General features: G+C 41.1%; 1 protein-coding gene across 1 annotated transcript; it reads right to left on the bottom strand.

Moving 5' to 3' along the window:
* Window positions 1–13809: 13809 nt before the first annotated feature.
* C9H8orf48 (chromosome 9 C8orf48 homolog) lies at window positions 13810–37358 on the bottom strand. Its single transcript, XM_054214303.1, is given in 8 exon segments — window positions 13810–14656; window positions 25754–25838; window positions 26948–27100; window positions 29389–29621; window positions 34680–34802; window positions 37098–37156; window positions 37158–37330; window positions 37332–37358. Coding segments are annotated over 8 exon segments (912 nt in total). The 3' UTR covers window positions 13810–14597.
* Between the last annotated feature and the right edge of the window lie 23590 nt (window positions 37359–60948).

Genomic DNA, 60948 nt, shown 5'->3' with positions numbered 1-60948 from the left:
TATCTAACGATCTTTCTCACGGAGTTAAACGTACTGCCCTTCCTTGTGTCAAGACGATGAGATCACAAGAAACTCATCAGTTTTCATTTACACTCTATGTAACTGCACAAACAAAACAGAATTACTGTATGATTACGTTTTCCTTAACTAAAGAGCTGTCTTAAATTTTCATTTGTTTCAAAGCAAATAAGTAAACTGCACAAGCGCCCGTTTACTAGACCTGTTGCCTGTAGTCAAACACGCACCTGCTCACTTTAGGGATTACCACCCATTTTTGGCACTTTGTACTTAGCACGGCTCTCGGAGCAGGACCTGGATTCTCTTCTGGCCCAAACGCGATGAACAGAGCAGTTTAACCAAATTCCCCTCGCAGCAGCTCTCCTGCTGGGAAGGCTTGAACCTGCAGAGCTCGGTTTAACTCTCAGATCCCACGCTGCGCTTGCAGCTGGCAATTATGAAGAACCCCAACTTTCTATTTATGAAGTGAAAACAGCGGATAGAGAAGCCACCGAGAAACCACTACCATGGAACCCCATCAAGCTCGTGTTAGGATCACTCGCAGCCTAGAGCCACAAAACACCTCAAAGCAAATGTTTACACTTTACTCCATAAAATACAGTGGGGAAAACAGTGGGAGGAATCTAGCAGGCCAAAAAAGATGACATTTGTGTAAATATCTGCCTCCAACCACTCAGTTCCTAACCTTGCAGGATTTCAAAGTCCATAACTTCTTTTAGCACACCAGCTGCTTCTGCTTCAGAAACGGTGACAGCAGGCAGTGTGAAAATGACATGACTTGGAGATAAACCAGTTTTATTTTAAAACAACATTTATATATATTACACACAATATTCCAAGTTAAAAGAACATTATCAAAAATGCTAAGTCAAATATTCAAAAGTTAAGAAATTGCAGAATTAAGACCGCCTGTGCAACCTTAATTTGAATCTCTTGTGTTATGCAGTGTGCTACCGCCTTCACTTACACAATCACGTATTATTTTTTCTGCAGGACCTTTGCCTCATTCAGTGTAGGGGGTGGATGGTTCTCAATTAATGAGCAGCTATTCAATATTTGTTTTCTTCGTGTTGTTTAGCGTGCAGCCCATTTCTGATGGCTTGCCTCCACGGGGGGTTACTCAGAAACAGTTGAACAACTCCCTGATTGAATGCTTTATTACAGAACAAGATCATTTCATCTCTGCTTAGTTTAACCCACTTTACTTCACCAAAGTCAAACTCTACTCTGAGCGCATTTGATTAATTTATTCATGGCTTTTCTAAGGTTCACATTACTAATACATTTTTGATGAACTTATGATGAAGCCCAACACTTCCATTTTATCTGGACTGACTGGTAAAAAAAAAGATTAGAAAGTTTCTGTGTTGTAGAAGCATTCATTAATTTGGGATATCCAATTTAGAAAACGAGAGCATGCTTTTTGTAGAGTGCTTAGCATTATATGCTGCTTTAAATGCTAAAAACTCAGGTTCAGCCATAGTTCTAAGTATATAGTGCTGTCGCAGATCAGATATTGCCTCAAATTGAGTATCCAGAAAATGAGGAACATTCAGTTAATGAACACTTCAAAAAAGGTTTCATTTGCACCAACTTGGCATTAGAATCTCAGTAGTAAAGGCAGAAATTAAATCAAGTTTTCCAAGGCTGCATTTAGCTGCGTTAACAATGAGACCTAGAGATGTGGTTAGCAACAGAATTAGCCGTGCAAATGCACCCAGAGCCACGGACACAGACGACTCGAGTGCCAGACCAGAAAGACAGGGATAAGAGAGGGAGAAGCACCTACAGCCACCAGGACAAGGGGACTCACTGCTCTCCTTCCATCAAACCGCATGTCAGACATGCTCTGACATCGCCATTGACATATGTCAACTGCCCTGTTGCGACCCACCTCCTTTTTCCCTGCACTTTAAATCATTGTTTGGTATATGTTTCCAAACTTCTGCAACCAGCGTAGCTGTGCAGGAGAGTCAAAGACTTTTTCACAACACAGCCTATCAGGCTTCCAGTTTATCACTGACTGGTAAGCTTCATGTGGACCAGTGCAAGAAGGGATGAGACTCTGTCAGTGGGCTTCACTCGTCGTAGCTGGGAGGAAAGGATTGGCAAGGGGTGTCTGGTTCCATGCCAGGTTGCAGAGGGACATGCGTTCAGAGCCTGTTGCCCATTTCCTTCAGGTCCCCTTCCCTTACACCTCTGCCAAACTGCCTCTGCTCCCGTCCTGTCTTTACATCTGACTCTTCATCCTATTTTCCCGTTTTCCTCACCAGACACTATCAGTGTCCCCATTCCTGTGCTGGTCTCTGAAGTCACTCCCGTATCAGCTCCTGGGCCCAGCTGCTTCCCTCCCAGATCCTCCCCAACCAGTTCCTCCTCCATCTTAGAGAAGCGTTCCCTAGATGACCGGCTCCCTTGGTAAAGCACATCTTTTCCACTTTCCCTGTACGCCTGGCTCCCCACACTAATCACCCTTTACAAAGTCCGTAACCAAGCACAGTGTTTCTTCCCTCCCACTCCCTGTCTCCTGGCTGAGTCAGTCCTGGGCTGCCCTCACCTCACTTCCAAGTACTCAGCCTGCCTAAATCCAGAGTTACAAGTCCTAAAAGACCTCTTCTGAGGTCTGTGCAGATGAAATCTGCAGGTGCTTGAGCTTAAGGGTAGGCTGTCCACAAGGCTGTCCACAGTGCTCTAAAAAATCTCATTTCCTGAGCTTCCTGATATTGCCCAGAGGTAAGATTCCTCAATTCCTAAATTCAGGTTCTCCCTTCAGCTGCCCCCTGGAGGAGACTCTGTCTGCCACGATTTGTAGAAAACTTGCATGTTTATCCTCAAAGGCTAACGGTAACTTTTCTGAGCAACTCAAAGGCTGTTCTGCGCTTAGAACTTGGCCAAACTCAGGTAAATTTTAATAAAGACTGGGAAAAAAGTAGTAATGGTGACAAATGTCACCACTCCATCAGCTTTTAGTTCTACACTTCAGGACTAAAAGCACTACTACCTTAGAGAGAAAGACTAAAAACCCCAGAGACATACACAGCAGACACAGCGTTACACGTGTGGCAAACTGTGGCCGAACAATTGCAAGTGAAAAGCAGAGCTTAAGCAAAAAGCTTGAGGAAACCTCAGGCACAGAAGAGCTAACTGATGATAATTAGTCAAGTGGCATGAGGTCTTGCACTCAAATGGATGATGCTTTTCTGTTATGTACGTCTGCCTCCAGGCATCAATGCGCAGGAGCGTATCGCCTCTGGCAGAAATCAGGAAAGCGGCAGGGTACGGTGCAGGGTACACGGAAACCCATGGTGTGGCACAGAAGAATAAGGGCCACTGACTTAGCGGGAATGAGAATTAAGGGGGAAGAAGAGGCATACCGGTCCTTTGGCATGGGAAGAGAGAGCACAGACGGATGCACAGGAAAGCGGAAAACACGGGGTTTCTGGCTGCAGACTGTCCCTGGAGGGTAAGGGGAGAGAAGGGGCTGGGAAGGTGGCACAGATTCCTGTGGGCAGAAGCATCTTACAGGAACAGCCAGTTCAGGCTTCAAAAGGAACGATGCAAGTGACTAGAAAACAAACACGCAGCTGCTCTCCAGAAACCTAAGAGAATTAAGGTGTTTTCAGCCCTCTTTGTGTCTTCTTTAATCTGGACTCCTCTCAGGCCAGTGCAATCAGCATGACCACGAAGGCACCCTGTGCCCATCAGCACACAGCACCTTCCACTGGAGATGGCCCTGACTGAACACGCTTCTCCTCTCTAAAATAAGCCAAAACGTTAACCCCATTCTATGTCCTAATATAGAATAATAGAATGTCTAGGTTGGAATGGACCTTTAAGATCATTGAATCCAACCATCAACCTAACGCTGCCAAAGCCACCACTACCCCATGTCCCTCAGCACCACATCTGCCTGGCTTTCAAACACCTCCAGGGATGGCAATTCCACCACCGCCCTGGGCAGCCTGTTCCAGTGCTTCCCAAGCCTTTCAGTGAATAAATTTTTCCTAATATCCATCCTAAACCTCCCCTGGCATAACTTGAGGCCATTTCCTCTTGTCCTATTGCCTGTTCCTTGGGAGAAGCGACCGACCCCCAACTCTCTACGATCTCCTCTACAATATATTGATGTGATGGTAGAAGCGAGATAAAAAGATGGAAAAGTAGGGTTTGTAGTGACCAGTTTACTCCTTTTTCTGGTAGGTCCCATCCCAGAAGGCAGCTGCCTGCAGAAGAGCCCAGCTCCAGTGCCTCCTGGCTGGACTTCTGGGCAATCTCCGCAGGAAGGGGGATGCAGTTTCTCTATTGAAAGGAAGCCAGAGAGACTGTTAACCTTAGATGTGCCACCTGTTGAACAGGGCCTTCTTATGCTCTAAAAGCTCCTGTATTTCCATTTTAGAAGAAAATCAGAGGTGGGAACAAAGAAGCTCAGACACAAAACACAGGAGGGTATGTATAGCACGTGGAAGTCCGCTTAGAAGAGGATGCACCTATTTCATGAATGGGAGATATTCTCCAGAGACACGACTGGTGTTTAAATTTAACTAGCACTCTACGGGAGGCAAGAGGCAACAAAAGGAAACCCAAGAAATGGCAAGGCTGGTGCTGGCAGAGATGTATTCTGGGATTACTCAGGGTCATTTCAAAGAACACATCAGCTTCTTTAACAGTTCTGACCTTTATGATACAGCAGTGTAAAACAGAGATGTACCTACCCCACAGGCACTAGAATCCTATTGCTATAGCTCACATTTCCAGAATGTTCATTGTTTGATTCAAGGTGTTTTGAGGAGATTTTTGATCTGGTAAAAGAAACACATTTGCTCTGTAGCCGCTAGTGCTAGGACCAGAAATTTATGTAGATACACGCAGAAGGAGTTGACCTCAGTGGAAAAGTCTAGATTTATATTGCTGCTGCTGAACCAGAATTTATTCCTCACCTCGTAGACATGAAAGCAGAACTGTTTCATGGTAAGAAAACAGAAGTCGCTATACAAGATCAAACATGCTGTCTGTGTAGCCCACTACTCTGACACTGGTCAGTCCCAGATGCTTTTAAAAATGCTTTTACACTTACAGAGAAAAAATAACACAAGAAATCTGCCCAAAAGGGAATTTCCCCTTTACATGTGGTAAGTAGCGTGTGTCTTACAACTGGAGGCCACAATAAAAACAAACTGCCTATAATTATGGATGCTCTCATTCCCACATGAACATCGACACCTTTACTGAAATCCTCCAAGGCTTTCAACCTCACTGCACACTTGCAGCAATGAATTCTGCAGGAGAATAATGTGCCATGTACAGAAGCATTTCCTTCCATTAACGTTATCTGCAATGCCTTTCAATTTCACTGCATTTCTCCTTAATGGCAGAGATTTATTAGGAATTTTTGACTTAGTTCCTCAGTTTTATTCATTTTACATACTCCTACCACTGCCCCTCTTGCCTGCCTTCTTTCTCGAATAAGGAATTCAGGGGCTGTCAGTCTTCTTCAGGAGCCATTTCACAGACACCCATGTACAACGCTAGTGGAACAGTCTGATTATTCCCACCAACAATGCCTCTGAAATCTCAAAACTCATTCCATGTTTTATGACCGGGCTGCATTCAATTAAAATTAGTGATACTGATAGATGTAGAGCAGTACTAGGGTAAGCCATTTTTACATTATGTACTCATCCAGGAATAGACCGTTAACTGATTTTTTGATTAAGTAAATTTTATCTCTCCTAATAAAATCAAACCTTCTGGTTAGGACTGAAGAGAAGAAGAACACCACACAAGCACTGAAACTTTTTGCATAATGTGATTTCATTTCATTATGTTTGGCTATAAATTTTGCTCTTCCCCTGCAGTCAATATTTATAACTTTATCAAATGAAGAGGAATTTGATGGCCTGGCTTTGATGAGAAACTTTGCTTTTAATAATTCTTTTTTTAATGCATGCCTGCTCAGTTCTAAACAAGGAAAGCCGTATTCTTTTCTCACCAAGGGGAGATGGTGACCCGTTACACGTAATGGACTTGCTTCAATCTCTACATAATGAGAACAGCACCTTGACAACACCACAGGCATTGAAGGTTGAAGAGGCTGAAAACATTACCTTGGGAGTAATCCCCTCGTATCACATACCTACAGTACAGTGGTATCTGATGGGCTTTAATTTGTCGCTGTTTGTAGTTTAAATTTCTAAGAGAACGGACAATCTGGAAGTGTGAAAAATTACTAAATATTAACATTTAAAATAGAAGCAGCAATGGAAATGTCAACAATCTGACTGGGACATCAGAGATCTTTGCAATGATGGATAAGGAACGTTTCAACTGCAGACTAGGAGAGAAGCTTTGGGCCATTTTTCAAAGCTTGAAGAACTTCTCAAGGAGTTACGAATGTTCATTTTTCTCCTATGCCTCCGGTTATTGTCAGAACATACCGTGGTCTTTCTAATGGCTCCCGTGAACTCCGAATAGCCTTTGTTGTCAAAAGATCATAAGCCCAAAGGTACTTTAGTCTAAGTATCAAGTATTTACCGAACCACCGATTTGCTGGGAAGTTTTCCTGGAGGAGACAGGGCTATACCATATAAACACTGTTCCTGTAGTTGGTCAACAGTCTTCTGACACAGCCGATATGTTCAAACTGACTGATACAGTTATAAGCTTTGAAATAAGAGAAGATTCAGGAAGTGGCAAATTTGAGACCGTGAGAAATGTTAGTGTATTAGTCATACTGGATTAAGAACAAGGATTTGGAAAAAAGATTCAATGTAGCATAAAAATATATTAGAACATCTTCAGACATTCCTTACTGGCTTACTTAGGAGTTCACAGGCAAAATGTTGCCTGTGAACCCTTGCACTAATGCAAACTGGTAGAAATTTGTGTTCCCAGGTCTTGGCATATGTATATGTATGCATATATATAAATATGTATGTATACACACATTATATATAGCTTTTTCAGTTGACATAAGACACTTCAGTAAGAAGCTGTGTATAAAAAGAAGTATAAAAGGAAGTTTTATGAAATGCATAAGACAGAAAACTTCAGTCTGTAAGAAAAAAGGAACTTAGGGATGAAAATAAAAAAAGATCTGTAAAAGCCTGCGTTAGGCTTGTTATCTTCAACTGCTAGCTGGCAATACAGAGAAATCATTAAAAAATAAAACCAAAGAAAATATCTCAAACTATACATACAGAGAAATGGATGGCATCTCTGTGAGAAATCAGGCCTCTGCACACTTGAAATGGAAGTTATACATAAGGGTCAGTCTCCAGGTAATAAACCCCAGGTTCTCGTCAAGACTAGCTCAGGAATACACCATTTTCAAGTTTAAAGCAGAGGGACAGGTTCTAGCTGTGTTTTCAGCACGTCCGTATTGTAGTAAAGATGTAAAGTGCTTTTTCTCCACTCCATTGACTTGCCCTACAAAAGAAGGAATGGCAATTGCAATTCTTCTCCCCTCCACCGTAAGCAGCTGCACTCCCAATTCCGAAAGCGGGAAGCCTGGAATAGGCACAGGTTTCCCCTTCGCACCCCAGCCTGGGGAAATGAAAGCAAGGGGCGTAAAGTTATATTCCACAGGTAAGACAGCAGAGAGGTGCATTGCACATCAAAGGATGCACAGCTACGTATCTGGACCTACACTAATGTGACGGTTGCTTTTCTTGATGCGCTACCCTGATTGATATCATCCCTAATCCAGAGGCCCTTCATTAAGAAGTTGCCAAGAATCAACATTTTGACTGTTTCAGCCTCTAACCGCCAAAGCTGGTTAATTTTTCTGCAAACTGAAGGAAGGACAGTCACTCTGGAGGCAGGTGCAACTTGTTCGATGACTTTTTGAGCCGTTTTTGGGTACGCAGCAGACAAGCTCTCCTGCAGCTTTATACCGACTGGACACATCAGGCCTCTTGGCTTTGCCGTGGCAATCCACCTGGTTACCAGTTTCCCCTTCATCTGGTTTCATGTTTTTAGGATGGAGCTGCTTTTGGGCAGGATGCTTCTGTAAGCAAAGGAACAAGACAGCCTACTTTTCAAAGCTAATTTCTTTTTAAAAGTGTGGACATGAGGAAGGTGGCAGAGGGTGGGATGTGACTTAAAAGCAGATGGAAATGCAGAAGAACAGTTGCTTAGCACCTATAAAAGTCAGGCCCACTTCTTCACAAGATATGTATGTATTTAGGTACCCATATTTAGGCATCCGCATTTGAATTTTGGCCTTTAAATAACCTAAATCCATGACAGGTTTTTTGGAATGTGTAGTTGCTTAAATAAACAAAAATATTAAAAGTCCTAAGAATCATGCTGCGGTCCTGGCAGCAATCAGCTCTTCGGCAGTCGGGGACAGCTTTTGCATTACCTATGCTCTTGTTAGGAGCTTTGCCATCTATTAATGAATGAAAGAGAACAGAAAAAGGCCCTGTAGAAACTTAATTCCACAATGATTTCTCAGCTAGTGGGACAATAAGGGATCAGCCAGCAGCCTTCTTGCCTTTGTCTGAGCAAGAGATGCAAATTAAAGATTGAAGTCAGAGGCAATTATTCAACCCAGACTATTTTATGTGGGCATGTGCATGTTTTGGAATGGGTCTGCAGCATCTATTTCTCTGGGACTGAATCGATACAACACGGCAGGACAGAGGCAGACAGCATTTCAGAAATGTAAAAAAAAAAAAAAAAAAGCCTGTGGAAATGCTAGATTGACAGCCAAGAAGAATGTGCTCAAAAGCACTCGAAGCTGAAAACATTCCTTTTACATTCTACTTTATTTCTTACTCAATTATGAAAACTCACCTGATAAAAGGAGCAAGAAATTACCCTGCTTAATGACACAGATAAGGGAAGAAAACAGAAGCATTTAATTCCCATAAGCATCTCTCGTCTTTGTCTCAGCCTGCTTTTTATGCCTGGATTATGCTAACACTATTAATCTTTGTGTCTGTGACTAACTCCTGGGTTTTTATGTTAGTGACCTGATTCTGCACTAACATGCTCCTCCCAGTTTGGTGAAGCTCCCCATGTGATCCATTCTTCCCCCTAAATAAAGTTGAAAAATTTGGCTGGGATCGGTGAGTGCTGCTGAGGTAGCGGGTGTGTGGAGCTATTCCACCCTCCCCGCAGCTGCAGCACAAATAACGCGCCTCTTCAGCACTATCCGCCTCGCGGTTTTAAAGACTAAGGCGGGGGGGGCGAGACCGGCCAGTTCGCAAGGTCTCAGGCTACCTCCACGGTCAGGCTTCAGCAGGGGCTCCCAGCCTTGCCACCCCCGATCGCTCTCCCCTTCCGCAAGTGGCCCAGCGAGGCGAGGATGTGGCCGGAGAAGGTGAGTGCTGCATGGCTATGATGAATCCTTTGTGCGGAACCGGAGGCTCATTAGAAAGTGGAGGAGGGAGGGGGCAGTGGTCGCGATTTTTTAAACGGACACAGTGAAAAGCCTCCTTTCTGTCCCCATTAAGCGAAGGGCGCGTATGTCCCTTTCAAAGGGAATCTACCTAACGAGCTGATTTCCCGACAAAGCTCATTTTCCTGGCGCGGGGCGCAGAGCGCAGCAGTAAAAAGCATCGGAAACCGCCTGCTGCAGACCTGCCGTCTGTCCGGCTGGGCAGGCGGGTGCTCCCCTGCATCCTGCTCCAGCCTCCGCAGCCTCCCAGCCGGGGTACGGCACGGTGCGGTACCGGGGGCTGGCACGGCACGGCTGGCACGGCACCGCGATAGCCGGCGTGCGGGGCTGGCACAGCGCAGCGCGGCACAGCGCGGTACCAGCACGCAGGCTGGCACGGCACGGCACCGCACCGGGCAGCGCGGCACAAGCGTGCGGGACTGCTATGGCACAGCACCGCGGTACCAGCGTGCAGGAATGGCACGGCACGGCGCGGAGCAGAGCAGCGCCCAGGGCTGCACCCCGCTGCCCACCAGCCCGGCCCAGAGCCCCCCACTGGGGCCGTCCAGCTCTGGTCAGAGGCACGACCGTCCTCCCCCGGGTACCAGCAGCTTTCCACGCATGCACCCACCACACCCCCACCCTTCACAAAGACATCTAACATCCTCCCTCATAGCACAAAGGTGCGCTGACGCCCCTATAAACACACCCTCCTCCTCTCATGCATTGTGCATCTTCCTCTCCATCCCCCCCAGGGACCCCTCACCCTTTCCTGTTCATCATGCGCCCGCTTCTCCACACTCGTATAAGCTTCCCTCTCAGTTACCCATGTTACTTGTCCCCTTTTTTCCCCCCCACAGAAGCAGCACACCCCTTCCTCCCCCTCCATACATACACCAGCTCAGCATGTCTTCCTACCTATGCAGTAAGGTTGAACCCCTCAGCCCACACAGGGGGGAAGGTGACATGTCCCTTATCCCCTCCCACCCACGGCTAAAGCACTGCCGTGTAAACTAACACATTCACTGATCTCAAATGCATTTCACATAACTTTTCCCATTTGGAATGTGATTTGTAGCTACAAGGAAAGTCAATGCTGACCAGTAAGCACTGAATGCTTAAAGAAAGTCTTTATTCCCTTCCTTATTCCATCCCCGGCCTCCTCCTTCAGCCTCTGTGCTGGGACCAGCTTACCGCACACCAGTTCTACCCACCCCAGAGACCAGCTGCCCGGGCTTTAGGACTGGGAGAGGCGGGCAGTGAGGAGGAAGGAAGGGTGCTTTCTGCTTACCTACAACTCTCAAATTAGACAGAGACTGTCCCCATTCCATGCTGGGGAAAAAGAAATGTGATCTTATTCCAGAAACGTGCAGACACAAAGTAGCTGCATCTAAAATGACATGCATCACTCCCCCTCTCAGCCCCCTGCTCCCTCCCACCCTTCAACTTATTATTTTTCCTGCACAATTTTAAAGGTGAAATTCCCTGAGAATTGAATATATTGTAGAGCTAGCCTGTAACATTCATCAAGAACAGGCACACTGGCTGGAAGGAGAAGAGTTTTCTTTTTAAATGAGTTGGATGAATACTTGAATGTTCAAACAATCTTTTGCTCTTTGCCACATTTTAAAAAAATGTTATCCCTGCAGGAGTTTCAATCTTGGCAGATTTTAGATCGAAAAGAAAGGCTGCAAAGTGTCCCATCTGTAATTACTTTCCTTGCTAGCAGTAGGGAAGGAGAAAAAAGGAGATATTAAAAAAGGGAGGGGGATGCAAAAGCACATCTCATTTGTTCATCTCCCTTTCACAACCAATTAGCCCGGAATCAGAACCCTCCTTCATCTGCAAAGAAACTGAGAATTCAATGAAAAGGCCACTGATTGTCTTGAGATCTTATTTTATGAAGATTCTTAGGTTTTGTTCATTTGAGTTCAGCTCTAAAGAGCTTTCAGTTTCATCTATCCTATAACTCAGGAGAACAATTAAACATCCCCTTGTACCTGGACTGGTAAGTACTTGTTCTGATTCCAAAAAACACGTAACACAGAGCATTAGGACAAACTGATCCTAGAAACAGGCAAACAGAAAAAAAATCGCTGAGCAAGTTTAAGCACCAGCGTAGGCTAGAGAATTGTTTGCATTCCAGCATTTGTGTTTTCACAGATTAACTTTTAAAATGTAGACTAATGAAAAAATTCACAGGCTGCCTCTGTAATCGCAGGATGTAATTGCCCCTGATTTTGAAAGGTATGTGGGAAGAACAGCATAGAATGTTGTGCAGAAGAAATGAATAAGAACTAAATTAGCAAAAAGTTAACCATGAAAGACAATTTCAAAGGGAAAAAAGAATCCACATTTTACAGGGTACATTTTTTCTAGCTGATGATATAAGACTGTTCCCTTAGTAGGAAAAACAAAGAATGGCTTATCAGGAAAATCAGCCCTCTGAAAAGAGGATAGTGTGTGCTGGTTTGAGAAAAACAATCTCAACATAGTTTTTAAAATGCAGTGAAGCCTATTTCGAAGTGAACAGCATGAAGGAACAGGCCTGTTCAGCTGTTTACAGAACAGCACTTTGATACAGCACTGTTTTCCACGTTCAAAAGAAAAGGAAAAAAAAATCCAAACCCTTCCCCAAATTTGAGCACGTGAAAGGAATAAGTCTCACTGTCTCTTCCTCACATGTTTTATGACAGCATGCCTGAGCCTCACCTATGGGGAGCATTCGATATACAGCTTCAAAGCGACCCTAAAAATGTCACACAAGGATTTCATTAATCAGGATGATGAACTTTCCTCACACCACTATATAGACAAGAAGGCTAAAATATGTACCATAGGTATATTTTAGTAACACTGTTTTAAGGACAGAATTCATCAGGTGTTCAGTCTATAACATGACTTGCGTGTAGTTTGCTCCTGGTAACAGGCACCAGCGACTTCCGTAAGGATTTGGACTTTGTATAGACAAAAGATAGTATCTGCCGAAACATGCGGTTACAAGAAGGCTGTAATCACACCTAAAAAGCTGCTGCTGTTTATCAAATCACAGTTATACTAAATTAACATGTTATGCTATCATGAGAAGTCACCAATAAAATCAGTGGGAGGAGTATCAGTTTCAGAGAGAGTCTTAAATCTACAAGACAACAGGTCTGTTGCTTCAATTGCTCTGTGCTTCAGGGATTACTTAATTGAAATTAAAACCTTAAAACCCAGAATTAGCTCCATATGGGTTCTCTATAAACTAAATGCCCAGGAAAACAGTATGTTGCATTTATGGTCCACGCTAAGCACAGACACCTGCCCACACGAGTTCTTCTGGAACAGAAAAGCAGATGTCCTGCAACTTCCACCTGAATCAACAGAAGCTGTGTTGCTCAGCGTCTCTCAATGCAGAGGTAAGATGGTATCAGGTTCTGCTCTAAAATTACTTGCTTTTGCCATACACAGACTAGACTGTCCCTTGAAGTTATCCAAGCCCTTTGCAGCTTTAAGGAGAAACAGGATCCCACTAGATGAACTCCTTTCACAGGAACAAGACTGAACTTTCTGTGGACTTACAGATCTGACCAATGCTGGAAGGAGTTATTACAAGTGCTTCCAAAACTTGCAGTCTTTTTCTCTTCTTGCAGAAGGAAAGAGAAAGCCTCAGGTATAATGAAGACAGAACAAGCTGAACAACTGCTAAAAGCAGAGCTTTCTTGCTCACTAGGATAAAATAGTGTAAAGCATTCTGAGAGACTAGGGCTAGAATTTTATACACTTAATTATAAGATTAATTGACTTGCTTAAATCTTTATCTAAGTTGCCAGTTATATCACTAGACGTAATTGCAAGCATTTTATGCAAATCAAGTTTCTAAGGATGACTATGTGTAAAAATCCAATATAGTTCATTTTTTCTATTTTGTCTTGAGATTAACAAAACAAAGGCATCAAGAGGTTATCTGGAAGACATATGCGTAAGACATATGGCAGACAAAGGCATAAAGAGGTTATTTGATTTCAGGACTTCTCAGATAAATCTACGGTGTTTGACACCTACAAATCCAGCGACACTACAAACACGCCTAAAGTGTCCTTCTGTAACAACCCAATGTTTATTATTTACGCCCACATCCCCAAAGTGCACAGAACCTACTGGAACGTATAAAGCCTAACTGGCTTTCAGCTGAAAGCTCACCAGCACTTTAAAGACTTGCAACCTTATGATTTCCAAAAGTATTTTAAGCATGCAAAGCTAAAGACGGATGCATATTAGTATGTACACAGATTTTGAAAATGGCAAGGGCGGTCTTATGTATATATTTAAAATAGTCCTAAAAGCCAGCCCTTTAGTCTTACACATGAGGTTACAGAAGATGCTATGAAAAAAATAAGTAGCAAGGCTAAAACATCTCACAACATGCTTTTTGAAGCCTTTCCTGCCTTCTCTCCTTCTCCCATCCCTTCCTCCTTGCCCTCTCTCCTCCTTGTCCCCACTTTCATTTGCTCTCGCTCCCACTCTGGCTTTCATCTGCAATTTTGTGCACAAGTGTATTAGTAGATGTCTCGCTACACCAGCTCTGGAGCAGAAAAGAATCGTTTACATACCAGGTTTATAACATGATGGATACATTTCATACAAATGTTTTTACATCAAAAAGATGCAAATTTAGAGAAAGGAGGCACATTCTTCTGTAATGCAATAAAAATGGAAGAGATAATTTGCAAGGCAGCAGGGAAATTTACACACAAGCTGAAGGCGGAAAGAAGGCAAGCAAGCCTGAAACTATATTAAAAAGCCAATACATATTTAAGATGATACAAATGCTAGAAGTAACTCAACACTTGAAAATGCACAGTGTATGTATGCATGAGTACATGAAAGACGCACACACACAAAGACAGCAACAAAAGATTCTCCTACTACTGAAATCAAAGGGATTTTTATATTCATTCACAAGGAGCAGACTTATAGTTTCAGGTCAGTCATCTTTACTTCAGAAAGATGTTTTTGTGTTCATTTGAGAACAGTATTCTACACTTTTCTCACTTGCTGCTGATTTACAGGTCCTTATCAACTATTCGTACTCAAAAAATATAATCAGGAAGTCAAAGAAAGCATGCTTGAGTTAGCCTAAAGGTCAGGGATGTACAATCAACTTCCTATTAAAAAACTAAAACTGCAGTAGCTCACGTGTAATTTCTGGCTTTCATCCTCCCAGTGAAGCTGAAGATTTCAGACATTCGCCAAACTCAGTCTTTCCTTTAACTGAAACACAGAATCAGAAAACAGAGTTATCCTAACAATAAAAAAAACCCCAAGACATAGGCAGTTACAGCTTTGTACAAGTCTGGTTTCCCACCAGGCATTTTGATTTAAAAAAAAATGTAATTTTTTAAGGATTCAATGCAAATCATCATTACTCTTTTTAATATAACACAGATAACATCATTATTACCAAGTCACTAGCAAATAGAGGCAAGTTTTGCCCTTATAAAAAGGGAGGCGTCTCAGTGAAATCAAAAAGCCGTTGATCAACATTCTTCTCTCTTTTCAGTAATTCAGTATTTGACAGATGCCAATAACCTGAATTAATATTTGAGACACTGACTTCTGTTATTGTCATTTCCTTTGTTCCTCTCATATAAATTGCATTCAAGCTGCTCTTAACTTTCCATCCTCAAAAACTACATAAAACCTCAAAAATATATTTGTCTCTACTTTGTCGTACTTTGTCGGAGTACTCTACTTAGAGGCACAGAGGTCAAGCTTGAGGAACAAAAGGAAAGACAACGCCCATCCTAAGGATATTACAAAACAAGGAGCAGATTTTGTCCTCCCCACCTTATACCGAGTTGTACTTTACTTTAAACATCAGCTTGCTAAAACAGGAAGATAGGGAAACATGAGCCACAGTAGCAAAGTCCATCTCTAGGCAAGGACACGGACCACATGGATAGCCAACGCTTAAGTAAGTATCACAGTAACACATGACTATTCCATTATAAGGTTCAGAAATGTATTCAGCTTACAGATACTCTGATATGCTTTCATTAGAAGTTTCTTCCAACAGATCAGTATTTCCAGACCAAAAAAATCACTCAAAATATTTTTGTAAATACCTGAACATTTCTAATATATTTTATTAAATGTTAATGGGAATTAAATGTGCATAGTCCTGAGATACTAGTTTGCATGTTCGTAACGCTCAGACAGAATACACTGAAAACTTATGACTCACAGAAAAACAACAAAACAATGTCAGAATAATTTATTCTCTACTGTTTGAATTAAATTAGAGCATGGACAATGCAGAATGTTCTGGGTTTTTTTTAACGGGAGGTTTCCTCATGAGAAAGCGTTGACATTGAAACTTCCGTCGATGGAACCTGACTCAACTAGAAATGTGTGCTTTGCGTGTGTCTGTGAGTGTGTACTTAATACAATGATTACAGATAATATGAACAGTCTTCTCGGAATTTAAGCAGTGTACTAGAGGTCCAACTCATGTTCAGCTTGGTGTCCACCAGGACCCCCCAGGTCCTTTTCTCCAAAGCTGCTTTCCAGCCAGTTGGCTCCCAGGACGTACTTGTGCACGAGGTGGTTCCTCTCCAGGGGCAGCTCTTTGCATTGCCCCTTCATGAGGTTCCTCTCCGTCCACTTCTCCAGCCTGTTGAGGCCCCTCTGAACGGCAGCACAACTACCAGGTTTATCAGGCACTGCTCCTAGTTTTGTATCACGTGCAAACCTGCTGAGTGTGCGCTATATCTCATCACCTAAGTCATCAGTGACAATATTGAGCAGCACTGACCCCAGTATCAACCCCTAGGGTACTCCACTACTGACTTGCCTCCCAGTGGACTTTGTCCTGCTGACTCAAACCCGTTGAGACCAGCAGCTCAGCCAGTCTTAAATCCACCTCGCTGTCCATTTATTCAGTGCATATTTCCTCAGTTTGTAATGAAATGGTCTGGGAGACAGTGTAAAAAGCTTCTCCAAAGAGCTCATCCACTGCTCTCTTTCATCCACTGGGCTACTCATTTCATCGTAGAAGGTTACCAGGTTGGTCAAGGTTATTTCCCCTCCCATATATCCATGCTGACTATACCCAACTACCCTCTTGTCCTTAGTATGTTTGGAAATGCTTTCCAAGATTTGCTATGTTACCTTCCCAAGGGACTGAAGTGAGGTTGACCAGACTGTACTTCCCCAGATCCTCCTCCTTGCTCTTCTTGAAGATAGGAAGGAAATGTACCAGTTTCCAGTCCTCTGAAACCTCCCACAGGTCACCATGACCTTTAAAAACTTCTTGAGAACAGCCTTGCAATGACACCATCCAGCTTCCTCAGCACTTCACGGGTTTATCCTATCAGCTCCCATGGGTTCGTGAACGTTCAGTAGTTTCTTTAAGCATTTCCTAACTCGGTAAACTTTTGTATGAAGGGTAAATCCTCACTGTGCCACACTTTCCCACTGGTCTTAGAGGGCTGGGATTACTGAGGGCAAATGTGACCAGAAAAGAGTGAAGCAAAAAAAGGTATTGAGGCCTCTTCCATGTCCTTGGTCATCAGGTCTGCTGCCCCATTCAGGTCCACATTTGCCCTAGCCTTTCTTCTGCTGCAGATATACCTACAGAACCCCTTCCTGGTGCATTTATGTTCCTTCCAAGACTCATCTCCCAAAGGGCTTTGGCTTTCCTAACCCCATCCCTGCACGCTCAGATGGTGTCACCCTGTTCCTCCTGGGTCACCTGTCCCTGCTTCTACCTCCTGCATGCTTCCTTTTCATGTTTGAGTTTTCTCAGGTGCTCCTCGTTCAACCATGCAGACCTCCTGCCACCTTCACTTGATTTCCTGCACATTGGGATGGATCATTCCTGAGTTTGGTGGAGGAAATCACTGGAAATCAACCACATTTCCTAGACCCCTCTTCTCTCCAGGGTGTCCTATACGAGAGTCTTCCAGGCAGGTCCTTGAAAAGGCCATGGTCTGCTCTCCTGAGCTTCCATGGCAGCACTCTGGTCGTGTGAGCCATGCCTGTGATCCCACTGAGATCATCACCTTGCAACTTCTCTAATTCCTCCTCTTGTTTTTTGTCCACACTCCATGCATTAGTGTACAGGCACTTCATATTGACATCCAGCCATCTTGATTCCCAGAAAAAAGCAAGAGCTTCTCCCATAAAGCTTTCTTCTTGGCTCTTGCTTACTTCTGTGCAGACACTAGAGGTGGGTCCCTTTCAGCCATGTTTTGCAATTTTTAAAGTTTCTCTCATCTACAACACCCTGCACCCTTTGCTTGCCAGTCTGGTTCATCAAGTCACCCACAAGCAACAGGAAGAAGCATTCTTTGCCCTCAAGCAGCTTGAGAGCAAGGCAGACTGGGAAGTGGTGGTAGCATTGCCCTAGTACCCACAGACACCAAGTGGTTCCGTCATAGTCACTCAAGAGTCTGCAGCAGAGCCATGAACAGTCCTCGGACATTGTTTTGGAGGGCAGGGATTTGTCCATAAAAGCAGTCTCCTTCTCCCCAAATGCAGCTGAAGCAGAAGCAGTACTTTGCAGACTTAAGATTTTAAAAGCATTCCTGTTTTGTTTTTGAAAATACACATACCTGAACTGATGGTGAAATGGAGTTACCAAAAACAAGAGTCACCTTCTTGGAACAGTACCAGATGCCTAATGATTTTATGTCTTCCCCATAGGAATCTGATAGCTGTGGATACAGATGAGATGAGATACAGGTTCAGGCAAGTATGACAAGAATCTGATTTTCATTAGTGCTGAGACATTCCACTCTCCTGGACTTTCATGTGGGTGGTGGACACTTGGCTACTCCATAAATCAGAGGGGCATTTCTCAGTTTCTTAAGTTCTTTTATTGCAGTTTCTTTCTTTAGGCTACTTGAGAAAGATGTTGACTATACAGCTAAGTAGCACTAAAATATTCTACTGTCATAACCTCCTGATACACATCTTGCCAGCAGTGCAACATGTAGACATTCATCAAAGATACGGTATGTTGCACTTGTTCCCTTATGGGAAATGAACTTTCAATCAGCTTTACAATCACTTTTTTTTTTTGTCCTAAACTACAGTAAAATCCGGCTTTTAAACTTTCTTTAAAATCAACATTTATTTTTGACTATGTGAACATATTGTTCCAAACTGGCAAGAACTGCTCATTTACATCTTCTAACATCAACAGAATGCTAATCTATAGTAAACAGTCTTTATTACAAGCAAGCACGTGCTGTTAATTAGTAAAAGAGACCCTCAATTCTCTGCTAGCCTAAGTGGGATGAACCACAGATTTCTGTAACGAGGATGAATTACAACTGCACCCTATCAAACAGAGCATCTCCGAACAAACAGTTATGCCGCAAGATCTCTGAAACCTAATTTTGGCCTCAAAGCATTTGGGAGTAGGGTGGAGGGGGTTTAGAGCAATCTGTTATTTGAAATAAGTAGCACTGTAAGCACTTACAGCTCCTCAGATTAAAATACCAAAATCCTAGGGCCAAATCCTACTGTCCTGATAGGAAGCAGAAATCAGTAAGAACAGGCCAGCCTTGTTCCTCATCAGATTTAACTCTAAGGTGAGATCTGGAAGAGGGAAGGGAAGGGGGAGGGCAGACCAGCTCTTTGAACTTCAGAACTGCTCAGATGAGTAAATATTTTAGGATTTGTCACACGCAGCGTGTATCAAAGCCAAATGGCTTAAATGTATTTGAAATTCTATCAGAATTACGAAAGAGTAAGGTTTTTAAATTCTAGATTACCGCTCACTGCCCTTAGGGGATCTCACCTCTTAAATAATCCTGTGTCATTTTTCACCCAGGTCATTTTTCCAGATTCCAGATTTGCAATCAGTGAGGACATCTCCTAAACTCCAGTATAACGAGGACAAAGTCCCCAAATCAAAATCCTCTCCAGACAAGCCAAGTCTGAGAGCAAATATCAAAGAAGAGGGGAAGATAAAAACCCTTCGTTAACATGAGAGCTCCTGTTTTGTAGCTGACTTTTTTAATGGCTATGATGTTAGCAAAACCAAGCCTGCCTCTCAGCAAAAAAATATGCCTTTGATTTCACTCTCTTTTGGGAATATTTGGGGGAAGAAAAAAAACCTCTCACTGAACAAACTCGTAAGATATAAACTACACTTGTTGCAGTGCTTGTTTTTCTCTTAAGCCTGAAGATAAGCCCTGGCACCACAATGCGACTGGAAAATTGATTCGATTTTCTTCAATTATCTCTTCAAGAAAACAAAGAATCACAAACGGGCAGTCAGCTAAGCAGCTTCCCCCGCCCTTTGGGAAAGAAGACAACAGAGCACATGCGTTTCAGACTTACACAACTTTGGCTATAGATGCCCTGTGCTGTAAACTTTGTGACACACACTGTCATTCCGACGCTCCCTGGCTTCATAAACAAGCAAAGCTTCTGAGCCTCATCTATGCCTGGAGAACCCGAGAAAACTGGCTTACGAATGCCACAGGTGACAAGGGAATCATAGTCCTTGCTGCTTCAGAAATTCTGACCGAGTAAGAACAGCTACTGGATCCCAATGAGGCCCAAGTTCAAAGAAGTTCCTGTACCCACACTTTTGGCCTCAACAGACTATGAGAACTTTGCCAAACTAAACACAACAAGAGACACTGAAACTAAGCAGCTAGAGGGATCCCTCTCATCCACTATTGCACTGATAATAGTGCTGATTATTATTTTCTCTTTGATAATGACATCCATAGTAACCTACTGTTTTCACAAATGGAAACTGAGAGGTAAAAAACTGCAGAGAGCACAAGAGGAGTACCAGAAAGACCACGAAAAGAGCATTTTCCAAAGCACGCCTGGACTTGTTTCATAAAAAAAAGGTCCACCACAAAATACTCTTGCATTACCTGAAAATGAAAATAATAAAAGAACAGCAACTATGAAATTTCCAAGCAAATATATCCTTGTTTTTTCTCATTTATAAGAGTTGTTAGCAGTTTGGAGATTTCCTACAGCTTTATTATACATATATATATTTATATATTTAGTCTCATTTGTGCAAAGTAGAACCAACACAACCATGTATTTTTAATCTCTACTGTATTACCAAAACAGTATATTCAAACCTGTCGCTCACATCCTTTCAAAAATCCACTGGCCCGCGGAAGGCTGAGGGTCAGATTTTGGTTAACACAAACCAACGCAGTCAATAAGACTCAGTGGAGTTGTGTTGCCTTGCACTGATCTAATCATCTGGCTGAAGATTTTGAAATCCAATTGGAGTCTGAAGTCAATCAGATTCACAGATACTCAGCAGTAGCAGCCTGGTCCTGAAAGCCTGGAGCTGAAGAACTCTTGATGTCTTCAGCAGGAGTTCCCTGCAGAAGGCATGTGCAGGACCAAGCCCTACATGCGTTAGGTGGTAAGTCAGTATTTCTTTCCCCTATGGTTCAGTGCCGAGAGGTGCTAGCGGCGTTACAACCTCCAGTGGATTAAGGACATCCAACGTTAGTGGAACCTAAACTTCCCAAGGAAAGAGCAAGCCTAACGCACTTTTTTTAACTAGGCTTGTCATTTTTTTTAAACCAACCATACAATGGTGTGTTTCTATTTTCATAGCCTGTAATATGTCACAGAAAAACAACAGATCTATTGTGCGTAGCATATCTAAGTAATATTTTCTAACGAAGTGATGGATGTAATATTAATAAACGTAATTGTTTTAAAAAGTAGAAAACATGTAAAATTACAAACAAAAACCCTGCTCAAGTATATAGCTTGCTTGCAATTACCATTAATGCTGTTATGTATTTTTAAACAAGCTATAATACTGTGATGATGCTGTAAACTTACTTCTGTAGGCAAAAAATGTTCAATTTAAAAATGTCAAGATGAGGATGTAAATGTTCTTAAAGTGCTATCAACTAAAAATATGAATTTTCACAGAATATTCTAAAGGATTCTGTTACATGCTACAGATATATTTTACAAACGTATTTATGGATCATACACACAAGTCTATGTGAGAACAAACAGTATTATTTTATTACGAAATAAATAAATGAATAAATAAGCAGTGAATATTCATGCCCAGAAGCTGGAAAATGGTTTTTTTTGAAGGTATCCTGCTCAATTCTATAGGTAATCTGAAAGACAGAGGACCTATACCTTACTGACAGAAGGTGTACACTCCCCCTCATTTCCCAGCCCGCCCCCACGCAGACCCTGCTGCTGTCAGTGCAGGCAAAGATCTTCAGAATCAGTTGTGGAGAAAAAGGGAACAGCTAGCTAGTTGTATAAAAACAATGCAAATGCAGTATTCATAAGATTAATGTATGTATTCACAAAATTAAAAAACATTTTTTTTAAACACAGTGGCATTTAGAATACCAACTCTGTTGCAGGCAGTAACAATTTGCACATGGTGTCTAGGTTAGCTCTTACTGAGTGGAGAAAATGAAAAAAGTCATTCTCTGAAAAGCATACTGAATAGTAATAAAATTACAATTGGAAGAATGCAAGTATATTTCAAAACACTTTAAAAATACATAGCTGGAAGCACTCCAGCTCTTGCTGGAGTATGTATGTATGGTTTGGAATAGCTGCACTGAAAGCTACAATTCAGGTTTTTACTGAAGAAGAATCTGGGCGCTGTGTCAGCTAACAATTTCGCAGGGGAAACATCATCCCTTCCAGCAGCAAAGCCTTGTCCTCAGTGCCACCAGTTTAAAATTTCTGTCAAGCTCCCAATATGAATAAATGGGTTCAGCTCCTCTTCTTGGAAGGTGATCAAACTGGCCATGGTTAAAAAAAACAAAACAACCCCAAGACAAACAAAAAACCTGACTCTTGCCACACAACAAACCCATGACTGGGAGATGGATTTATGAAAAGGCACCGGCCCCAAAGGGGCCTGAAGCATTTTGTGTTTTAGTATAGTTTCAGAAAAAAGATTCAAGATTAACATAAGGACTAGTGGAGCAGTGGGACCAGGTCCCAACTGGCTCTATGTGACCTTGCTCGAGCAGGAGGTCGGATAAGATGACTTCCAGAGATCTCTTCAAACCTCCGCCATTCTGTGACGACATACTTCTAAAGTAGCTGGAAAACAGTATTCAAACGTGCTTATTTTTGTTCCCAGTTGATATCCAAGCACGTTAATTGCACTCAGACTTCACTCCCATTCCAACATGTGCTAGTAGCCTATTGTGAATGAGATGGAAGTTTATCCTAAGAGAGAAACAAATACAAAGTCCCCTGGCCTTTGTATTTGTTGGAAATGGTTAGAAACAAGACTAAGAAGTGACTGAACCTGGAAACCAGGTTAATTTTTTATTTTTTTTTTTGTAGAGAAAGCTAGGCCAAGTGAAGTGGAAATTACAATGCTGCAGTCAACAGGAAACTGATTTTAATGATAATTTGAGGAATGTAAGTTTATCCAAAGGGTAGGTCATAAAATATAACATCACAAAACCGTTTATCAGTGCACACATAATATAAAACAATGTATGTAAGAAAAACCCTTCTGTATTTGTACAAAGTTCAGAGCAATAAACTCTTAATACATCACAAATCTTTCAGAAGATTAAATAACGCAACTATGTGTAGCATGAAAGCTAGAAAGCAAAAGCTCCAAAGTACTTTTAATAAGCAGGTTGATTTGATCCAGTATTACTTGCCATGTGATTCACCCTTGATCCACCTCACTCCTTTCATGCCCCAGCAAGCACAAGCAAGGGAGCAGATAAATAAATATTTCTTGATCATAGTTTCAGAGTGTTTCTTTGGATCAAAAGAAAAATCTGCTGCCGAGGAAAGGGGGGGAAAGCTCCTGTAAGGGGGAAAAAGGAAGGGACATGATGTACTACCGCCCTCCGCCCCCCCCACCCCGTCCTCCATGTCAGAGTTTTTGCATCTCGTCTCAAACACTGCAGGATTATGAAATAAATTATTTAGAGACTCAGATCATTCATTCTGTTGTACATCCCTAATAGCTGCTACAAGAAAACAGAAGACAAACACTCAGATCTCAGAGTGACTCCTGATAAAAAATGAAAGAACCATAGTGAGCAGTAGGAAAATGCATGGCACAGACGTAAGCAAAATATGCTTTGATTTTTCTGAGGAGCTATCTGAATTGTCTTTCTAACATTTATGCAAACAAACAAGAACTGTTCAGCCACTGTGCTGTGCGAGTGTGAACACTGTTTCACAGACAAACATTGTCAGATGCCTAACCCAAAACGCTCATACTTCAATGTTTTTACCTAAAGGCTTGAGAAGAGTTGCAAAGAAATATTTCAGTATTTCTAGAAAGCATCTATGTACTGAAAGGAAAAATATCAAAATGTCTTCTTTTACTTATAAAAATAAGCAATCTATATTTAAGAGTCCTGGAACTTCGCTGTGGTTTTTTTGGAGGGGCTGAAAGCTGTATCCATTGGCAGTAGCAACAAAATTACATTTTTCAAAGGATTAAATTCCTGATCAGCACTTCTGTATCTGACAGCCCTTAGGAGACTTCATGTGGAGCAACGGGCGTCCTTTGCCTAGTGTTAAGCAGATTGCTAGAGACTTTGAAAGACTCGAGAGAAACAGGGAGCATAGTCCAAAGCAAATAAGGCACAGGGATGCATTATCTAAAAAGAAACTGTTTATAAAATTGGAAGGTAAGAGACTTCAGAGATTTAACTGTTTCTAAGGATTAGAGAGTAGTGGGAAGAAACAAGCAGCTGTTTATTCATTATATAGGTAGCTATGTGATCTGCAGCGACAATACAAAGTTAAAGCCAAGCTTAGGGGAATATTTTCGATGGACTATTAAACCTGCAATTTACAAGAAACCAGAATAAACTGCCGATGAAGCAGCGAGGACAACTAGCTTTGAACAACTTAGGGCTGCATTACGTTTTCACTTGGGGCTTGACCTACTCAGGATCACTTCCCAGTGAAATCATTCAAGGTAGGTTTTTAAGCACCAAAAGGCAAGTATTTGCTAACACAGGCGGGCCTATCTACCTCTATATCCTGGCATTGCTTTTCAGGTTTTCCATTGGTCTGTGGGAAGTGAAAACAAGAGGCTTAACAGCCCTCAAGCACTCTTATAAACAATATGTAGCATACAAAAGAAAATATCCACATGGATATAAATACAAAACCAGCTTCAACAATACATAGTCTTGTCCCAAAATGGGAAAATACAATGCAACGGTAAGATTTAATCCTATTTTCTTTGTAACAAAAATTCAGTAAGAGTCCATAGATAAGCATATTCCTTCAGTATTTCCACAGCCTTCAGAGATCTAAATGCACAGAAGTCAGGAAACCGGAGACTAATGAGAATCAGTAACTTTATGACTCACACAAGTCCAACAGCCACAAGGTGAGTGCATGGCAACGCAATGGGCTCTTGCTGTCAGCAATAATCAGAAAGGTGGGCTGCCATTTGTGCCCACAGATCGGTATACGCTTTTTGAGGCTACCTTGAAGGTGATTTCATTGTCTAACCCTCTACGATCCTCAGCATAAAGCCATCTTATTTAGATGTGAACTGAATGCCAGTCTTTCCCCCAGATACATTCTTTGAAAGATAGTGGCTTTGCCATCTTGAAAAAAAAAAATCACGGAAAATTACAACACAATCCAAAGTATATTCAAAAAATGGCCAAAAAAATTATTTGGCATCTTATTCCAGTTTTAATCTATGTTGTTTTTTCCCTTCCTAGACACCTACCCTTTATAGGCTCTATGATTAATTTATTGTCATTTCTCGTCCTGTTGGCATCTTGCTGATTAATTTCTGTTATAGTCTCATTATTTTAGTTCTATAAATATCCCATTTCATTTTACTCCTTTCTATAGTTACTTTGCAACCTTCTTTTTCTCCTCCACCTGGGGCTCTCACTTTCAATTTAACATGAGACAGGGGGGAAAGACTGAGCTGAAATCCAGTAATTACACCTCCCTGCCCTGAAAAACGGAATCATTTATTTTTCTTATGGATGGAAGCAGCTGTGAGCTGCTCTGAAATCCCACAAGCAATCCCACAAAAAACAGTACTTATTACTTGTCAGATTAATAATAGAAAGCGTTGGCTTCCATAATTTGAAAAATGTATATAGTTGGATTACAATATATTGCAACATTTGCATTTAGGAAGAATAAAGAGTGGAATCATAACCCAGGCACCAGCGTGCTGGGCATATCTGGTTCCACCTGCAAGAATATTAAACCAGCACCCAATTCATCACTTACAAAACAGGTTATATCCACAATCGTTGGCATTCAGTACGTGACTGCCCGCAGAAGATTCTCCCAGTTCTTTATGTCCTTGAGTTATGTTTACTACTTTCAGGCCTTACATTTTCTGACCTTTCAGCCTTTGCCATAAGTTCCCGGGGTCCTCTGAAGGTTTGGGAAAGCTTCCGAGTGCTTCACCTATACGTATAAGCACATCCTGAAATAAAAACGAAACATGGAAATTACTTGGGTATGTATTCTTGCCATTTCTCATGTCCTGTACCACAGGCCTACCATTGGCAGCTACATCCAGTCCCTCAAAAGCAACTAGGGAGGCAGCACTCATCAGCACAATTTTGCTGGATTTTTAAAGCATCCTCTTTAAAAACTTTGTTGAACGGGGAGGCCAGTGATCAGCCCCATAAAGCAGGTTTCTTCCCTAAGAAGGGGAAGGAAAAAGCAGCTGGCCTTTTCAGGGAACCTGGGAGAAACATGAGAACAAAAGCGAAGCCTCACTTGATACTGAAGTTCTCAAATCTTAGGTACAGAGTGAATGGGAGTCAAAAATCAGGAGACTGGCATTATTTGTTAAAAAAAGGAATGCATGGTACGGTGCACAAATTCCCACCCTGTTCACAAACACAGAAAGACAGATCTTGGGGCTTCAAAGAGCACTACTTATTCATTGCTCAAAACCAATCTACTTTCAATCTGATTCCCGTTCAAAAGTGAGAGTTCTTCCCTCAGGGAGATCATCCTAAAGAACAGCCACAGAAGACCCAAAGAATTCTGTAAGTTCCAGCTTCTGTTGCCTACCATCTATTCCACAGGTATTTCCTAACAATAAAACTCGAATCTTTGTGACAGCAGACACAAAGACAGTTCTTCCAAGAAGAAATCTTAGTGTCTCAGAGTCCTTAGCCTTTGTAACATGTTGCAGTACCCTATTATGAGACTACTACGCCAAAGGATGAGTAAGGAAGACTCATATGGGCATACTGACGTGCTATCACAGCATTTTGCTATTTACCATTTTGTCTTGAACAGCCCATCAGAAAACAAATTGTGGAGAAATAATTAAGGTGTACCCAAAACAATTCTAGGACATCCTGGGAAAGACCTTCAGCTTAAATAAATCAAGCAAGCTCCAATGACTTGATCAGTATGTTAGTCCCAAGGATTTTATTCATGATATGGAGCCAAATTCTATTTTGACTTGCACTACATTCAGGTCAACCTGATCTCACTGCCACAAATCAAGGGGAAATCTGGCTCACAGATTCTTTCGTTACACTATATATAAAATGTACCACAACATTTGCTTACGCTGGAGTAAATCTGTTCTTCCAATTTCTCTTGGATTAAAGCACTTTCCATTAGAATTTTCATTCGTCTGAGGAAGGTAATCTCGGTGAGCTCTGCTTTCTTCTGCTGACAGTCAGGGCACACTGAAGATTCGTGGATTTGAGCTTCTGTCACCTGGAAGATGAGACTTTGATGCAATAAACAATGTCTGTCCTAGCAAGATGGCCACCCCATTAAGAATGATCAATAAAAATACAGATACGGATACTGTCTTAGGACAAAAATCTGCTTTTGTAGACAGTCGTAAGTTATTTCATAATCTTTGTCACAGTATTACCTTCATGAGCCTATCTGAATGTTTTCACACTAAATATATTTGCTTTTCCCAAGGTACTCCCCCTTCCAGCACTGATAACTTGGTTTCATGTAAAGTTATCTACTTGTATCTGAGAACCATGGCACTGATCCGTAATATACTATTTCCTCTTGCAATAGGCAAAGTTTCCCTGATGCCTGAGGCTGCGCCGACATTACTGACTTCTTCCACAGAAATAAAGGTCAAAATAAAGGAAGTTATGTGATTGCCAAGCAACACATTGGTGACCAGCCAAAACCAACTGTGACGATACAGTTATACTGGCAAAAAATTTGTTTCAATTAGTGTAACTCATTTGACGCTAGGTGGATGCTCAGTACAAATTACAGTTTTGCCAGTGTAAATATATGTACACACACATATTTTTCTAGTGTTAAATATGTTTAGAGCACGTCCTGCACAACAGCAAATACACTAATTCCCAAAGGCACGATTAAGTTAAACTAACAACTTTTACTCCACATTTCAAATACTTGATCATCTCAACTCAGTAACAGCAACTGTTAATCAGCAATAATTCCACCACATATAACTGCCTGTCTGTAATAAGGCTACAGGAGCAGCAGTGTTCCTATGCTGGCAGTACACATACGGCCTTAAATACCAACCATACAGGTTAAGATTATCTTTATGAATTCTAAGATGGAAATAAACTCTGAAGTTCAAATATCTATATGCAGCTCTGAGTCAGAATACAAACAAAATTATACAGTTTTCTTTGTAAGATAAACAGTACTACTTATTAATTCCTACGTTAGTTTATCCATCATGAAATCTTAAGTGTATTTAATAGCATTACACAGATCCCAGTATTTGTGCATTTATGAAATATCAATAATTTCATCTGATTTAATTTACACAGATTCCATCTTGTTACATAAATGCAGTGAGTTGCTACAAAAGCAGTGGAATCAATCCTAGGAAGTCATGTCTCAAGTCCCTCCATCTTCTTCATTGATTTCTTCTCTGCATAAAAATGCTATTATGTGGAGGTAAAGACAGAAGCAAATAGACATAACAGTCAAAGTTACTCTTCTCAGAAAATGTATTAACACATTGTAAAACAAATAAAGAGGCAGTAAAAATTCTGCAAAATTTGGATGGTGGGTTGGTTACCATTAATATGATGAACAAACGCAGACTGCTGAAATTTCAAAACAATTTAAACAAACAGGAAGCCTGAAATAATCATTGTGCCAGAACTGACTTTAAAACTACTACTCCCTGCTCACCTGGCACAGGCTTTGCAGAGCAGAAGAATATGTTATCACTTTTACTATGCTATATGGCAATAAATTAAAGCCAGCAAATGTGATAGAGATAAAACAAAAGAAATGACTGTAATTACTATTCAAAGCTCATTTTTTGTTCTATCAGAAATACTTTCCCAGATGCAGACACTCTGTACTGATTTCAAACAAAGTATAAACATTTGCCAAGGCCCAGATTTATGGGCTAAAGGCATCTATAGGTAACAGTCACTACTCAAATCCACATAACTGCGTATTCAAATCTATCTGCAAGCACAAAGCAAGAACGCAAGTATCATTGGCAAAAAAAAAAAGAAAATAAATACTAGTCTTGAGACTCTTAGATGCAGAGCTGAAGGGAGGAGCTGTGTCAGAATGCCTATCCTATGGTGGGAAAAAAAACACTGGGCTTGTGAAAAAGAAAAGCAATTTGAATTGTGCTAAGTAATCAAATAATATGCACAATATTTCTATAAATAACAGGTGCAAATATAACCAGAAAACAAGGGGTTTTCCTTCATTCAGTTGATCCAAGGCTTATTGTGGACTGCAATAACTGACCATCCCAGCATCGCTCAATCACACAAATAATTATTTTATCACCAGACAACATTTTACAGTGATTTGATTATTCACCAGCAACAGTTCTGCAGTATTGTCTAACAAAAAGATGAGAAAGGTAAATCTTGAGACATCAAGCAAACAATCTCTTTCAGAGGCCTGAGCGTGGCATCAATGAGGTCTGCCTGACTTGATCCTTACACTACAGTTTTTTTTTCTAGTGGATCTCCCAAAAGCGTAGGCAAAAATCTAAATTTTTTTCTTCCTTGCAGTACCTGTTTAACAGTCTCTCTGATATTTTTCAGGCGGATTCTGTTAATTAGCTGATCAGGAACAGTGCAGTTCAAATCACTTGTCTCCGGTTTCTTTGCTGTGAATCCATGCTGCGGCTTCCTTGACTTGCCACCATTTGCCCACTTAGAGATCAGCTGCTGACGCATCTTACTTATCTTAATGGTGCAAAAAGACTGGAGAGCATCCAGTTCTCCATCTAATAATTCAGTAATTTCTGTCAGGCATAAATCAAAACAGAAGTGTCAATTACTGTATCAGGGAAAGAGAAGAATTACTGGTCTTCTATCTGTGTGACCTCATGTTATCTATTTAATAAAAAACCAAACCCAATGTCAAGCCTAGAGGCAATGACTGTAACAACAGCAGTGTAGATTTAAATAAGAATCTGGATGATAACTGTAGGAACTTACACAATAAACGTCTCTATAAATAGTCTCCAAAGAGGGGATGGGATAAGAACCCTAAAGAATTAGATTACTTAATGATACGGCACAAATACATTAGTTAAGCAAGTACTTAAATACTATGACATTAAATAAACTGAGTTTCAATGACTGCCTAATACAGATTTAGCTTCTTCCTACCTGAAACTGCAACTTGCTAAAACTCATCTAATAACTCTAAGGAGCAATTCATAAGACATTGAAAAATTAGAAGCAGTGTCTATTGAAGTAACTCTAGAAAACACCTCAAATATATTCTACAATCTATAGTTAAGCACCTTTTTTTTTTGAGGAAATGTAATTATATTAGAAAATACTTCCCTATAAAGCTTCAATGATAATTTCCTAAGTTCTTATATGACCTTGTTTAAATAATATCTTTCACCCTTTCATCTTCTCTTATCCTTCACAGTGGCATATAATAAATAATATCTGAGAGATTATACTTCAGACAGGCAGGTAAGGATGGATTTACAGCTTCATTCAATGCTTAGTGGGCTATTTTCCACAGCTTAACACAGCCAGTCAATACAGGCTAGCTAATGAGAGTAATTGCAATATTTCATGAGCATCAGCATATAATGATGGCCTTAAGAGATACCACTGTTTTCAACTATTTAAACAAGGGAGAGTACCTCTCTACCTTTATTACCCAGATTTCACTTCTATGCAACTACTGAAGCCCAACTAAACACTTCAATGTGTGTAATTAAAGGAGAAATGAGGAGGAGACAAAACATTACAGTAAGCATTACTAGAAGTCTCATGAATACCTTTGCTAGCTAATGCTAACACAGCAATCCCTTTTCAGGACTCCACTCAGCTAAAAAATGTTATACCTATACATTAGAAGAAACACTAGCAAAGAGAACAGCAATTTTTTAACCTGACTGCACAACCAATTTGAAAAAGTTACTTGTTTAATATTAATTCATGTTTAACAGTAAATAAGCTCAGAGAGAATAAAAGTTATCAAGGATCAAGGACTATAATTTTACTGAAACAAGAACAAAAAATGGTGAGAAAAGTCATCACGCAGTTAAATTGTGATAAGTTAGTCTTTTAATTGCATAATGACTATTTACACTTTCAGATTTTCTTCTACATATAAAAAGGTTCACCTGTCCTTCAGCTGAAAGAAAAGAGATGCATGCAAGGGGATCTATGCACTTGCTTTGGTGGTTGGTTTCATTTCTTGTGTCTTTCACGTATTCCCTCCTTTCCATCTTTGAACTAGACATGCTCGAACGCTCAATCTCCCTTTGTGGTAGCAGACTGAAATGTCACTGCATGTCTGTCTACAGAGAATCCCCGCCAGTGCCAATTACTGTTCCAGAAGTACGTTTTGCTGATGCTTGGTTGCCCCGAATCCCGCATTCACACACCCTCTTCGTTGGAGAGGAATAAGGGAGGAACAGGTGACAAGAAGAGCAAAACCAGACACCAGAACAGACATCCAGTCAGAGCCATGTATCACAACAGCAGTAAGGTCACCAAGCACAGAAGATTTAGAAAGTAAAGCGCAACAAACTGGACCAAGAAGCTGCTCTGATTGCAGAAGCACTCAGCATGTACCAACGCAGATAAGCTAATCCCCATGTCTACATTCTAAACCACGCTGTGTCATTTATAACTAAGTGACCTACATAGATTTTGCTTTCTGTACACAACTACATCTTTAAGTATGACGGTTTAAATCTATAGGAGTGGAGGGAGAAAAATAAAGAAAATCTTTATTGAGCTTCCATTTCCTTTGATGTCTAACTTTGATTTAATAGGAAAATAGGCAGGCATTTTATTGTTATTATGCTCTACTAACACTCTATTTTAAGAAAAAATGTAATGAGGTTAAAGGAGAGATAATTGTGAAAGGCAGTAACTGATAACTACTCTTCAGAAAGATTTTAACTCTGCATCTCAAGATAACATTTTCATAGTTATCTGCATTTGTACAATTGAGTGCAGCAGTTCAGATTAACACACTGACAGCCCGATCAGCAAACGCAGGGTTTGAGAAGATTTGTGCAGATAACACAGAACTGATAGAAACAGCCTGTGATATCAGGCTACTTATTACAAGTATGAATTTAAAGCAAGTAAAGTTCCTCCAGCATGGTGAAGGATACCCTCAGCTTCCACCAACATTAGTAAGATGAGACGACAGTAAGAACCTTGCAGAATCCACGTCTGTCAGAAGAAACTGATTCTTTCCCAGTTCCATAAAGGCATTAATGAAGTAAATGAGCTTTCTTTACAAGCAGGTGTTTCCATTTACACGTTGGTGGTTGGAATTTCCCCATCTAGCCTACACTAATATTATTTTGCTACAGAATCAGAAGGAAGTCTGGAATCTCAGGGCCTAACTAGGTCTGCAGCAATACCACAACCTGCGTACGTTATCAAGCCATAAGCTCTGGTGCTAAAAAAGCTCAGCAACAGGAAAGAGCCAGTATAGACTATTGGATACCTGCTCTCTTCTCCAAACAGAGCAGTATGATGTTTTCTGAATTCTTATAAACAGATTACTACTACTTTTAACAAATACTTTTAATAAACTACTACTACTATTTGGGTAAATCGAAAATTAAATGCTTGGACATATGAAAATTTGTTCACAAAGTGACTATAAACTAGATCTACTCAGAAATACTATGGACAACCTGGAAAAAGTCTGATGCAGAAAAATAAACACTTACACTTTCCTCAGTGCACACATGTTTACGTGTACCCACCAGTGTTTTTCACCTTAACAGCAGGAACCACAGCTATTTATTAGCCTGCATCTACACTAGCCTTTTTTGCTTTTAGATTTCCCATCATTGACACCAGTATCATAATAACAATAATGGTTAAATTGGTAATATTGACTGAACTGTATTTTAGCCACAAAACTGCTTGATGCTGCTCAAACATTCCTAGGCCTCTAAATAACATACATTAAGAACTACTGCTCTCTCACTTTTGCCAGCAGTAGCGCAGTGATAACACTGCAGAAAAAGAAATGAGCAAAAAGTTTAATGTATCTCCAAGCTGATGAAGTAAAAGGCTTGGGGGCTACTGAGTCAAAGTCAAAGAGAAGCAGGCATGTATAGATGTCAGTACAGAAAAGCTGCTGTGCTTATTTTGTTTATATGTTAATACTCTGCAATAAAAAAAAAAATGTAGTACATGGCTAAGTATGATTGATGCTGATGAATTTGGGGATGACTTGTCAATCACTTGACAGTGTACTGTGTTTACATGGAATAAGCATAAGCACGAAGCTTATTTTGTGCTCTTCATACCAATAGTGGTTGGAAGCACTGAAACAACGTACCTGAGAAGTGGTTGGCTACTAAGATGACAAGCAATAGGACGGGCAGATAGAAGACAATGCATCTCTTCATACATCAGCACAAGCCAATGAAACAGAACTTACTACTCAAGACTGAGTGACCACTCTGGCTCTCCTCACCATCCAAGTCCATAAACCAAAGGCAGAATGTTCCCTTGTGAAGAACTACAACAATCTGAAATTTAATCATTAAGAGGATAAAATCTTCCCAAGTGTAACTTTCAAGGGAAAGCTCTGCAAAGACAGAAAACTTCCTCAACGTTATACTGTTGTTTATCATTCATTCAACGAACCTGAACTTTCAATTTCTCTATGAATCAAATAGTCACAAGATTCCGATGTATTTTAGGAAGACTATCTCAGAGGAGCTCGCCAGGAGAAGCCTCTCTACTATAGATGAGATGATCTACATTAACCGTCTTCTCACTTGACTACATGGCAGTCTTGGAAAGCCAGGAATAGAAAGATAAATGCTGAAGATGAGTCAGGAACTCATAACATTGACTCACCACTGTTGTGAATGAGCTATGCAATTAAGAATAGCCTTAAAATGATCTTATGTCATGTTTTCCTATGATATATGGACAGTTTGAGGATGCTTGTATGCAAATGCAATGCCATGAAGTACCTAGGCAGGAGGATCTCCCTGGTTATCAGTCTTACAGGTGACCTACAAAACTTCTGAGTTTGTTCACTTTCCATGTACATACAGATTGAGGAAGATTCCCCTTCTGCTTCAATTATTTTTTGCTCAACTACAGCTTTCTTGCTCTTTTTTTTAATTAAAAATAGTATCTGTGACCCACTTTTTAGAAAGACTTAAGAAGGACTTGCATCCCACCATCTGCTCTCCCAGTTGCTTGCATAACCAGTCCATGCAAACAGCATCCTTCTTTCCTCCCTTCCCCTCACCTCCTCCATACACTACATCATTGTGTTGGTTAAAGCCGCTCCATTGTTCTGGCCAAAACTGGTGCCCTGCTGCCTCCCTCAGCTTGGGAAAGGAGCTAAAACATGGCAAGCAAGTAATTCAATCATTAACACAACTGATTAACGGGGGGGAAAACATTTCACACATTCAATTCTGAAGTCTTCTTAACTTTGGAGGGAAAAAATCCCACACTCCTAGTACCCATACAGCTGGAGAGCAAAAAGCTAAACAGTCCAGTAAAATTTTGAGGACTACAGTTAAATTTAAAATGTGGATATATTTTTTTTAATGTATGTATCCAGATGTTGTGATAATACATCACTAGGATAACGTCACTACTTCAGGAGCATCAAAGCCATGTCAGTTATAGAAGACAAAGTGCTTTCCAAAAAAGCATAGAAGAGAAACTTTGTACTTAATTACCCGGCTAATTAAGCCACGCTAATTACCTGGCTTAACTTTAATGGCTTGTATATATAAAATTTAAGTCTAGTTGAAAGAAAGTTTACATCCCCTTTCAAAAGGAACAAGAATTATACCGTCTACTGCAGTTACTGAACTCACCAGCATGAGTTTTGATGACAGATTTGTCTTGCTTAATGTCGGCTTCTTTATTTTTCAGATCAATCCATTTTCCCATGACATCTCTTTCTATACCTGCAGAATCCGCTACTTCAGCCTGCTCATCTACAGTGAAAAAAAGTAGCTTTGAACATACACTGTAAAGAAAGCAGGACTGCAGAAAAACAAAGTGGGAGGCAAATCATCCTCTACTTGAACGTGACAGTTTTGCCTGTTGAGGGAAAAGAAAACCCAAGCCATAGGACTATACAGATGCTGTCAGTGATTTCAGGGTGAAATGCTGAGCAAGCTTCTGCCCCACGAAGTATCCCTTATTGCTCATTTCTAATCACCTCACTGAACGACAGCACAGGATACACTGAGAAAAAGAGACTACTGCTTAGAGCTTGTTGATACATTGAATTTCATCTGTAATGCTAACTTAACCTCGATCTACCTCCTCCCTCACTCAGCCCCATCATTTATTTCAGCCCTGCATTGGCTCTTCATTTGTGGCAGTACAAGGAGTCTTGGGAGCTCAGGTGAACTGTCTCAAGGTATTGATCCAAGTGAAAAATAATGTGAGGCAGGGGAAGTATCTGTATCAGCTCCCTGTTCTCCAGCTTGTTCCAGTACAACCCCAGTTCTGCAGAAACTGAGGAAACAACAAAGATACAAAAGCGAATAACTGGGAAAGAACAAAAGACTTTAAGAGGTCTGAAAAGTCACTGCCACTGACAGCAAGATGCATGTGGTGCAGTCCCAGTTGAAAATACTGAGCACGCTCAAGAAGCACCTGACTTCTGTACTCTGTTTTCAGGCTACTAATAGCAAATTCAGTGGGCTTATACAAGGAAATAATGCGACCCTACGGGGACACCAGCATGACAGGTTGTCTATAGTTTTTATTATTTATATATGCTGTTCTGGGTAAGATATATACTGCAGAAAGCAATCAGTTTCCCAAAATATTTTTCTATGAGTTATTCCCTAGTTTCTCATTTAACTGGTAGTATTCAGAAGACTCCATAATTTTATAAAACATTAACCTTGTAAAGATAAAAAGTGGTAGCACTTATGAAAAACATCTCTATGCACACAGCAAGGATTCCTCCTAGCACGTACTCCTTGACGACAGAAATAAGGATTTCAATGGTTAGACATAGAATAATTTAAAAAAACTGGTTATACGTCCATTAAAAAAAAAACCAGTTTATTAAAACCTATCATTGTAAAAAAAACCAGAAGTTTTAAGGAAAAGTGTAAATTCTATTAAACACTGTTCAATTATACAAATGTAGCATGAATAAGCCATCATCAAGGCAATGATCATCTCTTTATTCAGATTCTTGAAGCACTGGTATCTAACGCTATATTCTGCGCTACAATAAATAGGGTTTAGATTCATGTATACGTATCTGACAACAAATTTTGTCCTGCATTGTTGGGATTTCGTGTCTAAGCAATATTTAAAAAGGATTCCTAATGATAAAGGTGCTGGTTATTACTGCAGAGTGAAAAAAAAAAAAAAAAAGACAAAACCAGCCCGCAGTAAAATGTTGGATGGATGAGGGACAGGAGGAACATCTCTACTGGACTTGTCTATAGTAGGAAAAGAAACAGGTTGCCAATTTTAAAGTATGGACAAGGTTAATTATATACTGGTATATACCAGCTGATCAAATTGAACTGAGTAGAATCAGATTACAAGAGTAACAGCTAACAGACATTAAAATACATCTTAAGTCTACACTACTTTTAAAAATATATTAGAAGTGTTGTAGGTAATCTTTAAAGCTACAATGTTTCTACATGCTGACAAGCTCCCAAACTAAAAAGAGATTTAAGAAAACACCCATCTCTTCAAGTACTCACAATACTTACCAGACCAAACTTGAAGAAAAGGAAAATGTAGAAGAATGACAGAGGACCCCATAGAGACAGAAGAAACCTAACAAGACATTAAGGCAGTTGGCTTACATCCTGCTGCCTGCTTCTCTACTGCTCGTCTGATGCAGCTTTAAGGTACTATCTAGCCCTCTTAAAGTATTTCAAGTCCCGGAACTTTCCCTGTGCCCTTGAAAAAATTATTTTACAGCCCAGCTACTTTTCATACATGGTAACTGAGTCAAGATATCTTGCAGAATTTTTTTTTTTTTTTTAAATGCCAACAGAATTTCAGCATCACAAAATTACTTAAGGAAGGGTTTCCATGGCCAAATCACACCCTTCTGCACGTAGCTGCCAGCAAATCCTGAGAGCGCAAAACACAGACCTAGTCAGCATACTGAGGTTCTGTCGCTTTGCACAGCAAGAGCGCTGTACGCAATTTTTACATTTTTATTTTCACTGATTCAAGTCTCCATTGCACTGATTTAAAGCTGAGAAAGACAGGTTTCAAGCACGGTAAGCTCCGCATACCTGCAGGATTTTGGCCTGCCAACCACGACATGCTTTCCAATGCACCCGACACAGCGGATCACTAAATCCTCTGTGGAACAATACGATTCAGATGGTTCGCTCTCTCGCTGCCATCAGGCTTCTTCCTCCTCGCTGAAGGACTCAAAGGTATATTCTGAATAGTCCAAACCAGAGCTACTGTGACTCTAGCTCAGTTCTGCCTGCCACTTTTCACAGTTAACGTTCACAGTTACCGGAGCTATCTGCTGAGGTAGTTGTCATGGTGCAGCACTGTAAATAAAAACAAAACTATATAACAGGTTGAGTTATACAGGAAGAATTGACTGGATTACTTATAGCAACGGGGGACACATCGAGGACTATTACAGCTCAGCTCACACCCAACTCAGCTACCACAACAGGTGGATGAAATAACTACTTAATCAGTGCACAGGATCAAGGCAACACCCTTCAAAGCGCTACCACTGATCAAAGCAGCGTGCCATTAAGATCCACTGGGTAAGCACACAGTAACAATTATCACTGAACAGTAGCAATGAATTCTGGGCAGCACTCCTTTCACATTTGTAGTGAAATACAGTAACACTTGGATAAAATCATTCATGAAACCAAAAAAAAAAATTTAAAAAAATAGCACCTTTCTGCCTTCGGATTGTTAAGCCTCTCACCACTCAGAAATGCAAAACCTTGTTCTGGTTAGATTTTGTCCATAAAATTAAGAAGAAAACACAATAAGCATCAGCTAGCTGATGCTCTCAAACGAGGAGTCATGCTCCCAGTATGAAAAAAAGAAATAAAGTTCTCTGGATTCAAGCTGCAGGAACAAAACAGACCTCAGATCATGTAACGGATGCATTTTAAAGCTTTGTTCTGAATTATTGTACCCTTTTTTAATTAGAATAATGCAATACCCCTTCTTCCGTTGAATTTTTGGACCTAAATAACTTTGTCCTGAATAATTTCACTCCAGTTTCTTTCCTATTCCTATAAAATAAGGAGAGTAAATGTAAGGCCAACATCCTGCTGGAAAGATGCTTGTAGCAGTCACAGTCAGGGCTCCTCCATCAGAGAGATGGGAATCCCAATGTGTCAACGGTAGGTTGACAAAGGCATTTTCTGTCACACCTGAAATTCAGGTACGCCACTGCACTCGGTGTTTGTTACTGGGGTTTGGGCACCTTCATTTTAAAGGTGCTGACTTTGGACATTTCCCTACTGAATATGTTGTGCTGCCTGTCTTACATGCCACGTTACTGCCAAAGTCTTTCTGTGCACTGTGTAAAGACTCTGTGCCCCTAAAACAAATTCAGGGCTCCTCTCCCAAGGATAAACTTCCAAAACTAATCTGTAGTGCCAAATTTCTAGGTCCAAAGGTTTTCTTTTTGTTTTACCATGGTCCCAAAAATTAAAGAGTTGCTCTGATACTGATTGTTGATATTTAAAGTTTGTAAGTAATTATTTTGTTCATTACACCACCATTGATTCAGGCTGGAGATTGGTTATTAACATCAGGTGTACTGGAGAAAAACAATAGGAAATGCAAACAGAGACTCAATTAGTTCTCCAGCCCACAGCTGACCTAAAAAGCTGCAGCTGCACAAGCAGCACATGGATGGTTACGGAGCGAGATGGATTTCAGCAAGTAACATGACTAGCTGAACTGGAAATGCTTCATAATATCAGATATGACTGGTATTACCTCATTTTCACAGTGAAAAATAAGTATTTGTTACAACATCAGCAGATAGATAAATAACTTAGACGCTGTAAAGTATGCCTATAAATAACCAACTTTAAAGTTGTATCTGCTTTCAGCCCTCAAAAAGCTGAGGTAATACCTTCACAGACTGGCAGAAAGCAAGCTTAGTGCTTCAGGAAGGATTCTGAAAAAGAGAGGCCGCGGAACTATTTGAATTGTTTCTCCAAGAACCACTTTGTCTTACAGACAGAGCGACAAAACCCTCACTCACCACCGAGAGGAGGCTCCTGTGGCGCTGAGAGCGGGAAGCGCGTTAGAACGCCTGAGGGAATGAAGCTCCACCCTCTCAGCGGGCAAAAACGTGATCGCAACACGCCAAACTCATGAAAAACCTACATTTCTACCAAGTAATGGCTGATTAAGAAACTCTTCTCCACACACTTCCTAGTTAAAACCCAAAGGCAACTGAGGTGGGCTGTTGCTTTGTTCCTTCGTTTCACAATCCTGCATTTCCAGGCGGAAAACATGATTTTTTTTCAGAACTATTTAACGTACAGTTTTAACTGACAAATTCCCTTTCAGAAAACCCTCACACGAGCCAGGTGCCTAGGCTACCTCTCCCCGCACTGCTAGCCACCCGCACCAGCCCTTCCCGCTGTCTCAGCGGCTCGATGCCAGGGACGAGCCCCTCCGGCACATTCACTAGCCCAGCTGTGACCCAGAGTTTCGCTCTCAAGGCGAGTAACTCGTCACACAGCAAGGACCCTGATCCGTGCCTGGCCTCCTCCGGCTCCCTGAGGCCCCGCCGGCACCTTGCCCTCCAGGCCTCCTTTCCCTGTGGCACACCAGGGCCCTCGGGCGGCGCCCTCCTCTCCTCACACCGCTGCCGGAGACGGAAGGGGCCCGGCCCCGCGGACAGGCCGCGGCCGCGCACACCACCCATCTGGGCGGGCGCTTCTTGCTCCCCGCCACTCACCGCGGCTCCGGCCCGGGGGAATGGAGCGGGGCCTGGCAGAGAACCCGGACCGGGCCCCGGCACGGTCCCGCCGCGATGCGACTGAGGCGCGACCGGCGACAGGAGAGAGGGCCGGGGGGAAGAGCGGTTCCTTCCCGCGCGGCTCCGCCTCCTCCCGCCATCTCCCGCCCCTCAGGGAGCCGGGCGGGAGGAAAGTACCGCATCCAGCTCTAGGGCACCAACATAATGACATGGAGCTGTTGGAGCAGGGCCAGAGGAGGCCATGGAGATGCTGTGAGGGCTGGAGAGAGTTGGGGGGGTTCAGCCTGGAGAAGAGAAGGCTCCAGGGAGACCTTCCAGCCCCTTCCAGTCCCTAAAGGGGCTCCAGGAAAGCTGGGGAGGGACTCTGGAGCAGGGAGGGGAGCCATGGGACAAGAGGGAACGGTTTTCCACTGAAAGAGGGGAGATTTAGACTACATATAAGGATGAAAGTTTTTACACTGAGGGTGGTGAGCCCCTGGCCCAGGTTGCCCAGAGAAGCTGTGGCTGCCCCATCCCTGGAGGGGATCAAGGCCAGGTTGGACGGGGCTTGGAGCAACCTGGGCTGGTGGGAGGTGTCCCTGCCCAGGGCAGGGGGTGCCACTGGGTGGCCTTTAAGGTCCCTTCCAACTCAAACCATTCTATGATTCTGTGAAAACCTTTCATTAAAGTAGTTCTTGTCTTTATATACTTGTTCTTTTTATATTGAAAGCGTGGCCTGGGAGGTGCCGGTTGCGTCCTGCAGCATGGTGGGACATGGCACCCTCGGGCAGGACAGGGCAGGTGCTGGTGGGTGAGGGCCAGGCTGGGCCAGGAGCTCAGGGTGCCAGGGATGTCGTGGGCAGTTGCTGCTGCCTGTCCCTGCTCGCTGTAGTGTAGCTACAGCCTTGGATGTAGCTTCCATGGCGACACTGTCATGGAAATAAGGTGCAAGAAGTCCGTATTACAGGGGGTGAAATCTACCTGTAGCTTGAGGTCGAATTTCAATAGGTACGTCATGGTAAAAGCAGCTCGTCTGTTTACTGTGATCTTGTTTTAATATTCCTGTTTCAGGTTAGCTAATACCACTTTTTTTTCTTTCAGGGAAGTAATTCTTTTTATCAAGAAAAGGTTATCCTTCAGTTCTGGGATGCATAATGTGTTGTCTGTCACACGTAAGTCACTGAAGTATTTCATCCTCCTCAGCACCTCATGCTGTATTTGGACTGACCTGCCGAGGTCTCTACTTGGCTGAGATCTTCAGGACAGAGATCTTGTCTTCTCTCATGTTTGATTAAGTGCAGGACATGATATTAGCAGCTCAAGGGATCTTGTTTCTCTTGAAACAGAGAACTTTTTGTGCTGCAGCTATACCTATAATATAAAGAAAGTTTGGCCAGCGTATTGAGATAGATCACAGTGTTGCAGAAGAGTAAATAAAAGCATTGATGCAGTGGAGTGTAAAGCAAAGCGGAATAAACAGGTCTGCCTGCATACTGTTCAAATGTCTTAAGATTCAGTCATTCACTGCTTTCTGCAGAGAGTGGACTGCTTGGTCCTGGCCCTTTTCATCTAGCTTGCTACAAGAAATTAAAGTAATTTACACGCGATAAACGTTTCTTTTACATTTTTCCATCCATAGAAGTTATAGTAGTGATCAGAGAGGTGTTGGAAGGGGCAATTATCCATACTGCAGGAAGTGGAAGTCATCTGAATACCAATGAGACTTAGGCTGTCAACACTGCGGAGGGAGGAAAATGTAATTGAGAAAGTATATGCTGTTTAGATCTGCAAAATCTGTATTGTGTACTAAACCTCTCCAACCCAAAGATTCACCTTTCATTGATTGCTCTATGTTGTGTTCTTCTTCTCAGGAAAGTAATGTTGCAAACAAGCTAGCAAGCACCCAAGCTGAATAAGATTGGTGTCTGCAAGAATCTAAGAGGTAGGCTGACAGTTTTCATACTCTGGGTTATAAACGATGGTGAAATAGGGTTGGGAGAAACATTACCTTTTCTTTAAGATTCTAATCAAGGTACCCAGAATGACTAAGAATAACACAGATCCTCAGAGTTCCCACTAAATACCTCCCTGGCAGCTTGATAGTTCATTATTTATCATTGTCTGGTTTTTTATGGTAACAGTTGACATTAGATTATTACTGACCTGGTTGGTATTTGAATTTATTCCCTAGAGGTTAAAGACTTTGTAGTTTCATGTTCTCGATTCTTTTTAAAATTCATCATTTTAGAGCATGGAAAATATATTGTTCTATCAAGTTTATTTCTCTGACATTTATTCAGTGGAGAGTGTGATCCTAATATTAAAGGCTTTTGTTTTGAAGCCCAGGATACAGATAAATCTTTTCACTGGTCTTCCCTAAAACGAGTCATTTTATCACTGTGGTTCCCCTTGTTGGTGCCTAGGAAGTTAATATGTTGAACAGCATAATTATTTGAACCAGTATTTGTTTTTAAAGGATTTGGGGTGATAATAGATGGCTCAACCCAGTTGTGTCAGAAGGTATTAAGATTTCTGTCTGCTAATGTCCTGGAGTTGGTCCTATATAGAGCCATAAATAATATTGTGTGAGAAGCAGTGACAGGCTTTTACTCCAACTCGTCTCTTTATCATATGTTATATTAAATTTAAACACAATTGTTGAATTCCTTTGTGTGGGTAAATGCTTTTTGATGTCTCCTTCTATTAAAGTTGTAATATTCCTTTTAACCAGAGGGCTGCATAAGAATTCGTACTTGCTAGGTATGTTTCTCAAATAATCATAATCTCATTAACGCTGCCAGCAGAACTAATTGGGCTGTCACAATGAGGTTCAGTACCCAGTTGAAGAATTATGGTGTGAGGCCAATGGAATTAAGCGTATTCTGATGGTGGAGAAAGTTAATGTGACTCATTAATGAGATGCTCATAAGCATTATTCTATATGAGAAGGCAGGTAGTTTGAGGTTGTTTTTTTCTAAGCTCTGGAAATATGAAGGACAAATGCAATTGAAAGCATTTGTTGACAGTTCAAGGTACAATAAAGGTTTTCTTCTTTATCAGCACAGACATTGAAAGTACTGCCAAGTAGCACCTAGATGACATAAATCATTGATGAGAGTGGATAGTTTGAAAATATCACGAAGGAAATGCTCTAGGGCATGCAGCATCTCAGGAAGTCATTGTTTAGGGCCTGCCGTATTTAAAATGGTTGTTTCAGTTTCCATTAATTCAGATCTCTAATTAAGAAATGGATTGATCTTTGCCTGACGTTGCTAGAGACTGGCTGGTGTCCACGGCAGATCAGAAGTGTGCATACAAATTAAATGTTGAAAGCGTCCACTGAGTTTCAGACAGAAGGAAATGTAGACCTATATTTGTAGGTAGCTGTTGTTAATTGTGCTTCGGGTGGTAGCAGGAAACCACAATTAGCTGCATTTTCACTAGGCTTCATGGTGGAGAAGAGAGGACTAAAAATCTTTTGTGAAAAAAAGATAAACTGCCTAGTGCAGTCTTGTCCTTGGTCACAGCAGCATCTCTGCAGGCAGGTGCGCTTTCATCTTGGTCAGACTTGGGAAGAAATAGCCAGTGAAGATCCTGGTTGTGAAAAGCATGACAAGCGTCTTTTTATGCCAGGCTTTTGTCAATGTGTTGCTTCTGTGAGTTGCTGGAAAGCGTTGTATGCTTTCTCCACCATAACCTGGGGAAAGGTTGTCCTTAGGATGAGATGCAAACCAGAAATTGCCACTTGTGATTGCGAAGGAGCCACAGCTGCATTTCCAAGGTTTGGTATTAGCCTCAGTGCACAGACTAGGTTCCAGTTAGCATATCTACGCTCTACCTTCCTAATTTTGCTTTGTGCTTTCAGCTGGATAAATATTCTTACTCGCCGTCTATCCTAATGTGGTAAATAGCAAACATCTACCTTCCCGTGTTTTGGGTGCATTTCAATGCAAACCGCACACATAGATTGCAGAGTTCCTTGTGAGTCCTTTCTCCTTACAATAGCAAGAAATTGCAATAGCCTTATGGGAAAACATCTGAAAATGCAACAAAGTTCCATTAGCCAGCATTATAAAATATCTATTCATATATGTACATACGTATATATTTCCATTTATATGGAAGCATCCGAACTCCTCACCAGAGACATAAAGGCCTGTCGCAGAACAGACACAGCTGTGGAAGTGCTCAGTTTGAAGAGTGCAGAGGAGACAGACCAGGCATTTGACAGTAGTTTCTTACAGAGGAAGTAAAACTTGTAGTGGAGAAGACTTAGACTTAGATCCACTCTTGATTTCTCAAAGTACTTCACTTGGAATTGTCTGTTTGCTGATCCCAAACCAAAGATTGGATGGGATGGGACTGAATCTCTAAATCATGTATTTCGCAATAGTCTTGGTATTTTGTGTCTGAATAGATTCAGTGCTGCTTGCAACAGCAGCTTAAGCGTAAGAAAGTTCCAGCGCGTGATCCTGTTGCTTTCAGAGACAGACAAAGGTGGTGTTTTTTAACACAGTCTGCATCCTTTTATACATGTTTGCATGAGTTAATTTTAATTTTTCCCCATACAGAGTTATTGTAGATGCCTTCAAGGAGATGCTTTAAATAATTTGGTGTTCGAGACCCATGGTTTATCATTGTGCTTCTGAGGAATAATGTGTTCCCTTAGATGGACAAGTTGGGTTTTTTTCCTAAACATGACATTAATTCATGTGAAAAAGGTGAATTGAGATTTTCTTAATTTTCTTCTCTCCTTTCTATTATTTTTGCTTAATGATTTCCCCGTGGACCATCCTGATGAATTCCCAGTGCACTGCTGTGGGGAGGGCTTTGAAAGGGAAAGGTGAAGTTGTCATACACTTTGAGCAGATCGATACTAGACTTATTAATCAGTTTTCTTCAGTAATAGGTTGACTCTTTTGGGAATCTTTCAGAATTTACTTCAAACTGATGAGTTGTTTTGACAGTTCAGAAAATGCCTTAATTTAGAAATTGCAGCTTTTCATATCGACATTCTGTTTAACCCATCATATATCCATCTGTTGTAAAAACACAGTATTTATTCGTTCTTCAGCTAGCTTTTGTGATACTAGTCATTGCAGTATTGAAGTGTCCTACAAATGCTGCAAGTCATATAAGCAAGGCTCTTTCTGGTTTTCTTCTTCTCATTCTTTATTGGTGGAATATTAGTTCTACTGGAGAAGGTGGATTGATTTTGTAGTTTGTTCAGAGGACACTGTTTTGAGATCTTTATCATCTCTTCTGAAGGTGGGCTTATTTCTGAGAAATCTCATGGTCCTGAAAGAAGGAACATCAGTGTTGCTCTGAGCATTTCCTTACTGGTAAGGGGGTGAGTTGTTTCAGGTGATTGTGTTTTTGGAGAAAGAACTTCTCTCTTAATTTTCTGGGACTGTTTGAGGACTTAGAAAATGGACGCTAATCTGAAGTTTGGCAAACAGTTTGTGCTGCTTACCTGCATGTGTATGTGTGTGGAGATGTTTGAGAACTTTTTTATCCTAGTCTAAGACAGACATCAATAAATATAGCCTCTGTAATCTTAAATAATGATTTTCACTGTGTTGGTTAAGCTATCATATTCTTAATAGTAGCTTACTGGAAACATAGCTGATGTTTCCAGCTCCTGTGGGATAGAGGAAGGTGGAGGTGATCAGACAAACCACTTGGTGCTTTGTGGAACGTTCCACTACGCTGTGTGTTGAATAATGCTGCAACTATTAAGTAAATTTATCATTCCCTCCACTGCGTGTTGATTATAAAGAAAACACAATTGTAAAATTGATAACTCTGAAGTCCCATTAATAGAATGGACCTCATATATGTGTGTTTTGGTAGGCTTTTTTTTTTGTCTTCAAAAAGATAAGAGCTTATGAGAGTTCATATTAGGCATATAAGCATGCATACGCCTAAAGTGTCCTTAAAAACACTTAAGTATACATATGGGAACACGTTTTGCACCAACTTATATAAATTTGAAGAACATTCAAAACATTAATTACTTTCCAAAGACATGTAAAATAATTGTTGTTGTTGCCGCACTATAGGTGGGAAATCAAAGGCATAAAGAGTAAATGACTCCTTTAAGGTCAGACAAAATGACTGCCGAGATTCCTGGGTTCTAATCATGGCACTTCTTGCTGTGACAAGATGCATCCTCTTATTCATTAGCTTTTTCATTATTGTCCTGTGATAACACAAAGTTGTCTAATTGGTTATGTTACCATTTGGAGCGAATCACCATATCACAGCATTCTCAAGTATGTACAAGATCAGAACTTAAAAAGTCCTATGCTTTTTTCACAAGTTTCATAAGCTCACTAATAGATATTTATGAAATAATTATGCGCCTTTTGAGTTGCTGAGCCACCTGCAGAAGGAGAAGACAGACAGCGGGAATCTGACATTGAGTTTGGCAGACAGGTTAAATGATGACGCGCGCAGGGAATTTCCAATGTCTGTGTACGAAGGAGGATTTTCAACATAAAAAGTATCTCACAAATACTGTCAAATGTAGTTAATGTCTCGTTATGTGAACTAGAGAGATTTATTCTCTTTCTATTTTAGCAGCTTGAGCATAGGCAGACCATAATCTTTTCAATTTGATATCGTATTGATTTTTGCTGTCAGATTTTGGGAATGGAGTGCTCTCCATAATGAAAAAGGACGGGAAAAGCAAAAATAGTGTCTCTGGTTTTGATGCAGTCATCTGAAAGCTCCATGTCCACTTGGGATTGTGGAGGAAGATTCGAGTCCGATTCCTTTTGACTCCAAACATAGGCATGTGCCAGGTTTCCAGATCTGCGTGTTCCTGACTGTTACGGTTTGAAGAACCTACAATAATTTATTGTTGTTTAGACAATTATTCTATCACTCGATGACCCCTCCCCACCCACAAAGGGGAATCGGGAAAAAACAAGGAAACCAAAGGAGAACCAATATTGATCCCGATACCAATATAAAATATAAGAGGATTATACTCAGCCCATTCCATCAGCAGGAAGCTGTGCACTCCCATCCGGGACAGCCAATGTGGGACACTGCGAGCGCTGTGGCTTCGGGAGGAAGGGAAGGGCTCAGGGCTCCGGCACTGGGGCACGGAGTTCTCAGGATCACAGCCATCATAGAAGAGAAAAACTCCTCAGCGAACTTTCTAATTTATATTGAATGGTGTGAAATAATCCTGTTGGCAGCTTGGGCCAAGTGCCTGGGTCTTGCTCCTCCTCATGCCCGCACCCCCGCACCTGGCAAGCTCGAAAACACTGAGACCTTGAAACCTGCATATCATACCTGGCCATAAAGTAAATATTTTCACAAATTCAGACACTGGAGTCTTCTAAAAATGCAGTTTTCCCAAGCACTAAGAGAGACCTTAGTGAAAAGTACAATTACTGAAAAATAAATAAATTCTGTGTCGCTCAAACGAGGACACCAACCTTACTCTCAGTGGGAGTTGCTCGCACAGATCTGGCTACCACAAGTGCCCGTGGACCTTCTTGAACTGCTGAGGTTCTTTCAGGCAGCGTGAATATCAGAAATATACTAAGCTGATGGACTTGGCTCAGCCCTGATTTACTCTTGAGTAAATCGTTCTACCCCACACCAGTAGACCAAGTCTCCAGCAGAAAATGAACTTGATGATCTGATTCTAATTAGTTTCTTGATTTAATGGCAGTAATTTTACTTTCACGACAGTAGTCATTGCCCCAGCTAGCAAGAATAATAGAATTGGTTTCCTTAAAGGCCCATTTACGATGCATCCTCTGTTGAATCTTAAGCAATAACAAGCAGAAGCCTATCGTTATTTCAAAATATGGTATTTATATGGTTAAAAGTATCGGGCTGTCTTGCCTGAGATTGGTGACTGGGAATTGCCAGTGTAAGAAAATGAACACTCATAAAGTTAAAATATAGCTTGAATTGATTCCATTTCATTCTAAGATAATCTTCTTTTTCTTTCATTGCTGATTTAAACACCTGGAAGTAAAAGTCCTCATGAAATTAAAAACAGGCAAACAAAATCTGTAAGGAAATTAAACAGCATGGGATGTGATGTGTTTACACCAGTATAAAACCAAAATGACTCCACAGAAGATAATTAAAATCAACCGAAACAAATGGACTGATCACCTCAATGACCTAATGGGCAAAGTGTCATTAAAGTATCGTTATATTTTGGTTACCTCAACTCCATATGCTATCAAAAATTATACTTAAGCTGGAGAGCTATGAAAACCTGTTGCCTTAGTTATTTTCTCTTTAAACTTTTAAGAATTTAGCTCTCCACAGCTAGATTAGAATTGAATTAGTTATCTTCGCATTGCAGTGCATTTTGAATTGTGGATTTGAGAGCCTGGCAATCTTTGCTTGGAAATCCGATCCTGCCAGCAAATGATCTCCTGAGTCACTGCAACCCTCTGTTCAGTATCAAAGTGCTCATGGAGGAAGAGCGTGGGGCTGGCTGGCAGGACGGTGGGACAGGCTGGATCTATGGAAAGGAAGTCAGGGCATATCGAGGCTGAACAGGTATGGCGGAAAAAACGTTTAGCTTGGTTTGGAAAAGACAGGTTTTTCTCCCCCTGTGATTTGCACAATCCACAGGTGGATTCAGCTGGGGAAAGTTATCTACCCAGAAGAACTGAAGGCTTCAACTCATCTGTCAGCTCCTTGTCAAGCTTTATTCCCTTCATTAAGAATATACCTACATCAGCCCTTTCTTTGTCCTGTATTAAATGGAATTTTCCATTATTATTTCTTGCACCTATTTACCTTTATAAATTCTTCAACCTAAGGAACGCTTAGAACTATGAGGCCCTGAGCTTTCAAATTCTTCATTCATAGAACACCTGCTGACTCCTGTGATAGCTCAACTTAAAAGGCTCTGCTAGATTGTTCCTGAATTTTGAAAAGTAATGTACATTTATAGTCCTCTCTCAATTGTGAATAATAATAATATAGACTCTGATCCGCTGCATACTTATATATGTATTAAGCTGTATGCATTTGTGTAGTCCCTTGGGAATTGTTTATGAAATAGGCCACATTCACACAATATTGTATTTTATGTGTTTATCATTAAATATTTAAAGCAAAATAATTGTAAACAATGGATGGAAGACACATTTTGAACGGAGGTTGTGATGACAATATGTAAACTGGGAAAAGCATTAGGCTGGAATGTGCTGCTGGTTTTAAAAAAATGAAGTGTAAAGATGTATTTTTATTCTATCAGGAATTTCTACTGAAATGTTCTGGAACATTCACAAATTCTGAACATGTTTAGATCATGTACAGCCATAGATATACATAATTTGTAAGAGTGAAGAGATTTTCTTTTGCAATGCGCTGTTATAACCAGCTAAAATGTCGCTAACAATATATTACTCTAAAGCACAGCTCAGAAAAACAACAAAGAATAAATCATAGTCATAGCAGAGACTAAGATATTAAAACCATAATTCAGCCACAAAGTTGACAGAGAAATGAGACAGTGAAACTGTGGCACCATTAGCATGGAACAGAAGCTGTTGCGTGTGTTTAAATGTACTCTGCCTGAATAAAATTGTCCTTACAATAGGGTCTTACTCTCATTTTGGTCCTTTGCAGCATCAGGGAACACTGAACACAAGAGCGGGCTTGTGTCTAAAAATAAAACCCATCAAGACAAGGTGACCTTGATCTAGGCTGATACAATCCCAAGAGTCACAGGGGCTTTATTAAAAAGTTAAAAGCTAGGCTGTTATTTAAACTTTATTCTCTTCCCTCTCCAAATAAATGAAATATTGACAAAATCTCCTTAGCTGGCTGGTGTGATGCACCAGCTGAAGTGTTTCTGTCTCTCTGGCTGCCTCCCTCCCACTTCCCTATGGATCTGTGGTCTGAGGTCCTGATCTCCTCGGCATTGCCCAGGCAGGGACAGGCCGAAGCTGGTTTCCACCTGAAGTGTTCTGCGGTGGTCATGCATCTGTCATAATCTTCTAGACAGATCCTTAGTAAAATTTCAGTCATCTCCTACAAATTGCATCTGCTGCTAGACTGTTTTAAAGAAATTCTTATTTCCAAATTAGAGTTGTAAGGACTGGAGGGTACCTGTCCGTTTTGTGGACATAAGAGGGCTGTGGCACATGGGCCTCTGTTAATTGCCTACGGGAGCGTGTTTCACGCCCCAGCCAAATGACTTAGAACAGAAGATATCAAGGTGGGGATTGGTGTGCATTAGATGGGTGATGCCAAAACTAGCATTACGATGTTGGCTATAGTCTCTCAATACAGACGGAGCACAGACTAGATCCTTGGCAGGATTAATTCCGGATAGAGAAGGGTGTTAAGCTTCAAGCTTGACATTCAAGCAAGGTCTCCTACAAGGGAGTGTTTGGCAAATTTTGCAAAAGCAAGGGAAGAGATTACCTCCATAGTTTAGAAAATCCCTGTTTCCTCCATAGATTGTTAAACATGGGCTCCTGTTAACTTGGAATATTACTGTTTATGAACAAAATTTAAGGATTACTATGCCAAGTATATTGGTATTTGAGAGCAGTTGTGCTGTGCTGACCATGAAGTTCTCTTGGAACTTCTCAATAACTTGGCTGAAGTTTTCAGCTCCTTCAGATTTTACCTGTATAGCAGACTGTGGCAGGTGACTTTAATGAAAGGACATAATTCAAAGCGTTGCTTAGTTGTAGATAGAGTTCCTCAAGCTCTGTCTTGGGTTCCTTTGCTTCTACTTTGTCAAGTTATCTGTCAGCTTGGAATAAATTTCCATTTTTATGCTGGCCAATCTCAGATAAGTGGGGTTTTTTTTAACCTTTTAGTAATGTTTCTCAGCTCTTAGCAGAGTCATCTCTTTTTACAGTGACTAGAAGCCAGAGCAGTGTTTCTTGTTATTACAACATTGTGTGTGTTTTAGGCTAATTTCAGGCTCTGTAGAGGAAGAAAGGGAAGTGGGAAGATTATAGTATATGGTACCAAAATGTGCAGAGGTACTTATGTTGGTTTGGATTATTTATCTCCTAAAGCAGTTTGTAATTTTCTTTTAATATTAGTCTGCATTGAAGATCAGATAGCACTTACACTTTAAAAGGATGAGTATTAGAGACAGGCCTATAACAAAATTAAAGTATGATAAAAAATGGAAAATAAAACTGTCATGAGATATTATATTTTCAATGTTTGCACTGAAATGAAAATGCCAAACATCAGTGATAAAAGGCAAAGTAAACGGTGGACTCAGTCCTATTATGTGCTCTGGAAATATGGATGTTGTTTTAAAACAAATTAATTATGATGATACTCCTTTAAAGACTGGCAACAACAATCCTCTGTCTTATGTGAGAGGTTTGACTTGGGGGTGAAAGGCACCATTCTCACACAAGGGCAGACAAGGAATAGGGTATCTCTGTGTGATCTTTACATGCTGACATTGCTAATGGTCATTTTTAATTATAAAGACAAAAGCTGTTGAGATAATTGTGGGTAGCGAATTTAAAATTTAAATGCACTCAAACAGATTGCCCAGAGAGGTCATAACATTTCTATCCTTGGAAATATTCAAAACCCGCTTGGGCCCAGTCCTGAGCAACCTGCTGTGAGCAGGGTTGGACTGCACGATGCCCGGAGGTCCCTTCCAACCTCAGTGATGCTGTGCTGCTGTGAAGGGAAAGGTTGAAGATATTACTTAATCACAGAATCACAAAAAAAGTTTAAGGAGCTATTCTGTAAGCAAACTTGGCCTGTGGGGCGGGAGGACAAGGAGGCTGAAACACACTGGGGTCTGTGCAGGGTGAATATACTGATCATACATGCCAGCAATGCCTGCTGAGCAGGAGCTTGCGGTGTGCAAGGAATAAAGCATGTCTTTAATGAACAAACTCATCTGGTTCAATGGAATAAAAGGGAGTACGTCTTTCCTAAATATTTTTCATAAGGGATCTGAAAATGTTTTGCTTAAAAAAATATCATGCACACAAACACATACAGCATATGGGCTGAGGGCTTTTGTTTGTATACCTGACTTTTGCAGAGTCCCACAGCTGTGGTAATTTGCACCTGTAGGCAAAATTTTGTTCTAGGACCAAAAAAAAATACTAAAGATAGAGTATCCAAGACCTAGTGAGTAATATCAACAGATGGAATCCAGCTGCTGACATGAAATAGCCCCATGAGAACTGTCATTACAGCATCCCATCAGTGAGTTTGCCCAGTAGCTCCCCCAAAGAAAACGCAAATATTGTACATGAGTGTCCTTTGCCTCTTCCTTTCCCTTCTCCTCTGCAGACCAATTGCAAAATGGGTACAGGAGGAAAGGAGTCGTGTCAGGCTATACCAGACTACATGGGCCAGTCTTAGGGCTAAAAAAGGCAACTGGCTTAGGTCTTAGCGGCAGTGGGGGAGTATAAGCAGATTAACGTAGTAGTGCAAGGTCTGGAATCGTAGCACATCCAAAGTGACCTAATTTACAGAGCTCTGGATTGCGCTAGGGAGATGAAGTGAATTTTTCCACTTCAAGAAAAGTTAGTAACAGGATATGATTTACAGTCCTGCCCAGAATACTCCTCATTCTGTCCTCTGCTGACAGGACATCTCTCCATCTTTTATAATTTCTCTCTGTGTACATGAGAAATTCCACATTTGAGGGTGTTTGAAAGCCAGAATGAGTTCTGATCTGTCTTTTTCAGCATGCTTAACTAAAACCCTAGATCTAAACAACCCCATATTTTGTCATATGTAAATTTTAATGCTGAGACTTGAATCCATGTGTACTTATTAATTATAATATATTAACAATTGTTTAATTGTAAGCATCCCTTCTACTGTTGGTGCATTTCTAGTGTGAAGGGAACCACAAGCATCAGAGAGTGTTTCCAAAGCCGTAAGCATACTGCTTCCCAACCAAAAACGTTAAAGTTTGTTACGTAAAAAGCTATTGTTGTGCCTTCTCTCCATGCCTCATCTCTGCCTGTCTTTAGATGGATGTTCAAAAGAGTTGGTGGGTAATTGTACTCAATTAAGTGTGCATTTAAGACTTCAATTTCTTCTTTTAGGTAGAGCCCCCTCATTCTGTATTTCAGTCACTGAAAAACAATAGAGAACTGAAGATGTAAAATCTAGTCCTTGAAAATGTGCTTTGCAGTCCTAGTTAACTATTTTATTGTCCAACTCTTCTTTCAAATTGCAGCAGAAGAAAGAGTAGAGTTAATGAGTGTAATTTATCAAAACGATAACAAAGCGTTAGGCATGGATCTGGCCATTGACCTGTGTGTACTGCAACTTCAGCTTCCAACAAAAACAGAAAAGTGGTTGGGATAAAAGTTAAATATCAGGTGCCTTCAGTAAAGTAATCCAATTTACATTAAACACTAAGGTTTAGTCCAAGCCACATGACCTCACATTTGGGTAGGCACACACAGACAGTGCCTCTAGCCCCACTGAAAGGTAGCGATTGCTAAACTCGTCATTTGGTGGTGTTGCTGAGCTTGCTGTAATTTGGACCAAGCCACCACCAAGGTGGTGAGACTTTGCTTAAAATAGAGAGTTGAGACCCTGCCAGTGATAACAGAGGCAAATTGTGCAGCGGAGCGTGTTGAGAGCCAGCCCCACTGGCAAACTGTGCAGCAGATGAGCATCACAGGGAACATCATGCAGTAGATACCTGACTGCACCCCACCTGGAGCAGCAACACTGAGCAATGACGCTGTTTGGTGACGTGAGGTGGGGAAAGCAGCACCCCTGTGTCTTCTGCCCTAACAGCCCCTCTCCCTTCCCACCCACCTTTCCATACATCAGAGGTCTTGGTGTTTGTCATCTACTCTGAAACGAACTTCTCCCTAAACCATCAAGTTTCCCTCTTCTGACCAAAGCTGCCACTGGCAACAGTAGCCTCTACAAACTGCAGTGAAAGAAATTTGCTGTAGTTCCTCCAAAGAAACTTCGTCTTGACGGAAGAAATTGAAGCACAAGCAATGCAGTTAGCCATGTGAAACTGAGTCTGCCTCTGGTTTTTTGTGGATGTGTCAGAATGCTGTGAGGGTTCTGTTCAGCCACCTGAAAACGTTCAGCAAGATCAGCTTCAACTTTTGGTTTCTCTCTCTGATTCATTAAAGAAGAAAACCTGCCCTGGCTCGCTCGGATGGCTGGTGCTGTTTGGATGATGACATGTGCAGGCATAAGATGCTCCAGAGCATTGTTATCATGATGATATATGGGGGATTGTGTTAGTCTTGGGGATTATTTTTATTTATTTACCAGTACCACCTAAGAATGCGAGGGCATTTGTTGTATTAGTTGTGCTTGCCACAAACAAAGAATTCTACACTCATTGTGATAAACCTGAAGCAATCTTTTTAAATAACAGACTGGACCTGCATTTAGGAGGGCGATAATCCATTGTAAGCTTTTTAATTGTTCAGGCAGTGAAGACAGACAAAAAAGGTTGCTATTCATTATGGTGGTTAGGTTTTACAGCACATAGTTGCTTTCTTTGGTGGGTATTTTTCATACTGGTGATATAAGCTTCCCTTTTAAGCAAAATTTCTCTCTAATGCAATATAAACCCTTGGGAGATTTCAGCCCGTTGGCTGGTTGATAATGTGATTGCAGATGTTTGCTTTTTTAAACAGATTACTAAGGTGGCTGAATGTAATATTGAGATTTAGCAGTTGTTATTAGGACTTGTGCTCCTGCAGATCTGGGATGGGAATTTGAGTTTAATCACTGCAAGTCCGAGTTACGAGGTTCAGATAAAATAACAAGTATTTGCAATTACGTGGCTGGAGCCTCTTGAGAGATCTAAAATTCACCTCAGACTATTATTCGGTAAACATGCTTTCCAGTTCTTAATTTGCCTTGCAGGATCCTTCTCTAAAGGAGCTCAGGTGCTTTAACAGCACTTTGCTGGCCCTAAGAGAGCTGATGATTTACGCAGAGGTGAGGGGGGATCTGTAGCCTTTCCAGGCCCGGCTCACCAGGGTAGCTTTCAGGAATAATCTGATCTGTGGGATGACATTTTTCTAGATAAGCTTCCTCATTTTTTCCTCCCTTCCTCCTTTACACGTGAATGGTTGGGGCAGGACTTCTATTGTATAGAGGTGGCAAGATCAGGTTCTGTGTAGCTTGTGTCATCATGCTGCGAGTGACATCCTGGCAGTTGTGATGTCTGAACAGGTTTGTATCCTGTTGTGGAGAGAGGCCAGAAATGCAGAGCCACTCAAAATCTTTGCTATGTAAGATTTTCAGGAGCTCTTATGGAGGGATTAAAATTATTTTACTTTGAAATGTTACTAAGTTAAACTGCCTGAGAGTATTCATGGATGGTGAGGTGCCCATTTGCCCGAATGAGGAGTAGATGCTGAAAAAAACAGCTTGCCCAGAGTCACTTAGATAGTAGAAGACAGCAGCAGAAACAAGACTGTCAAACTTCATTTTGGCATTTGCTCCGGTTGCACCATGCAAACAAAGAACATGTCGTTTATGTACGATGAGGAGGGAGATCTGTCAAATTAGATTGCCTGAAAAGTGATTTAATTTAGAGCACTGTTTGAACAGAAGCAGTTCATTACTTGATGGCAGAGTTGTGTACGAATGCTGTGTGTACACACACAAGGATGTGATCCTCAGGCGAGTAGGTAACACATGGGAGCCCCCAGCTGTGGTGTTTTTCCCTACTCCCCTTCCTCTCCAGAGCCGTTCCTGCCCAGCGTGGCCTTCTGCTTGTAGCAGAGCTTGTTGCTGCTTCGCCATGCTGTTTTTTTCATGGAAGCTGTGGTAGATTTCTCCCATTTTCATTTCTGTTCACTGTAATATGGCTGAGAGTTGATTGGTTTTGTCTCTTTCCTTTTGCTATATGGAAGGATGCTCTAACTGTTAAATTAGATTATACATGACAAAATTACAAATGTTTAAAAAGTGCTTAAGAGAATGACTGCCCCCACATCTGGAATTAACACCTCTAGAGATTAAGAATGTAAGCAAGACCCTCAGCCTCAATAAAATTCAAGGCTGTTTTCTTTGCATAACAACAGTGCAAGTGAAGATCACTCCCTGGAAAAAGAGGGAGACCTGTAGCTACATTTCTTGTGTCTGGGAAGGAGCGATGAGCACCATCTATTCTGCAGGTTGGGAGCTCTATAATTCTATTAGCATTTTAGATAAACTCTGAAGCTTTTACTGATTTGCATTCCTGCATGCACACACTTGCACGTATATGCTAAAATGTCTTCTGTTTTCAGCAGCAGAGAGCTAACCTCTGGTAAGCAAAGCACTAGGGAACAGAGGCATCACTTAGAATAGGTTAAATTCCAGCCACAGAGAAACATCATTTGGATTTTTCTTGCAGGAGACACTATGCTCTGTTTCTTCAAACCCCAGAGTATGAATAAAACTTAAATTATCGAGGCAAATAGCTTAGGGATTTTCAAATAAGGATTAGGCAATTACATGAATAAGAATAGGTAGGATAAAAAGAGAACAGCTATCAAGTCGCCTGCATCTGCTTATTAACTCATCACCAGTAAACAAGTAAGGTAAAAATCCCATAAGCACTGCCATCAGGGAGAAGATCTCTGCATGAGCACCGCTGTCTCGTGCAGCAGTGACTTTGGCTGTACTTCTAGGTTGCTAACGAGAGACTCTTGAAAGAGACCTTGTTTTTCAGGAGGTGGTTCTTTTGCTGTTTCTGACACCCAGATTCCTTTATTAGGGGAAGAGATGATGCCTTAAATAGCTCAACGCTTTTGAATACCTGTTTCCTATGACACAAGAGGTATATTGCTAACCATCTGGGACTGAGCTGAGCTCAGAATAGATTGTTCTTACTCTTACGTTTCGAATTCTGATATATACAGTAGTTATTCCCTAGCACCAGAGGGAAAGGGAACCCAGACCCCTTCCGTCTTAGCCCTGTGAAAGTGTTACATGTGCTACAAAATCTGGGGGAAGAGTTTTACCTTTAGGCTTACCCTGAGTGCCTAACTTGGAGAAATACCCGGCCACTCTGCTGAGGTGGGCACAGGGTATGCAAACCTCAGAGGGCTACTCATGGTGAAAGCATAACTTGGATGTCTTAAACCACCTTCTGGAGGGTTCTCTGTCCTTGCACTGACTCTAGAGAGAAGCAAAGCAGACTGAATATCTAACTGAGGCCATAGTTGATCAATGCACAGCCTTTGTTGGCTCTGCCTGCTTATAAGGTTCCCCTTCTCTCATGCCTAACTGCTTCCCAGCTCTGCTCTACCTCTTCCTTGTGCCAGCCCAGCTCTTTTTGGGACCATGTTGGAATACATGTCTCGGTGTCTCTTTAGGATATGTTTGGCGTCACACTGTTCTGTTTTCCTCTTCAAAGTGATGGCTTATATTGAAACAAATTTGTAGCTTTCTGGGCACTTCACAGATGTCAGCAGTGTGTCCACTGAGGGCAGTCACATCCTTAAAATGCAAAAATAGTCGCCTCCTTACAAAAATGGGGATACTTTGCCAATAAACAGGGGATACATTTCCATTAGATTATGTCATCCTAGGATTCGTGACACATAGATGAACAATTTTGATTCTTTCCAGTAGAAAGAAGCAATACACATACACACTCAAGTGAGAATGACATTGTTCCCTCCGTGTTTTGTGAAATGACAGTTACTGAGAGGATAAACCAGAAGAATGGCTCCAGATAAATCTTTATCTAAATTATCAACAAAACATTCTCCTACTCTTTCTCTCATTTCATAGACCATTGACCAATATTCCCATGCAACCATCTTTTAATAGAAAAGAAAGATTTCCTTCTAGGCAAGGGGAAAATAAATGAAAAGATTATTTGCTTGGACAGATCGTCTGGAGCAGGGAAATGAGTTGGCATTGTTTATTCAGCAGAGGAAGCAGGGGAACTGATGACATAAAATTACGTATAACCCAGGAGACATATCACACCCTGCTTGGCAAAATGCTTTTCATACATACGGGACCTCTGCTTATGGTTTTTGTGCTTGTGGTCCTGGAATAAACGTGTTTTCCTTTATAATAGCCAACTGTTGTTATCGCCTGGGGAAACTTCTGCATATATCAGGGTTGCTGGATGGGTATCTTTGTTCCTGATTTCTTCTGTGATTGAAACTGAATAATCATGTATGATTTACCTCTGAATAACAGATGCCAAGTATCTAATTGATTAGCGCATCCTGTAGCAGTGAGACTGCCTTTCACCAGCTGCAGGCTACCTATGACAGGTACTGCTGGAATTTTCCCTTTCCCTTAAAATCTTTTCAGCACTCCGCATCACAACAAGCTGTTGTGACTGGTTAGCTTAGCAGTGCATTGACATTTTTCTCCAGAACAAGCTTAGAGGAAAAGTGTAATATATGGTTAAATGAAATCATTTCCAGCAGCACCCGTAGAAATGATCACTGAGCACGTAGGGAATTTCCACGCACGAGCTGTGATCAGCCCCAGATGAGGTCTACAAAAGGTGCTCTACAGTCTTCTGTGATAGCTGCTGTAAACGGAGCCACCTAAAACCAGCAGCCCGTATTATCAGGCAGACACTGATGTGATCTTACTGCTATCTACGTCCCCATCATTTTGCAAAGGAGAGGGTAGTTCCATATAATCTATCTTCAGTTTTACCGTGACATCCTTCAATGTTGTATCTGTGCAGAAATGAATCATTTCCTTCTCCATCGCAGTTAAGCCCCTTTGTTGTACTAGGGTGACATTAAAAAGGAATTTTAAACAAAAACATGCCACGTAGTGTTTGGGCAGGGAGGAGACAGGTGCGGAACAGTGACCAAGTGAGTATTTAGGCAGACTGTCTATAGTTGACATTTGCCTACAATATTGAGATTCAAATTCATCTGGAAAGTTCTGTGACTTCTTTAAAGGGAGTTTTATAGAATCTGGTTTTGCATTTCATCTTGTGTTGGGGAGTTAAGACACTGAATATCTTTTGTTGGCCCCCGGAAGCTACAGGCTGGAACCTGGCAGCAGTGCTTTGTTGTTCAGGAATAGAAGTTGATTTTCAAATACTTTTATTTTAAAGTACATTTCTTCAAAACAAGTGGGTGCATACATTTTTAAAGTGACGCAGGGCTTTTCACTTTGGCATTCTGCAATTGCAACTGCTGCATCACTGACTCTTTTGGAATTGGTGGGATATCCAGAAGGGTAAAGGGAGAGGTGTCAAGTCCAGCAACTAGAAAAAGCAATGAGGGAGCAGGGCTGCCCTTCTTCACTGCTGTTTTGCAGAGACCATGCAGGCAGAGTGGGAAGGGGAACCAGGTCAGAAAAGCAACAGGAATGGAGGCAAAACCCCAGAGATGTCACCCAGCAGAGACCAGTAATCCACTAGGGGGGATAAAGAAATCCAAAGCACATAAGACTGGTATCACAGTGCAGTAATACAGTTATTTAATATTTCTGGTATTATCTAGTATGGCAAAGATTGAGAATTGCAAGAACTTTTGCAGCAATATCTGCATACGGCAGATCACGTTATCCTGAGATTTTAGAACTCTTAGCGAGAGGTATGTATGTCATTCATGGGTAGTTGAAGAGCTAGTCTGTGAACTGAAAAATTAGTCTGTTATCTTCAATGAAAAATGTATAGTTATCAGGAACAACAAAAAATTCATAATATGAGTTGCGTACAGGAAACTAATTGGCAATGAATTTTGTAATCCCTGGCTGAATTAGGCTGTCTTCATACAGGCGTAGAAAAGTATAACTTTTCTCTGAATTAATATTTTCACCAATTTATCTGGTTTTATGGACAACATTTCTTTAAGAAGGGATTGTTTGCTATAGTTTCCTATTTATACAGGGGAAAAATTGCCTGCGCGTGAGGTATTATCCTGATTGATTTAATTGTTAAAGAAATCCCAAGGAAGTTGTCCATCCATCCACCACCTTTCTGAAGTACTGCTCTAAGTCACACAGCTGATGATAGTTTGTATTGCAGCTGTTTTGGTGCCAGGTCTTAATTTTGTTAGGTTATTTTGGTTTGACTTGGCTTTGTAAAAAACATGACAAATGAATTGTATCTACTTGAAGATGCTGTCTCCCAGCCAGGATGCAATTTTATGTTAACTGCATTATTGCAGAAGTCAGTCTGAAAGCCAAAGCCCGCTGACCTGCAGCATATAAAACATTAAGAGAATATTTAATTCGTGTATTTGAGATAAACTGTGAGATAAACCTAAAATTAATATTATGATTAATTTGGGTGAATGCTTATGTTGTGCTTGCCACCACATCTGTTCTCTTCTGGAGGGAATCAAAAGCATCCATCTGTTTATTGTAATAGTTTCTCGTCTGTGTATACGGATTCTCTTTTATATTGAATGTCAGAGCCTGCGTTTGTAAACCAAGTGTTTCAGAGGATGGTATCTCAAGACCCCTGCAATTCCAGGAGCTCTACTAAGCAGTGTATGTACATACTGTCATTTCAAAACTAATATGGATACCTTGAAAACCTATCTTAATTTGAACGATAGAGAAAGAGGAGATTTAAGAAGAGAATGCTGTAATCTGTAAAAAACTATTGCTTGGCATGGCAAATACTGCCTGTTGTGTGACAGGAGAGATGCTGCACATCCTGCTCCTCCCTTTCCCCTTGACAGCTGCCACCAGAGCACCTTCTCTGTTCCTGAATATATACAGGTACATTTGTTCAAGTAATAATACCCTATTTCCACTTCTCCTATGTAAATTATAGTCTGCAAGGTGGCACAAGTTCATTAAATTTGTGAATTTTATCAATAGAAAGTTCATTTAAAAGTAAAGCACCTGGATCCCTGAGTTACAGCTTGTTAAAAAGCATAACTTCTGAAAAGTCCTAGATAAATCATTCGCCATCGTGATCAGCTGGCAGAGGTTCAACTAGCATTTCATGAGAGATCCCACCTGCAAACTAACACAGCAAGTTTGTAAGGTGGCCACTTCTTAGGTATGAACCCTATAAAGATGATCTTCTCCTCTGCTGCTTGAGTTCATCAGACCTTAGTTTTGTGCCTCTGCATGTTACGAATACTCTGACTCCCTTGAGTGCTAATGCTGAATCGATGACTCCCAGCACATTCCCAAGAGGTATCGTGATAAGTGAGATGACATTTTTAAAAACAGCTAGTTGAAAATGCCTGGACACTAATGTTCACGTTAGTGATCCTGTTGTACTTGTTTCC

This window comes from Rissa tridactyla, chromosome 9 (assembly GCF_028500815.1).
Source record: "Rissa tridactyla isolate bRisTri1 chromosome 9, bRisTri1.patW.cur.20221130, whole genome shotgun sequence".
NCBI lineage: Eukaryota > Metazoa > Chordata > Aves > Charadriiformes > Laridae > Rissa > Rissa tridactyla.
Note: the sequence above shows the minus strand (reverse complement) of the source record. Positions and strands in the feature narration are given on the sequence as shown.